This window comes from Delphinapterus leucas, unplaced genomic scaffold (genome assembly GCF_059928025.1).
Source record: "Delphinapterus leucas isolate spDelLeu-1000000601 "Yukka" unplaced genomic scaffold, BTC_Dleu_Yukka2 spDelLeu_asBTCV2_sq60, whole genome shotgun sequence".
Lineage (NCBI taxonomy): Eukaryota > Metazoa > Chordata > Mammalia > Artiodactyla > Monodontidae > Delphinapterus > Delphinapterus leucas.
The window spans coordinates 1,035,876-1,107,964 of record NW_028322269.1 but is presented as its reverse complement, the minus strand read 5'-3'; the positions used below and the strand labels follow the sequence as shown (position 1 = coordinate 1,107,964).

At 34.9% G+C, this 72,089-nt stretch overlaps 3 protein-coding genes across 3 annotated transcripts; all 3 read right to left on the bottom strand.

Moving 5' to 3' along the window:
• Window positions 1-2,450: 2,450 nt before the first annotated feature.
• Window positions 2,451-10,428, bottom strand: ODAM (odontogenic, ameloblast associated). Its single transcript, XM_089906051.1, is given in 10 exon segments — window positions 2,451-4,315; window positions 4,741-4,812; window positions 5,622-5,669; window positions 6,483-6,587; window positions 8,375-8,422; window positions 8,853-9,032; window positions 9,034-9,093; window positions 9,658-9,705; window positions 10,245-10,286; window positions 10,378-10,428. Coding segments are annotated over 10 exon segments (825 nt in total). The 3' UTR covers window positions 2,451-4,144.
• A 31,276-nt stretch (window positions 10,429-41,704) lies between these two features.
• PRR27 (proline rich 27) lies at window positions 41,705-42,829 on the bottom strand. Its single transcript, XM_089906076.1, has 2 exons — window positions 42,761-42,829; window positions 41,705-42,345 (listed from the first exon to the last, which is right to left on the bottom strand). The coding sequence occupies exons 1-2, from the start codon at window positions 42,827-42,829 to the stop codon at window positions 41,770-41,772; spliced, it is 645 nt and encodes a 214-aa protein (XP_089762202.1). The 3' UTR covers window positions 41,705-41,769.
• Window positions 42,830-53,864: 11,035 nt separating this feature from the next.
• On the bottom strand, window positions 53,865-66,445 carry LOC111168152 (alpha-S2-casein). The gene is made up of 6 exons (XM_089906075.1): window positions 65,388-66,445; window positions 63,920-63,946; window positions 61,034-61,057; window positions 60,892-60,936; window positions 59,157-59,303; window positions 53,865-54,943 (listed from the first exon to the last, which is right to left on the bottom strand). Exons 1-6 carry the CDS (start codon window positions 65,436-65,438, stop codon window positions 54,800-54,802), a joined length of 438 nt encoding a protein of 145 aa, XP_089762201.1. The 5' UTR covers window positions 65,439-66,445; the 3' UTR covers window positions 53,865-54,799.
• Window positions 66,446-72,089: the final 5,644 nt, after the last annotated feature.

Sequence of the window (72,089 nt, the reverse complement as noted above, 5' to 3'; positions counted from 1 at the left end):
ATGCACATGTGTATATGTAAATCGAACTCATCAAACTTAAACTATACATTTAAAAGTATGGCAAGACTATGATGATGGATTGGTTGTGTAAGCAGTATTGGAGGTGAGAACACACATGGGTTCTGTACATCAGTCTTGAACTAATGCTGTTATAATATATTTAGATAGGAAGCAGCCAGTGGAGTAGGTTGGTAGGGAAAGTTTTGAGACTAAAATGTGGATTATCAACTATAAGCAATGTTGATTCTAGAGAAATTATTCTACATAAAGTTTTTCTGGTTAGATCTGTTCAAAATTGAACTGTTTTTTCTGCTTTGCCTTTCTTACACTGGCCTGGGATGGAGAGATTTGGATGCCAGGGTTAAAACAAACAGACACATAAAACATAGTTCTTTGCATGTATCCTGGCGATATTTCCATTAACTGTACACTCTTGTCTTCCTAACCTTAGTAACAAAAATGATAGAGTTTAAAGCTCTTCTATAAAGTAGTCTGAAAATATAGAATATTTCACTGATAGTGATTATAGTATTCATGTTTTCAAACATAGTTGTTGCTCAAGAATACCTTACTAAGACTTCACATCTTCCTGAAACAGATTGGATACTGAACAGTCTGAGATTCAGAAAGTTTTTAAACTGAGTCACTAAATTGGATTTTTAAAAACCATCCAGAGTAATAAGGTCCTTTTAATATTGCAAAGAATAAAGAAATAAATTTGGCATGCTTAGCTTAATATTAATGTTTTTATCAAAATATTTATTCTTGAAGGAACTTCTCAATGTTTATCTTTGCATTATTTTATTTATGTAGAACTTATCTATTTTATGCTTTTATATGTTAATATTGTGTTTATAAAACTTGTGTAATTTTCAAAGCATTTTTTATTGTAACCCCTAATACTGCCAAGTTTTTGACGATTATAGCATGATGCTTTGAGCTTTGTGGTTTTCCCTGAGTTCTGTTTCTCTTCACTGTACCTTCAAATAGAAGAGCTATGTTGTGCTCATTTCTCTTCTTCAGTCTCTGACCATCCCCTTTCTCCTCCTCTTTAAAAAGAGAAGTGGAATACTTGCTATGTTCCAGAATGTTTTCTAAACATTCAGCATGAATTACCATGTTCCTAAGTGCCGGACGTGCGTTTTAACAGACATCTCGTTGTTTGACTCCCCATGTCATGTCCAACATTAAGAGGTCTGTCAATTACTCAGATTTACTTTCAACTCACCAATTTAGGGGAAAAAAGGACAATGTATAAGATGAAGGTAGAATAAGTGATTATTGGGTTACTATTCTATAGGGTAAGTAACATATTCCAGAGTCATAACATTACTAAATGCTGGAAAAAGATATGATTCTAGGAATTGTGATCAACTTTAAAGTAAAATATTAACCAAATTTGCTTGAAACCACCTAATACATGTTCATTCATTTATTTATTCACTCATTCATTCATTTTCCTTTTCATACAAATAGTTTCACACACAGTTTCACGCACATCAATACACATCTACATACAAATACGTGAAGTATATTGAATGTCAATTTTTTTTTCTCAGAATTTCAGCTGAAAGTTCAAAGCTGAGAAAATAACTAAGAAGTACTTCCATAATCACGAATAAAGGGAGAAAATTAACATTTTCTGAGTACAGTTGACTCTTGAACAAAGTGGGAGTTAGGAACACCGACCCACACACAGTCAAAAATCCATATATAGGGGCTTCCCTGGTGGCGCAGTGGTTGAGAGTCCGCCTGCTGATTCAGGGGACACGGGTTCGTACCCCGGTCCGGGAGGATCCCACATGCCGCGGAGCGGCTGGGCCCATGAGCCATGGCCGCTGAGCCTGCACGTCCGGAGCCTGTGCTCCGCAACGGGAGAGGCCACAACGGTGAGAGGCCCACGTATCAAAAAAATAAATAAATAAAAATTAAAAACCCATGTATAAATTTACAGCCGGCACTCCACATATGTGGTTCCTCATCCGAGGATTCAACCAACTGCAGATCGTATAGTATGGTTGGAGGTATTTATTGAAAAAAATCCACTTATAACTGTATCCTTGCAGTTCAAACCTGTGTTGCTCAAGGGACAGGCATACTTCATATGAGCCAGATATCTTACATGTGTTATTTCACGTAGTCCTTTTAGAAAGTTTGAAAAGGTAAATATTGTTATCTCTGTTTTACACCAGAAAACTGAGACTCAGGTTAGGTGACTTGCTGAAGGTTGAAAGCCATATTGAAAGCCACATCTGATGAAATCCAGAATCTATGCCCTATTTTGTACTAGATGTTGCTTCTCCAAACCAGTATACATCTTCTTGAGGAGCTATCCTTTTGGGTGATGACAGCCATCTCTCCGTGTATCTGTGTCATATTGGGAGTGTGTACTTAATGACATCTGTCACCAAATAATTTTGATTTTAATAGGGGGTGCATCAGAAGGAATCTAGCTGAAGGGACCTGGGAGGAATAATGAGATGATATGTCAAAGTTAAGTACATACTTTAGTTCATTAATGTCAGTCACCACACTCGTAAATCCAATGACAGGATGTGTTCATTCTCATTGATGCCACCATTTTCCAGAGCCTTCCTTTATTAATGCAATTATACAATTGATTCAGCAATTGATATTTGCTTTATTCTCATTGTTGTTACTTTCCAGATTATGCAATGATAGGATATTTGAAAAGAAATACAATTTTGTAAAGCTAAAGCTAAGGCTTATTAAGTGATTGCATTACTTTTCTGTGACATTTAAAGTGTATAATACTATTTATAAGTAAAATGTTCAGGAGAAGAGTCAAAATATTTTATATTTTTCAAAGACCTGATATTAACATTGAGGAAGTAAATAGCCTAAAATCATATCCAAGGCACTGCCACATCTTTTCTTTGAAAAATAAAATAAAAGAACATTTTAATACCATTAGACTGTCTTCTGTAAAATTTCCTAGATATTTTCTAAATTGCTTAAAAAGAAATAAAATACTTTTCTGGCATTGGTGCAGAAGGTCACACTCTACTGAAATCCCTTTAGTATTTCTGATTAAAAAGCTTGAAACTTGCACTGAATGAAATGTTACATTACAGAAGAGACTTCTAAAGAGCTGCTCACATTATTCACTTCTGGCTGTAATTTTATAGACTTTTTTTTTAAATCTGAAGAATGTTAAGTATTCATTTTCACAGAAGGAGAAATCAGAAGAGACTCATAGGCAGCAGGGAGGAGGTTTCAAAAATCTTTGCCTTTTACTTTTCCATTTCAGGCCAAATTGTTAGCTGCTTTTTTTTCTAATTTTTTTTTTGTTTGCTTTTTAGTGTGTATTTTTTACTTCTTGGAGTCATCCCAACCTGCCCTTCTATCAAACACCCACTACCTTCATAGCCAACCAAGCCCATTAGGACAGGTAATTAATTAAAGTTATATGTAAAATAAAAATCATGGAATTTTAAATTCCCATGTGATTGTACAAATGTTTTATCACTTTGATACTCTATTTCATTCCAAACTAATACAGATGTATTGGCATTATTACAACTTTTAGCTTGCAAAGTGAAGTGTTGATTTGGGAGAACTGACTTTGTACATAGTATCTGTTGAATGTCTTTTACATGGACCTAGTATATTTACTATTTGTGCTTTCAGAGTTTATGCCAAGTTTATGGCATAGGCAGACATGATCCTCAAAAATTTATTTTGATTTTTAAAAAATTGCTAAAGCCTCTTAATTATTATTAGCTTTGTATTTTTTTATTTTGTTGTACACCTTTTCATTAGTTCTCCTTACAATTTTTTTCTTTTAATTTACAACATGTCACGGTACTTAAGGCATGTCTCTTGGCAAATACCTACCCCAAACTCTGAATGATTAGGATAACATCTTATGGTTCCTTTAGGCTATTGGTCTTGGCCTAGTGAAAAAAGGATACGCATAAGAAGCTCTTATTAAATCAAAATTAAATTATATTCTGATTAATTGATTATCCGTAAGCAATTATTGGTCTTCCTATTCAAGGTTAAGACCATATATTCTACTATATCTTAACTGTCATTATTTCCAAGACCAAGTCCTATAAATTAAGCACTAACTTTATACTTTCAATTAGACATCAATTTCTTACATAAAATGAATCTTTGATTACTCTACCTTCTTTTCCATGAGTTCTGGGGTAATAGTTGGGTCAATAGCAGAAGTAAAAAAATTTGTTGTGCTGGGTTTTTGTGAAGTTGAAGGAATGAAAATTCCTGCATTGGCGTGCTTAAAATTTATCATTTTTTTTTGTAAATATGGTGACACTCCTCCTGCTGGCTATAAGGGTGACAAAAAAAAGTGGTTACAGGTTCAAAGACAAGGTCAAAATTGGGAAGAATATAAAGCAATAGGATTGAGATGCAAAGCAAGGATTTTATTTGAGAAGTAAATACCTTTATTAATTTTCTAGATTATAATCTATCCTTTAGAAAGACTATAAATATATGCCAGCAAACATGGAGGTGTCTTAATACCTGACTTTAAATGAGTGTACCCAAGGAGAGTATCTGGCATGTATTAACGCTCAATAAATATTTGATGAACTGAGTGAATTGAATCTTGCTTGGAAAACAATTACGGGGGAAGAAGTAATAATTGTGTGGAATAATAACATTTTCATTAAAATGAACAGTACTGCAGGGACCTGTAGGTTGTCAGTTGCTTATTTACAGTAGCTAGCAAAGTGTGGTAAGGAAACTTACCATCACAGCAATTTCAGGAGCTGTGCCTAGGAAGGGATCAAAGGCTGGTTGCTGCTGTCCTCTCGGCATAACCTGAAAAATTGCAAAGTTTAAAAAAGTCTAAATTATTAATCGATAAAATATGTTGTTTTGCACCCAAGGCAGTTAAACCCTTCCCAACTTCTTCAATTAGTTTCTTAAAAATGAACAAAATAATTTAGATTTGAGAAAGAGAAAAGCAGCTCCTGACACTGAGAAAATGGACTGACACAATAGCTCTGCTGCAGTGTTTTCAGGAGCTGTCCTGACATTCTATTCTGGATGTTCATGTTCTCCTATTGTACATTAACAATCCTACAGAACACCAACATCAGACAGGTCGCCTCTGAGCATGATGAAGTACAATCAAAACAACACCACTTTGTAATCTTGTCCAAAGCAAGGTCCCTGTGCAAGGCATGAAATACCAGGCATCCTTAGGTCCTGGCTAATCTGAATAATTCCTGTTTCTTTACCAGTCATAGCCTTTGCCTCTCTCTATTGCCTTCTAGGTAAGAATTGGAAAGTTACCCAATCACAGAACAACCCCACTACTTGAGAACACCCAAACCAAGGTGAACCATCACTCCTTTAACTCTTCCCCAAAACACCTGACACAAGGCCAGGCCCTGTAAGAAATCATTCCAACACCTTCCTGTTAAGACACCCCACAGTTCTCCATGGTGTGTGTTCTCCCCTGTTACAATGAGTGGATAAATACAATTTTGTCCAACTAGGGGTGTGGTCCTGGTGGTTTTTGACTAAAGGGCACTGATAGATTCAATAGTTTGTGAAGTAAGTAGTTCCAAAAGTTAGTTCCTTTTTTTTTTTTTTTTTTTAGTGAAAGGTATACATTTACTTACAGGTTCTGCTTGTTGTGGAATATATCCAAGTTCAGTATAGAATGACATCTGTCAGAATTTAGAAAAATGCATTAGGTTTGCTCTGATGATTTTTGTCATAATGTGGTGGTAAATGATTACTGAAATATATATATATATATATATATCTTATACTATAGTAAAGACTTTTTTGAAAGTTTGTATGTCCTAGGTGGTAAAAATTATTGTTAAATTACCAAGCATCCTTTTACCACCATATCATTTCTAGGTTAAAACTCTCCCTTTCTCTTTAAGTTAATATGACTTAATTGGAAGTACTACTACCAGCCATTTAAAGCATACTTTCCAGTTTTCTCTAACTGGTTAGGCAAGTTTTAAGTGATGATAAGTTTAAAAAAAACAAACTAATTAAAATCTAGTTATGTATGAGACACCTGAATTTATATTAGAAATCTACCAATTTATTGCAGGTCCACAAAACTCAAAATAATGTTACCTAATTTTACCTCAAGATCTGGTGATCATAAGTGCCTTTTATCATGGTAGCTATTTAAAAAAATAATAACCACATGTATATGAGAAAAGCGATGCTGGTAGATTTTTAAAAGTTAGAAAACTTCATTTTCCAATACGATTCAGATTTTGGCCTCTGATTCAGCTGAAGTCCATTCACTGACTTTGCTCTTTCAAAATTCAGCCTTGGAGTATATTTCCAAATTAGTGACATGTTAAAAGAAAGCACTATATCCTTTTATGACCACCAGTTCAAGCTGTTGAGTTTTTGCACTAAGTATAATCAGATATTCTCTTCTCTGAAAATTTACCTTATCTTCTTTATTCTCAGGTGGAACCAGTCAAACTAAAATCAAACACTTGTAGTACCTGCTCCTCAAACAGCAGCTGTCCGGTTTGCGGAGGTGACTGTGCGACTGTTTGTTGAGGCTGGTCCCAGGGTAGGAGCATGTAAACTGGGTAGTACAGAAGCATCTATTTGTAAACAGAAAAGTATAGAAGAGCTTCCTTTAGTGCAAGACTTAAAAAAAAATACCCTCTAATATCAATATTGTATTAAAGCTGATTTGTATTTAGCAATTTTATGAACAAAAGGACACATGAAGCAGTCCTTCCCAAACTTTAGAGTAAACTTGTATTGCAAGTGACACTGGACTTTGTTTCAATGTTGCTTGGTCAGACACATTAGGAAGTAGTGAATTCAACTAATAACAGGCTTTTTTAACAGGGCACCTTGGACTTTATATATAAATTACTTTGCAAATATCTAAGAAGACAGCCTGTGCAGCATTTTCCATTTATTTTTTTGAAACTATATATTCTGCAGAACATGGTATTAGAAATTCTACCATAATGAATGAATTCTCAGGAATGTATTTCCTTTAATAATTGCCATTTTATTAAAACAGTCCATAACTATTGTAGAATACTTCAAAAATCCAGAAATAGACAAGGAACAAATAAAATCACCTGCAATTTCACCACCCACATTATCATGTATTAGCTTGCACTTATGTCTGTATATGCATATGTGTTTATAGAAAATGAGGATCATTGTACATACATGGGGTTTTGTGTGCTATTTTCTTTCCTTGTATAATTAAATGAGACCTTATTGGATATAAGAACTAAAAAAATGATAACTGTGGTTTGAGAAGAGGTATATTTTGTACAGTTGTTCTTCACCCTGGCTAACGATCAAAAACACTAATTGAACATTTTAACAGATAATCAGTTTTGACCTACTCATGGGGTTTTTATTCATTAGGTGTGAAGCAGGGTCCAGGCATTTGTAATTTTCAAAATCATCACCAGAGATTCTAATGCAAAGCCAGGTTGGAGAGCCACTGGTTAGGTGGTTAAAGGAAGGGTGAAGAATTATATTCTAACTCAGCTATTTATTTTCATCAGGATTGGGAACTTAATCTCATAAAGACGTAGTTTCTTGATCCTTAAAATGAAGTAATTCCACTTGTCAGGTATCTAACTCTCTAAATGCCGTGGCATGGAATGAGATAATGTCTAGAGGTAACTTTTGTTTTATAATAGGGGTGGACAAAATTACATAATTATGATTACACTAAAGCCAAGTGATGTAATGTTTTACAAAATGGTCAATATTCTGCTGGTGAATAATATAATTTATCCATATCCCTATTTCTTTGAGCCCAGGATATTATAAAATTAACTACCCAAGCATTAAGAGGGTTTTCTATATCACTTTAACGATTCTACTAGTTTGCATTCATTTTTTTAAAGATTCTGTTATTTAATGGAAATCACCACCATTTGACTGTAATATTGGAGTTAAACTGAAAATATTTTGAGCATAACTCAGAAAAACATCTCTCTGTATCATATGGTATTTTATCAGATTAATGCATCTTTCTCTGAACCAAAATTTAGGGTTGGGCAAAGTCAGCCCATGGTATTTCTCCAGAGTTGTTACCAAATGCCAGCATTCTAGGTGCAGAGAGGACACAACCTAAGGCTTAGTGAGCTCTTTAATTCCCAACAAAGTAATGTCCTGGAAACTCAGGGGTCCTGAAGAGTCTCGGCTGGTCTTTCTTTTGGAGCTCTTAAGTGAGCCTAATATTAACAAACTGTTACCAGCCCAGCAGTGGTGGTATCTAGATCGTGATAGCGCTGTACGTGTTTGTAGCCCTGCTGTAGGAATAAGAGCTACAAATATAGAAGAAGCATTCAATGGAGAGAGTATACAGCCATCTCTGTATAGGAGTGATGGCATTCCTTTCAATTACCTGTGCTAGCTCACGAGGCATTTTGAAGGAGAACACAGAGGGCATAACCTGCCAAAAAAGGAATTATAAAAAAGTTATACTTGACTTTTTAATTTAAAATTCCAGAGCTGTTTTCTTTAGACCTAGCCATATAAATGTATAATTTGTATTAGCAGACTTCTATGACGACAAAAAGTCATCTATTGTGTGTACCATCATTAAGGCAAATTGCCCTTTTTTTAAGGATGATATTTCCCTAGTTATCCTTTCCAAGACATGTTTTAACACTTTTGATTTGTCCTAGACTGCTGACTTAAATAGCATTTTTTATGGCAGAAATCAGAAAGATAAGGAATTACTTCCAGTGATGGTAGAAATATATTATGAGAAAGAATTCTTGCTCAATAACTCCTGTCTTATTTCAAAGCTGGTTCATATTCTTTTTCACATTCCATGTGCATTATCTCTCTTCTGGGTAACAAGATGGAAGAGGTCCTACTTACATTTTATTAGGGCCCTGTTTGGTCTGCGGTGGTGTTTGAGGCTGTGAGGGGTTCAGCTGTCCTGCCTGGGTTTCTTGGGCAAAACTGACCTGTCCTGGGAAGGGTATCTGATTTGGGACCTGTCCAGCAAACCGGTCAAGAGTTGATAAAGGGAATCGGGAGAGTCCTGGAATTTGAGCCCTGCTGCTGCTGTTGTAGCATCCCAGGGAAAGGAGGAATCCATGAATTAAATGGATCCTGGGAAGACACAAAAGAAAGGAAGCATTTCTCTTTCATTTCAAAAAGAATTTAAAATCACTCCTGAGCAAGAAGGAGACAAAATGTAAACATTTTCTATATTTCCATTGCTCCATTAAAAAAAGGGCAGATCCTGGCACATTGTGAGCCATGCAAGCAGCAGGAACAATGCTAAATCCCCAGTGCTCATAATGTGACATATGGGACAGAATGAGGTGGATAAAGGCTACAGTTTTTGCAGTTGCCAGACTGGTTTCAAACCTTCTTCTTCTTTTTTTTTTTAACCACTTAGCTGAATATGACCTTGTGTAAAATGGTTAATTTAAATATCTCAGTTATGAGACTTTGTGCCTGGCATATAACAAGTTCTCAATAAATAAATGTTCACCTGATTATAGTTTTTACTTTAGTCTTCAAACAAATGGTAGTTAGAATATATAGGACAAATTCATAACTTTAAAAATTAAGATTTTAGAATCAGAAAACATTTTGTTCTCATACCAAGTACCACAAGAAATGAGTGGTAGAAATGTATTCTTGAAATAATTTTTGAGGTAGGGGTACCTGAAGCCGTAGTGGCTGAAGCTGAGCATTATTAAGGTTCAGAAGTAACTAGAGAAGGAAAGATAATATGAAAACAAGATTACTACACATGGTAAAACTATTAAGAACGTTTACTACAAATATATCACAAGTCAGAGCTAGCTGATCATAATTTCCTGTTAGAGGTGAGATGTTTTCTTACTAAGCTTATAATAAATGACAGTGATTAGAGGTTAGGATTTAACTACCTCTCCCCTGCTGTATATGAGATTGCACAACTTTAGCCCATTCCAGTGGTTTAGTTAGTCATTTTATGCTCTTAAACACCTATTTACACCATATCAGCTGTTATTAGAACAAAAAGGTATACCAGAATCTGTCTCTACTTTTAAAGAATTTGCAATCAAACAAGGGAGGCAAAGTAATATTCTAGAAACAACTTGGTATACAAAACAAACAAACATTGGAAATGCATTTGGATATAAAGAGCTAGTGGGTAGAATTGCAGGATAAATCAACAGAAAGCTTTTTAATCTCTTCCCCACTGGGTTTCTATAAAACAAAGAAATAAAAAAATGGGGGACATTGTTTTAAGTATTTAAACTAACCTCATTGCGGTTGCTTGCAGACATAAGGCACTGTGGAATAAGCTAAACAAAAAAAACAAAAAACAGAAATGGTAAAAGAAGACTTGTTATGGGTTTCACACAATGATTTCAATTGTACCATGACATCACTTACTGGGGCTGATATTGTGGCTCCCAGTATCCCAAGAAGAATTATAGTTTTCATTTTCAGATGAAATATCTAGAAAATATGTTGTGAAGCTTAGGTTTAAAAAAGATTTTCTATGTAAAAATCATGATAACAGTAAATTAGCTGGTATTGTTCAATCAGAAGGAGAGTTGGCTGAATTTTACAGTATTTACTTATATATTAGGATTTAAAATAAAAAAGGTACATTTATAAATATCTGTAACAGAACTCATTCTTTTTCTCAGAGCAGCTTTTTATAAAAACAAAAATTATTTGCTTTTCCTTTTAGCTTGCCTCAAATAACTTACTTGGTGGCATGTGATGTAGCTGAATGAATTTATGAACAAGATGGTCTCATTCCCTGTGCTGTTCTACATTGTAGGTAGTGGGTCCTTTGGACCATGGGAGGCCCATGACTGGGGTCAATGAACTAGGTCTTTATTACGCAAACAATTTTATTGTCTATTTAATGTAGTGGTAAGAATACAACGATAAAGTTCTGATAGCAGTTCAGTACCAGGTAGTGTCTATTTAAAAGTCTAATAACATTAAAATAGATTAAAACTAAGTGACAGAGTCAAAAGTTTTCTAATTCAAGGAAATAGTTTATAAAATTAAGCTGTAATACTGATTTATAGTCTATCCCGTGGAAATATATTATTTCTTGTCCTCCAGGTTTGAAAACTCCGCCCTAGTTCAAATCATTGACCTACACAAGCATTTAGGATGACTTTGGTAGTTTACCCTACAGAGTTGACTGATTTGTGTTCTTAAAATTATGAAAGCAAAGATTTGATATCTTACCTCACTCTTTTACCTATGAAGAGAAATCTAGACTCATTCAAGGTCGGTGTCCTTTTTATCTTTTGGCTCTGCTGCTTGGAGCTTCTCTTAAATTTTAAAACCCCATCTTTAGAAGAGGAGGACCAATCAGTTTTCAAAGGGACCAGTGATTCAGACAATGGCTTAGCTATTAACCCCTTTCCTAATCATCTAGGTGATATATGGATTCCCACAGTTTTAGTAATGTCATTAAATTATCCTCAGAAATGTTTCCCTGTGATCATTCCTGGCTTCTGCTTTGGTTATGACTAATTCTTCTAGAATAATAACTTTTCTCTGCTCCCTCTTTTACCCTCCTTAAAATGGATACCTTAATAGAGCAACTTTAAAAGACTTTATTCAAGGATTAATGGGTGATTATTTTTATTTTAAAAGTAAAATACAAAATTATTAAACATAAGGCGTGGGTCTAAAAGACAAAAATTCAAAACATCTTTAGGGGCAGTGAAGATTCTTTGTTTCTTCAGTGCTGGACTGAGTAAATATGAGCTAATTTCATTTCGGTTCAACCTTAAAAACACCAGTATATCTCCTTTTACCTAGGAATTAAATCCTTAAAATATTGCTAAATCTCTATGTGTCTATGACATATATTTCCAGGTGATCACGTTGCTTGGAATAAATAATTTAATAAATATGAAGCATGATGGCATACATTTTAAAAACAATGGAGAGTGAATACTTTGTGTTTTAAAAAATTCTCGGGCTTCCCTGGTGGTGCAGTAGTTGAGAGTCCACCTGCCGGTGCAGGGGACACAGGTTCGTGCCCCGGTCCGGGAGGATCTCACGTGCCGCGGAGCTGCTGGGCCCGTGAGCCATGGCCACTGAGCCTGAGCGTCCGGAGCCTGTGGTCCACAACAGGAGAGGCCACAGCAGTGAGAGGCCCGCGTACCGCAAAAAAAAAAAAATTCTATTTTGCTAAATATGATTTTAGCATTCAAAATACAACTTATGTATTACTATTTACCCATTATTGTTATTTAAATTTTCTTCATAAAGTGAGTTTTGCGTTTGTCTTGTTTCCCTTTATTGTTAATACTCACCCGACTCTGATAAATAGTCAAAGATCACAAATTTTGTGATAATGTATTAACAGTGAATTTCCATTGTGCAAGAGTTCTTTGGTTAATTTAATCTTGTACAACTAATGGTAGCCTTATCATGCAGGGAAACAAAGTTATAATAAATTTTTCTTTCTTAGTAGAATGAGACCCTTAGAACTTGAATAACTCATTAATACTAAAATGATGATACCATTTGCTATCTAGCCAAAAAAAAAAAACTACAGGGACAAAAAAATACTTAAGATAACAAGACCCTTTTCTTTACTAAAGCAGAGAAGCTACTACAAGGATTGAAGAAAGGAACCATCCCAAGATTTAGAACAGTTGTCTTTTTAGATTAGTTAAGTAGTTAGACCACCCCAGATATGAATGCAGATTTCACTATAACCAGGTTGTTGGTTAATCTAACCAATTGTTACCTGGAAAATCCAGTAGGTCTGTTGAATGGGTGATGGCTCTAAATTGCCTGATGATATGTTTTCAGTGATTGACCTTAGTTTATCCTGAATACTGTTAATCTAAATTTAGTAAACCATAAGCTCTCAATCTCCTGAGATTTGCTACTGCACTGTGCAGGGTCTTAGGCAGCTAACCCCACGACTGAGCCAGAAAGTTGTCAGGGCCAAGCACTGAAAAAGTTAGCACCTCTATCACACAGCCAAATTAGAGTCAATGTGAACATTATTACCCTGATGATGAACAGTTTCACCTAGCTGCATTCCTCAAATCTGAAGGTAGTTGGGAAGAGATTTCTGTCATTGTTTTCACTTTGTTTTTATTTTCCATTTTTTGAATATTCTAAAGAAAAGCAGTTGAAGCTCTCCAGTTATGCAACAAGTTGAAGTGGAAGAAAGGTAGGCTATGCTTTCCTATGTGATCACTTTCAATCTCCTAAGTCTCTGGAGGCAAAGTTTCCTTCCTCTGAGTAGGAAGGAAAATAGCAAGGGGCTCTAGTTTAATTCTTATCACATTGTAGTGTGAATAGTGTATGTGTCTGTTTCTCCCACTCAACTGTGTTGAACTTACTAATTTTTCTATCCCATGTCAGTCGCCAAGTAGGTATTCCATTGGCTTTTGTTAAATAAATGGGCTCTTTCATTCAGGGGAGAAAAAGGTAATCCAGGCCCAGAGGAATGTCAGTCTGTATGGATTAAGGGGCAGGGACATTAAGCAGAGGAACCTGAAGATAAGGAAATCCTGAACCAGGTATTGTCACTGTGACTTCATTATTTTGTTTTAGTTCAATTACCAGAACACCAGACATCTCTTTATTCAAATAAAAGTACAAAAACACATAACAATGCCAAGTATTGTACATCTGACTGTTGGATTATGTACCCTTGAAATTATCTGTATCTTTTCTCTGTTCCAATAACATAAATGATGAAGCAGAAACAACAATGGGTTATAAGTTAGTCCTTTCAAAATGTTATCTCTGCTTTTTATGTTGTTGTTCATCTAACATGAAAATCAATTAAAATGTTTACAAAGAACCATTGTGAAGTAGATTCTTTGGATTAAGAGATTTGAATTTTAGCACTGCTTATAATAAAAACAAATTTCTTGCTTATGAGTTATACTTTTCCAGGAACTCTAATTACGCACCAAGTTAGGCAAGACAGATATATCACTGCCAGCCACGTTTCAAAGAGAAATCTGAGGTATAGAAGGTTCAGTGACTTCCTCCTTTCATTTATTCATATGACAAATACTTATTGTGCAGCTTCTATAGTTCATGTCCTTTCTGGGCACTGAGAAATTAATGTTAATAAAACAGACATGGTTTCTGCCTTCATGGAAATTGCTGTTTCTTCCACTGTCAAAAAGGTACCACAAACGTGCCCAGTATGCAGGTCTTTTGATTCTTAATCAAGTAGCCTTTCTAAAGCACTAAGCTACCTAACCAGAGAGGAGAGATACATAGCACAATTCCAAAGATAATTAGAGAATAAGCAAGCTCTTAATCAAATCTCTTCTGTTACATAATGTTCACTTTTAATTTACTAAAGCGATCGCTCTGTTTAATAGTGTACATTACTGGATATTAATGATCACATGTCCACTATGGTGCTGACTTGATAATATGAGTCTAATTTTATTATATTTAAGGTTGGTAGTTATGTGCATGTAAATTATGACTATAAAGCATAATTTCTAGGAGTAGTTTGTTCAGGAATAGAGGTAGTAAGAAAAATAATCTACACCTCTTCCTTTCACAAAAAGACCCATGAGGGCAGAGTAACTGAGAAGCCAGCCCACAATGAATCTCGGGCTATAGGATGGCAACTCCCTGCGATGCCATGCATTGCAGCCTGTGGAGTGTGCAGTGGAAGCACACCCCTCCAATACAGCCTGGGAATAATCATCATCTGCCTTCTCAGAAAATCACTTCTTTTGTTCCCTGACCTGAACTGGTTTCTTTTTCTACTGGACCTCTAGATTATTTATTTGTGTCCCTTGCTCTTTATGAATACAGAACCCTGTATCAATTTCTTCTTTTTGGACCTGTCATCATAGTTTGACCCCAACCTCTTTTCTGTACTATAACCTCCCAGAAACAAATACATCCATTTTAATCAAAATCTTGTAGTTCTAGTAACTTGATTTAAGATTAGTGTTTTTGGCTGATTTCTTGCTTTCTCCTTTTCAGACATTGAGCCGAGCCCATGCTGTGGTCATTCACTCTCCTATGAACATCCTGTCAAGGGAGCCTAGTAGTCTAGGCCAGTATGCTTTAGTCTCCCTCAAAATTCTGTGGTTTGTCTTGTTTTTCATTTTGTTACATTAAAAGTTTACTGCAACAAGATTTTATGTCTTCTGACAGCAGCAATATTTTATTGCTCAAAATATTTGCTAACCTGTCTTCCTTTTTTCTTCTCTTTTCCCCTTGCCTTCTTCCATCTATTTACTCTTTTTCTTCTTTTATCTCCTACTCTATTTCTTTTTTCTTCTTCCACCTAACCTGGTTTATAAAGCCCTCAATTATCTGACCCTTGTTTTATTCTCTTACTTTTTTGCTTCTCACTTGGGTCCTTGTTCGCTAAGCTCCAACCATGCCAGCTTTCTTTCTGAATATTGAACACATTAAATTTATTCCTGCCTTGAGGACTTTGTATTTGTTCTTTAAGCCTGGGATGCCCTTTCTCTGACCACTGAGAGGCTGATGCCTTCTTGTCATTCAACTTAGGAATCACCCCACAAAAGGATGTTCCCAGACTTTTACCCAATCTAGAGAAGTTACCTCTGTCATATCACCCTACTTAAATTCCCTGCAAAGCATGTGCCAGTGTCTCATAACTGATATATTTATTTACTTATTTAATTATTCATTCTTTTTAGTGTCACTCATAAACATTTGTTTTTATTTTTTACCTTCCATCACTAGAGTATAACTTCATTAGAGCAGAATCTTTGTTTTGTTCACTTCTTTATCCTCAGTGCCTAGAATGGTGCTTGGCCCATATCAGATATTCAAATATTTGTTGAACAATTGCGTGATGATTGGTCTGAATAAATTCCAAAGACACACTTGAACATAAAGAGATTTATTGCTTCTTAGAGCACTAACAAATATTATAAGTCATTGAAAGAGGGAAGAGATATGGGGACATATGTATATGTATAACTGATTCACTTTGTTAAAAAGCAGAAACTAACACACTATTGTAAAACAATTATACTCCAATAAAGATGTTAAAAAAAAGTCATTGACATGTTTGGTGATAAGATATTGTATTGTTTATATAACAAACTTTCTAGAAACTCATTCTGTAGTATAAGAGTATTATGATACAACAAAGTTGTTAATGCAATGTCTTTTATAGTCCAAACAAAAAGTATACATCTGGCTTGGTTTAAATACTTCTGTACAATAGAATCTGTTACCTCATTTCTGGTGAACTTACATATATATATATGAAGAATTTAGTAGAAAGGAGTAGTCATTTGTAATTATGTGTTTCTCTATTTGTAATATCTTAATCCACACCTTAGTGATCTTAGAAATATCTATTTTTTTCTGCTTGCTATTTGAACAATGAAAGGGGAACTTATATTTGTTGCTTGGAAAATAAGGCTGACTGTCAAATCTGATTATGGAGTCAAAGCCAGAAATGGGAGCTAAATTAGCAGACAGAATGATCAGAAATAGGAAAAATAATCAGTATGAATTTATGAAAAATAATGCTGTGAATGGGAACTGTATTCTGGAGGTCACGCAATATTACAAGCTTAGATTATGGAGCCAAATATGAGTAAAAGTGCTACAGACTCTAGTTTGTCTCCTGCTTCACCTTGGGAATAACTGTGTCCAAATTACTAGTGTCGGTCATTTGGTCACCCATATTCACATTAGCCTGTCCTCTGGATTTAGTGATGGAAAAAAAGTCATCTTTAGTTTCAAACTCTTCTTTTTCAGAATTCTGTATTAGTCTCTGTTAGGGATGCTTCAATGCCCCAACCAGAGTCCCACTCAGGATGATAAGACATTATATTGTTTAATATAACAATTAAAATGAAGGACTTTTTATCTCAGCTGCTGGCTGTGCTGCCAGACAACAGTCTCTTCAGGGTTTGCCTCACCTCCCTCCCTCAAGGGTATTCTCCCTTCCCTGGCCAACAAACACCATCTAACTAACCCACTAGTGGCCAGACCTCTCGCCATCCTAGCTCCAGAATTCCTTATGGGATTGACTGAAGCCTTTGTTGACTGTACAGCAGCTTGACTTCTCCCTTTGCCTGTTCATCAAGTGTTATTTCTCATTAGTTAGCCAGCTCTGAATCACTACAGAGAATAGATTACTTCTGAGCAATAACCTCTAACACACTAGTCTCATTTATCGTGTGTTGAATTGTGAATGTTCTTCCTATGCCTTAGGCCATAGTCTAATACCCAGAACTAAACTTCTCATTAGACTTGCTACTATTATATATGTTAGCAATTAGATGTATACTGAATAAGAACCAATATTATCTGATATAATGGGTCATAAAATGACTAAACAAGAAAACACTAAGGCCCTACATATAGAGTCCATGCTGGAAAATTATTGCTGGTTATTCTTTTCATAGAATGGTTGATAAAACTTGCCGCCCACTACATCATTGCAATGCATTTCTGACCAAGTTTCAGAGAGAGAGAGAACAGAGATCTCACTAGGATAAAAAGCACCTGGCAGTTTTGCTGAGCATACACCAGAAAGGTTAGCATTGTGAAGTACCAGAATAATCCAGGGCTATAGAAACTTAATTTCCGAAATCCCTTACAAAACCTCCCAGTTTATTGCATTCATTTGTTACCAATTTTTAACTTGTCTCCATCTCAAAGAGGGGCTATATAAGGATTGAGATTAAGAACATGGACGCGAGTTATTTTGCCTGGCTCTAACTCTGTCAGCTACAAGCCTTTGAATTATGGTTGGTTTACCTTTCTGTAAAATGGGGATGACATCATAGGGTTGTTGAGATAATTAATGCTCTATTCATATAAAAAGCACCCAATGTTAGATTCTTCATTAGACAATAGGGACCTTGAATATCCCCAGGGCCTGGCACAAAATTGATACAGAATTTTTGTTGAATGAATGAAAGAATGAAGCATAATACACAGAAATATATTTTATTACAAACACCAGCTTGGTAAATTGAATGGAACTTGGTGCAGGAGAACAAAAGTGAACAGCAAATAGCCAGTGTGATGTTAGAAATAGAAGATCCACAGAGCACTTGGATAGAGGGAAGTCACTGAACCAAAACTAAGGATATATATTATTGATCAGTTAGTCTGTTAATTAAAAATATTTTTGAAAAATTTTTGAAATATTGATTTCAACATTTTATTAAGAAAAATTCACTTGGTTCTACCAATTCCTCTTTCTCTCAAGTTCTAACGTTTCTTTTAGACAGCGGTGTGCTAAAATTCAGTTAACCAAATCTCTGACAACAAAACAAAACAAAACCCGCATTTTTAGTATCTCCCAATTTCCACAGTGTAACACTCCCACCAGGCCCATTTCAAGTTACCAACTGTTTAACAGCTGGCTTTTAAAATACCTAAATATTAAAGATTGAATCTCAAGAGGCAGTAAGAGTCAGCTCCGGCAAAATAATGCCTTCACATAATGAATAGTGCTTGAATCGCCCAAATAATCTAGCTTCGTTGCCGTGGTAGTAGTATTTTACGTGATGTATCCCACATAACTGTCAATTTATGCTGAGGATACAGGTATTTAGAGATATGTGAAACTAACACTTGTTTGGTACCATGCATCAGGTTCTCAGCTGTGTTTTCTGAGTACATTTTTTCAACTGACCCTCATAAGAATCTACAAAGTATCATTATCATCATTATACTTACAAGGAAACTGAGACTCAGAGATATTAAGTAATTTGCTCAAGGTGGCATAGCTTGTTAGTGATAGAGTTAAATTTGAACCCAGGTCTCTTTCTAAAGTAAATACTTATTTCTAAACCATTCTTTATGTGTTTGCCCAGGATGAAGACATTGGATAGTTTTCTTCCCATGTATTTTTGAGATACATTCAATAAATATCACGGTTTTCTTGATTAAAATTTCCTTCTCATTATTTGTTGAAGATGCCCCAGATGTCTTGAATAATATAATCCCTGACATATATCCTGTTATAATTAATATGTCTTGATTTCTGAATTTTCAGAGGCTTGCCTTAGATCATTTGGGAGTTTTCTAAGAAAGAGATACTAAGTCAGACAACTTATTTCTGCTTCTTTAATAGTCTTAAGAGACTCATTCTGACATGAGGAAATATATCCAAGATTATTGTTCCAGTATACAGCTTAAGTGCTCTCAGCTGAGATTACAAACTGGGAAGGTCACCTAATAACATTGCTTATTGCTCTGGTCACATTTCAGTGAAGGAAGTTTGATTTTCCCTATTCTTTTTCCAAGAAGATTTTCCACCTGCAAAAACAATTATTTAAGGCAGCATAAGCCAAGAACTAATAAACCAGTGCCACAGACAACTTTCCTCATCAGGACGGCTTTCAGAAATATAGAAATTCTGTGGAAACACCAATATTGTGTTTTCATAAGGTATCTGCTTAACTGGATGTTTTAGTAATATTATTTACATAGAGTTCTACTTTCTTTCTGAAATTAAATTTATTACTATGTTGGATACCTCATCAAATTTCTGAACATATGTGCTATAACCTTCCAGAGCATATTCTTCCTTTTGTATTCTCTCTTTTGCCATATATAAATATGTATACCATACATGCAGACATTTACTTGCAAACTCCTGTAAAACATTGCATCCAGCCCCTATTGCTGAATGATGATGTTAATTAGAACAAAAATATTGCTTACTAACATATACATTGTGCAAGGTGTTATACTGTTTTATTTACATACATCAAAATTGTATTAATCATCCCACAATCTTTAGCTGTAGATATTGATACTCTCATTTAAAGTTGGATAAAATATTGATCACTGAGATTCTGAAATCTTCCCAAGGGTACATGACTGATGAGTTCCAGGGTCAAGATCTGAACTAAGACCTATGCAACTCCAAAATACTCTTGTTAACAACCATACTACACTAAGGCAGGAAATTTATTAAAGACTTATTCCATAACCTTAATGTTTACAGTTTCATATATGTACACATTTTAAAAAATCTCGTGAATTGAATAATGTTTTGTCATGGGTCTGATGATTATGAAGCTACATTTCCACAAATGTATTTGTCTTATTTTGTATCCGATTGTAACATCCATGCATACATAAGAGTTGAAGAAATTTAACCTTCATTGATAATTTATTATTAATATGTTATTTTCTGTTGTGGTGCCTATTTTACATTACTGTGGAAAGTATCATTTTCTTAGGCTGTCACTTACCAGGCAAAGGTTAAAAAATAACGTCTTTAAGACACGTAATTACAATAAAAATGCTGCAAAATAAGTTCTAACCCTGAAGGTATGAATGGATGAAAAAGTATTACCAAGAAACATTCATGCTGTCTAAGCCTGGGCTTTGAATAAGTGTTAGGTTGGGTTGAAATGACTCTCCTAAAAACCAATGTGAATGAAACGACTTGTGGGAAATAATTTTGAGGCGACGTGGTCTGTTGGTTGCAAAGACAGCAGGAATTGGACACTCCTTCTTCAGTAATTGCTCATTCAGTAATTGCTCATTCTGGTTTCTCGGTAAGGTAAAATTCACTGAGCAGTCATGTTAATTATTTGACCCAGTGAAGAAGACTTGTTGAAATAAGCAATTTGCATTTGCTCGGGACCTTCAAGCAAATTCCAAGGCTAGGAAATCACTGAAAGCTAGAATAAACAAGTGTAATCTCTAAGTAGAATTTTGAAAAAATTGTCTGTAAAGGAATATAGAATTTCTTTATGTTGGATGGTAGAAAAAAGTTCCTAGTTCTATATTTCATAGATTTAGATTTAGATTCAAAGGTTAGATGTGCCTTCAGATAGAAATTTTTTTGTTCACAGATGGATACAGTTCGAGTCCAAATGAATGAATAACTGTGGAAATCTGGCCTGGGGCTAATTGTGTGCATTTAGGAGAATGTGTTTTACAAACCTTGTCAGTCACATTGTGCTATTAGGAAATTCTTGATAGGAGAAGTTCTTGGAAAACAAATGCATTGCTTTTTTCCTTTAAATGTCAAAAGTATCAAAGATTTCAAGGGCATAATCTACCCAACGACATGTGACAGCTGGGGTAGGTAGGATGGTCATAAGATTTCTAGATGTGTAACCACCATGCAGCACCAGACCCAAAAGAGGCCCTAGAATTTGGCAAAAACCACAGCTGTTACAATTCCAGAAAAATTTGTAAGTTCCAAACTATCACCTATATAAGTGATAAAACCTGAAGTTTATACCTTATCAATGCTCTTTGGATAAAAACATTGTGAAAGGAAAACACTCTGATAAAACACAGCATAAGGTGATTTATTAGAACATCATAAATGCATGAGTATGATAAATTTATTTACTACATCTACTGCATTTATTATACAAATGGAATTATTAATAACATGGCTTCATCATCAAAAATTCTTGAGTTTGAACCCCATTTCAGCCATTTACCAGCCGTGTAATTTGGGCAAGTTAACTAACTTCTCTGAACCTGTTCCCTTTTCTGTAAAATGGGACAAATTATATACTTATCTCCAGCATATCTGCAGAAAATAAATGTTACTAGATGAGAAAATTCATTGCTCACCAAGGTAATAATTCTCAATAAATCATTTTAGGGGAAACTTGAAACATCTGATTTTCTAGGGAGAAGTCTCTAACAGATAACAATCATTTGAAAAAGCTTCACAAACTACTCATATATATGTGACATACCATTCCAGTATGAAATCACCAGGTTGCATTAAAAAAAATGGTTACTTAGAAAAAAATTGTTAGTTTTAGCAGTAAAGGATAAAAAGCTACTGCTGATATGCCTATCTCCTACCATCCTATATTTTTTTCAAACCTTCCCTGGTTTATTAATGACAGTTTAATACTTATGATATACTTTTTTTGCTAAATCTTGGTATCCCCTATTAAAATACAGATGACTTTATTCCTTCATCCAGACATTATTTATTGAGTACTAGCAATGATCCAGAGATATAGCACTCAGAACACTTACAGTCTAATAGATGAGAATAACATGTAAACAAATGAGTGTGATACTGTTTGATGAGGATAGAATAGAGGTACGGCCCTGGCACATGTGGGTCAGGGATGGAGTGTGCTGATAAACCTTCATAGCGCAGGAAAACCCTGAGCTGGGTCCTGAAAGAAGAGGAGAAATTCATCAGGCAGATACAAGTGGAATGAAAATCCCAAAGTGTACCTTATGTGCAAATGCATGGGGCATGACACAGCTTGATAGTTTGGAGGCATAATTACTGGTTTGAGATCACTGGAATATAGGATTCCTGTGGGAAATTGATGGGATGATGTATGGCAGATAATCAGAGGCCACATCATACTGGGTTTTCTAAGACAAATAAACATGCTTGGATTTCATCCTGTTGGCATCTGGCATCTATCCATTAAGCAAAGTGTACATGTGTTAGACATTAGTAGTGTCTACCAAATATTTCCATTTCTCCTCCTGGTCATATGTAAAGTTCTACTTTCCAGCCCTTAAATTTAGTGACTTGCTTTGGCCAATTAAATATGAGCAAGAAATAGCATGTGTCATTTCTGGCTGGAAGCTTTTAGATAATTCACCACTCTCTCTTTCTGCTGTGGCTACTGGCAATGTCATAGATGGTAACTTTTCCGTCAATATGTGTTTCTTCAACCTGACTCCCCCAGTGAGAACAATATGTAGCAGAACTTAAACTGATCCACAGTAAATATGTAGTGTAAGAGAGCAATAAATCTTAGAGTTTCAAGCCACCGAGTTTTGGGGGTTGTTTGTTACTGCAGCATAAGTTAGCTTGTCTTTATTATTTCATTGCCAGGTGAACTCCATTGTCCATAGACCATCCTAGCTCTGTGATATGTTACCTAAGTGACTTCAAGTGAACTATGTAATCTTTCCAGACCTTAGTTTTATGATCTGTAAAATAAGGCTAATAATATTTGCCTTGTGGAGCTATTGTGTTGGAGGAAGTCATCAAAAGGATGTGATGACTGACCAGCAAGCTGGGCCCAGACAATCAGAGGCTTCTCGTCCCCTCCCCTGTCCTTGGAATGTACCTTTTGCTCACTGTCCCCACAGCCAGAACTGTTTTCAAAGATGCAGCCTTGAGAGAGAAATATGTTGTCAAGACAATCTGAACAGTATACGTGACTGAACCCAATTAAAGACCTTTATATAGACTTTTAAGATTCTGGTGGGCAGGTGAAGAGATTACTGGTTTTGTGGCACCCAAGACAAGCCTTGTATGTAATTTCTCTCTCTTATTAAAACTGCCATCTACCAACCTGGAGTGTTCTGCATCTTTCATCGGTCCTCCTTGCCCTTCATCAACAGGAAGTACTTTATCATTGTCTGATACCCATGTAATGGTTACTCATTAAATAGATACTGTAACCACCATTATTAATGTTGCTAATATTTCCACTTCACTCATCTCAACCTCTCAACTCTTGGTGCTCAATTTCTGTAACAGACAGTCAATTTAGTGACCATTCACAGTCTCCCATTGAACTTTAAGTTCTATAATTCTGTTATTGATGTCTCAGCAATTTTTGAGTTCCACTGATCTAATGATGCTCTAAGTTCTCTAAGATTTCTAGTTACAACTTCACTCTTGAAATACTAACAGTTAGTTAAGTGTTCCCATTCACAAATGTATACTTTTATATTTTTTGTCAATAATTTTACTTTAGGATGTGAGTCCTCAGTATCTATGAACTATGCATAGAACTAGCAATGCTACAAATTGTATGACTCTATTTGTATATAGATGGGTGATGACAGGATAAAAATCATTAGATTGTCTTGTTAAGAATAAACTACAGTTATTAGGCTAAGAGATCCCTAAATGAAATGATGCTGAAACATGGTGTGTGTGTGTGCGTGTGTGTGTGTGTGTGTGTGTGTGTGTGTGTGATACAGAGAGAGAGAGAGGAGAGAGAAAATACATGATGGTGATGTGGTTTAGTTGCAGAATTAAGTTTTTCTTCCTATCTGTTTGTTTTTGGACATTCAAATCATTAACACAGAATTATTAAAATGTAAAGAAAATTACTGAATGAAATATAAAATCAGAAACCTGAACACATGAGTCTTACTAGTAAGTTCCTGGTGAATCTGATTACCTTTGGGTATTTTATCTAAATGATTCTGTGGCTAATTAAAGGAACAAAAATTATATCTTAAGTGCCAGTCACAACTGACTGCATATAGCTACTTAACAGGTTGTACTGAGATAGATTTTAAGGCTAACTCAACTAGTAATGGCTGCAGTGGGCACAGGATGGACCCATGACTTGATAAAGCTGTCAGCTATAAAGCAGGTTAGGTCTTTATAGGTTAGGTCTTAATGCCTGCAGTATCCACATATCACCACTTGAGGGCGCTCTCTTCATTAGCTATACACAACAGATTTTTTTTCCTTCAGTATAATTCGTTCTTTCTTAAGGGAAAATATAATTAATCATGCTACATCCTATATTTTTGAGTCATGCAAGATCCATACCATATAAAATGCATTCCAAATAACTATAGGTAACTCAAATTTAATTTTAGCCAGCCAGATATATTGATGAATATGAGGTTATGGAGGCTAAGGCTAAGGGCCAAATTTTGCTGGATGGATTTGTGGTTATGGAGCTCACTGGTAATCATAAATGTAGCTGTGTATTTGGTATTTTTCTGTATGTAAAGTATGGAGGTGTAAAAATCAGAAAAAAATTCAGACTGCTTCTGTCAGAAGAGCTCTGTATCTGTTGAAATCCAATACGTGATGGACAGGCGCCATTTGTTTGACTTTTACTGTTTATTAAGTCATGCCAATATATAGGACCATTCGAAAGATAAGGCAACCTAGTGGTATCCCTTGCAGTGAGAATCAGTTAAAATCTAGACATATATATATATATATATATATATATATATATATATTTTAAAGGGACAGGCTTTTAGAATGTTAAATGCTAGAGGAGATTCAATGCCAACTCAGAAGCTTACAAAATGATTCCTCAATGGCTGTGACAACATTAGGAGGTGTATCCAACTTCCGCAAGAATTCCACTAAGAAGGGCATAGACTAAGGTCATTTATGGCAACAAAGGACAAATTTACTCAAGGCATATACCAGGGACTAGTTTAGTACAAGGAAAATAAATGTGACCACAGAATCAATAACGACATTCACAAACAAGAAGAGAGACAGGTTGTTTGTCAACCAGTGAAAAGTCAAGGGAAACAAAGTCATGAGGAAAAGTCAGGAGAGCTGAATTCACCTCAGATAAACTCAGCGGCTTATTCAAAGTGTTCTGTGGACAGTGCTGATACTGATTTCACTAAAGCTTAAAAGGACAGACCAGAGGCCAGTCACCTGTGTACATACCCAAAGGCATAGTTGTCACTTGGGTTTTTGTCACTTGTTTATGTGGCTTGGCAATTTCAAGAGCCAGATTCTTTTTTTTCATCCATGAGCTTATCAGCTTCTCACTGATGCCAGAATTTTCTCCAAGAGTATGATTTCATTTTTATTAGAACTTTTGAACTCTTCAAATGCAGCCTTTTTATATCAAAGTTTTGAGCTCTTTTAAATGCTGCTTTTTGACAAAGAATGCTGAATCATTTACCTAAATGAGTACGTGCTAAGGACCTAGAATCTCAGAAGGTTAGAGATGGAAGTGCAGGTCGCCCCCAGAGAGAAGTGGTTGGAAAAGGTCACTCATATTTGTTAAGGTGTCTTTGAAAGACCAGGTTTAGAAGGCATAGAATAGTGCGAGTGTGAACATTTATTAGGGTAGAAGGGAATAGGTTTTTGAGCCTGGGGACACTAAAGACATTTGACTATTTTATAATTATTCCCAAAGATGACATCATTAAAAATTGTCCTTTGTGTATTGTAATTTTCTTGACCCTTAGGGTTGGTGGAGTTAAAGAACAACTATCCTGAAATAAGCATCATTTCATTCTAAATTAGGCAAATAAATGCCAACTATTTATATTACTGTGTCTAGATGTGTAATTTGAGGTGTTTGGAGATTTATAGGGCATCACGGAGGAACAATTGAAATAATTAATTGTCTGGGAAATTGATTTTTGCATATAGGGTAAAGCACTGAGATCTTTGGGTTCGTGTAAAATCGGACCACTGATTACCGTAAGTATTTGAAATTATATTGCACAAAGTTAAAGTGGTGGGTTGTACCTCTTCCGCATAACACCCTACTTAAAGTATGAAATTTGCTTTTGAGATTTTTCTAGAGCCACCATTGAGGCTTTGTTTTCTTTCTTCAGTAAGAATTTGTGATAGAAACAGAGCTTACAATGAGGTGGCAGGGGTTGAAATTAGACAATACAAAGAAGTACAGTTCATGTTTTTTTTTAATTACAAATTTTTTTAAACATCTTTATTGGAGTATAATTGCTTTACAATGGTGTGTTAGTTTCTGCTGTATAACAAAGTGAATCAGCTATACATATACATATATCCCCATATCCACTCCCTCTTGTGTCTCCCTCCCACCCTCCCTATCCCACCCCTCTAGGTGGTCACAAAGCACGGAGCTGATCTCCCTGTGCTATGAGGCTGCTTCCCACTAGCATTTCATATTTTTTAATGTGAAAATTCATTTGTACCTATGAACATTTAATAACATGATTGGAGGGAAATGAAAAGATTTGCAGACATCATAGTTAAATTCCCTTTTCATGTGCATTGTCCTGGTTTTCTATTGAATTTATTAGAGTGAATCTACTCCTTTCCATAATTATTTGATGATTTTAGCCACAATTACAACCAACTAAGCACAATTTCTCCTCCTTTACTATCAGGCATGACATTTACTTGCAGAAAGACTTTTACTTAATTTCACTGCAACTTTTTCCCCTAACTCTATTGAGGTAAGATTGACAAATAAAAATTACATATATTTAACGTGTATAATGTGATAATATTATATACATGTACATGGTGAAATGATTACCACAATGTAACTAACATTTCTATCCTCTCATTTATTTACCATTTGTGTGTATGTAGTGAGAAAACTTGATATGTGCTCTCTTAGCAACAAGATATGGTTCCTATTCTGAAAGAATTACTGTTGCAACTGTGTTGAGAATAGATTCTAAAAGGGTAGGAGAAGCAAGCAGTTCAGTTGGGGGCTACTGTGAAACTCAGGTGAGAAATAATAGTGATTGTAACCCAGGTACTTGCAGTGTAGATCATGACAAGTGACTGGATTCTGGGTATATTTTGAAGGTAGTGGTATTATGAGTTACTGATGATCTCATATATGGCATGTGACAAACAGAGGAGTAAAGGATGATTGGAATAATGTTTATCCTCTGTTTATTATTAAAAAATAGATTTTATATGAAAGCATCAAAGATAATGCCTGGAAACAGTGGGCAAGCCAATGTTTGTTTTTAAAGGCCTATTCTTCTGGAAGAGCAGAAGTAATTTGATGTTAAACTGTTTCTGAAAATGTTTTGTTTTATATTGTAGACAAGTCAGAGGGTTAAGCCACAAATGAATATTTTTCCATATGCAACTGTTTGATTTTATTTACACAGCAAAGACAATTTTTCAGGGAAAATCCTGTTGATTCGTAAAATGTCACATTAACAATTTAGTGGATACTTAATACTTTGCAGATATGCAACCTAATCTCACATGATACTTGCAACCCCATTAGGCAATAGTATTGCTACCGTACTAGTTGAGAAAATCATCATTAGAGAAATTAAATAATTTGCCTTGAGCTACATTGTTTTTAATTACTGAATCTGGGATTTGAACCTATTTTATCTGATTCCAGCATCCATATTATGTAACTGCCAAACCAATTTACTATGCTACCTATTACACACATTTAATCTGAGTGTATTAAAAACTTAAAAACAAAGAAATTTAGAGTTGATTTGTTACATTCAGGGGTAAATCATAAGTTACCTTGCATCTGTTAATAGTGTGCTCAAAACTGAGGTATACTGATACCAGGGAATCAGGGAGAGTCTGTTCTATGGTCAGGTGGTGAATATGATTATCATTTTGATCATGTCCATGATAATTTAAATGCTAAGGAAAAATAGAAATATAATGTTTATGCTAATGAATAGAATAATATTCTTCCATATGGTTTGCTGATTTTAATTCTGGGTCCTCAAATACATTCTGTCTTTGCTCACTCTGTAGTGTTGGTGTCAGTCCTGTCTGCTATGAAGGCTTAAGTTTACCTTTTAAACCTCTGCTTTAGGCTCAGAAACCTTTACACAATTGTCATGCATAACGGGCAGGCAGGATAAAACTCCCAGCTCAAACTTTCCTAGAAGTAGACTATTAATGAAGTTTGTGGGTGCAGAAGAAGTTTTTGACAGAGAGGAGAAGCTCCCTGGGAAATCTTCTGACACCCCAAACACATCTCCAGTAACTTTCAGGGTATTGGGTAAGTCACTTGATAGCACACTGGTATGTTTACAGGTGGGTCAGATAATATCAAACTGGTAATTTTCTTTTTGAGATGAAGACATTTATTAATCGTCCTTGAAAACAAAATGCAGAATTTCCAAGGATATGCTTTGAAAAGACGTCAGACTCTATTGCATCTCTTTTGTGTTATTAAATGACTCTATATTCTTATCTAAGCCTCTTATTTTAGACAAAATATTGATAATTATTTTTGGTGTGTGTGTAGAATTGTATTTCCTTGTCTGGGTTGGAAAGTGAAGAAGTTCAGCATGAAAACCTCACATATTTCCAAGCAGGATGGGCTATTGGGTGGTATTCTGCTGAAAACACTCTGATGTTTTCTGGTTGTAAGTCAAAGTACAAAAGTCCTTATCAATGTACAGGGCCTGCATACCTCTTTGGCGGGTCATCTTCTACTTCTCTTTCCCTTGTTCACCCACTCTAGCCACACTAGTGTTCTGACTTTTTCTCTGAGCTTGGCAGGTTCTGTCCTACTTCACAGCTTTTGCAATTTCAGCCACTCCTCAGGGAGTATTCTTCTCCTGGAGATTTGTATGCCTTACTCCTTCCCACCATTCAGCTCTCTGACCAACCTCACCTGCTCAAAGAAGACTTCTTTGACCCCCTAAATTATGTATCTTCTCTCCCTCTGTCATTCTGCCAGCTTAACTTACTTTGTGTTTTTTCTTTATAAGTTTCTTTAATATCTATATTTTACTGCATATTACTTGTTAACTGCCTGAGTGCACCTCTAAAATATATGTGCACGAGGAGAGGAACTTGGTCTTATTGTCATAGATGTTTATCCCCAGCACCTCTATTATATGCATGACTTGTAATGGATAATCAAAAATATTCATTGAATAAAAGGAATGAAGTGAAGGTAATTTCTTGGTCAATGGATAAAAATAATTGAGATTTACTGCATTTTGCATTCTGAATGACCCACATGGCTTTAATATTTTTTAAAAATATACATCATATATAAGAAAGAGAATCTGAAGAGGTATCCAATTAAAGCCTCCTCTCTGATTCATTGAGAAGAGTCAGAAAATGTGCTCCTACACTCAAGTATATTATTAGCAGTTGCTTAATTTTTGTGTCAAATTATTTAGAAATCCCTCAAAACTCTCTCACAGCACCATGTTTTATTTTTCTAGCACTTGTTTTACCCTAATTTCCTCAAATGAAATAAACTTTCATTTATTTATTTTCTGCCTAGCTTCACTGTAATGTAATTTCAATGAGAGTAGGTCTCTTGCTATTTTTATTTTTGTTCACACCTATGTTCCTAGTACCTAGAACAATTCCTGGCACAAAGGAGATTAAAAAGCTATTCTTTGAATGAATGTCTTTGGAGCAGAGTTCAGGGAATAGCAAGGTAAGTTCTTTTACTTTACCTATGTTACTTAGTCTATGATTTGCTGTTCTTGGGTCTTTCACAGAAAGAATTGGCTATGTTTAGATGAGTGGTAAAGGGTGTGATAACATATGTGATACTAGTAAAAACAGAGACATAAAAGTTAGGAAAAGCAAGCAAAAAAAATGGCCTTTACTGTCTCAGGAAATGAAATAAAATACAACAATAAATTATATGCCTGCAAAAGAGATTTAATAGGAAAAATAAAGAAATTCAAATTCCAAAGGTATTACTGTTGCTATACATTTTCTTTAGTGTACATGATATAATCCACAGATGCCATCATAGTAGAACCAAACACTTGAGTAACAGAACATGGAATAAAATTTTGATTCATTTGAAGACGTATACAAATCAATGTTCTAGGAGGAAGATGTTTCAGAGGTTCATATCGGAAGATATAAAATTTGAATCTAGTCACTCAAAATTTAAACCAAAAGTTGTATTAATTCCATTTGACTGTTCTCCAAGTTCTCTTTCTGCCCCCCAAACACACATACCAATGCTACTATATCACAGTTAGACATAGTGTTATGGTTCCTGAGAGAGTAAAGTCTCCATTCTCTCCTTTATGTGAAGGTAGGATGGAGCCACATGTCTAATTCTGACAAATGGACAGTGAGAAGTATCATGTGTGCCATTATCTGGTTATGGCAGTTAACCACAAGAAGTTTCATGTGTCCCCTTACTCTCTCTTATCTTGATGCTGGGACTTTGGATGCCTTGAGGTCCAGAGGTAGCACATGAAAGTCATATATCACACCTGTATCAGAATGTAATGCCATGTAAGAAATAGTCTTCTATTACATAAGACACTAATATTTGGGGGACTATTCGTTACCACAGCATGCTGAGCCTATTACAAGTAATACCGTGACTCTTGATTAATATGTAAATAATTGTACATTCAATACACACACACACAAGCACACACAAACACATACAATTATTAAAATATAACAAGAAGATTAATAATCATGGTATCTCTTTTTTTTTAAAACAGCTTTATTAGAGTAAAATTGCTTTACAATGGTGTGTTAGTTTCTGCTTTATAACAAAGTGAATCAGCAATATGTATACATATATCCCCAAATCTCCTCCCTCTTGTGTCTCCCTCCCACCATCCCTATCCCACCCCTCTAGGTGGTCACAAAGCACCGAGCTGATCTCCCTGTGCTATGCGGCTGCTTCCCACTAGCTATCTATTTTACATTTGGTAGTGTATATATGTCCATGCCACTCTCTCACTTCGGCCTAGCTTACACTTCCCCCTCCCCGTGTCCTCAAGTCCATTCTCTATGCCTGTATCTTTATTCCTGTCCTGCCCATGGGTTCTTCAGAACCATATATATATATATATATATATATATATATATATATATATATATATTTTTTTTTTTTTTTTTTTTTTTTTTTTTTTAGATTCCATATATATGTGTTAGCATGCGGTATTTGTTTTTCTCTTTCTGACTTACTTCACTCTGGATGACAGACTCTAGGCACATACACCTCGCTACAAATAACTCAATTTCATTTCTTTTTATGGCTGAGTAATATTCCATTGTATATATGTGCCACATCTTGTTTATCCATTCATCTGTCCGTGGACACTTAGGTTGCTTCCATGTCTTGGCTATTGTAAATAGTACTGCAATGAATATTTTGGTTCATGTTTATTTTTGAATTATGGTTTTCTCAGGGTATATGCCCAGTAGTGGGATTGCTGGATCATATGGTAGTTCTATTTTTAGTTTTTTAAGGAACTTCCATAGTGTTCTCCATAGTGGCTATATCAATTTACATTCCCACCAACAGTGCAAGAGGGTTCCCTTTCCTCCACACCCTCTCCAGCATTTGTGGTTTGTAGATTTTCTGATGATGCGCATTCTAACTGGTGTGAGGTGATACCTCGCTGTAGTTTTGGTTTGCATTTCTCTAATAATTAGTGATGTTGAGCAGATTTTCACGTGCTTCTTGGCCACCTGTATGTCCTCTTTGGAGAAATGTCTATTTAGGACTTCTGCCCATTTCTGGATTCTTTTTTTTTTTTTTTTGGTGTTGAGCTGCATGAGCTGCTTGTAAATTTTGGAGATTTGTCGGTTGCTTCATTTGCAAATACTTTCTCCCGTTCTGAGGGTTGTCTTTTAGTCTTGTTTCTGCTTTCCTCTCGTGTGCAAAAGGTTTTAAGTTTCATTAGGTCCCATTTGTTTATTTTTGTTTTTATTTCCATTTCTCTAGGAGGTGGATCAAAAAGGATCTTGCTGTGATTTATGTCATAAAGTGTTCTGTCTATTTTTTCCTCTAATGGTTTTATGGTGTCTGGCCTTACATTTAGGTCTTCAATCCATTTTGAGTTTATTTTCGTGTATGGTGTTAGAGAGTGTTCCAATTTCATTCTTTTACATGTAGCTGTTGAGTTTTCCCAGCACCACTTATTGAAGAGGTTATCTTTTCTCCATTGTATATTCTTGTCTCCTTTATCCAAAATAAGGTGACCATATGTGTGTGGGTTTATCTCTGAGCTTTCTATGCTGTTCCATCGATCTCTATTTCTATTTTTGTGCCAGTACCATACTGTCTTGATTACGGTAGCTTTGTATTATAGTCTGAAGTCAGGGAGCCTGATTCCTCCAGCTCTGTTTTCTTTCTCAGGATTGCTTCTGCTATTCGGGGTCTTTTGTGTTTCCATACAAATTGTGAAATTTTTTGTTCCAGTTCTGTGAAAAATGTCATTGGGAGTTTGATAGGGATTCCATTGAATCTGTAGATTGCTTTAAGTAGTATAGTCACATTCACAATGTTGATTCTTCCAATCCAAGAACATGGTATATCTCTCCATCTGTTTGTATCATCTTTAATTTCTTTCATCAGTGTGTTATAGTTTTCTGCATACAGGTTTTTTGTCTCCATAGGTAGGTTTATTCCTAGGTATCTTATTCTTTATTATTGCAGTGGTAAATGGGAGTGTTTCCCTAATTCCTCTTTCATATTTTACATCATTAGTGTATAAGGATACAAGAAATTTCTGTGCATTAATTTTGTATCCTACTACTATACCAAATTCATTGATTAGCTCTAGTAGTTTTCTGGTAGCATCTTTACGATTCTCTATGTGTAGTATCATGTCATCCACAAACAGTGACCGATTTACTTCTTTTCTGGTTTGGATTCCTTTTTTTCTCTGATTGCTGTGGCTAAAACTTCCAAAACTATGTTGAATAATAGTGGTGTGAGTGGACAAACTTGTCTTATTCCTGATCTTAGAGGAAATGGTTTCAGTTTTTCACCATTGAGAAGAGTTTGAGAAGGATAAGTGTTAGCTCTTCTCTAAATGTTTGATAGAATTCACCTATTTGTTTGTTGGAAGATTTTAAATCACAGTTTCACGTTCAGTGCTTGTGGTTGGTCTGTTTATATTTTCTATTTCTTTCCGGTTCAGTCTCAGAAGATGTGTTTTTCTAAGAATTTGTCCATTTCTTCCAGGTTGTCCATTTTATTGGCATACAGTTGCTTGTAGTAATTTCTCATGATCCTTTGTATTTCTGCAGTGTCATTTGGTACTTTTCCTTTTTCATTTCTAATTCTGCTGATTTTAATCTTCTCCCCTTTTTTCTTGATGAGTCTGGCTAATGGTTTATCAGTTGAGTTTATCTTCTCAAAGAACCAGCTTTTGGTTTTATTGATCTTTGCTATCATTTCATTCATTTATTTTTCATTTATTTCTGATCTGATTTTTATGACTTCTTTCCTTCTGCTAACTCTTGGTATTTTTGTTCTTCTTTCTCTACTTGCTTTAGGTGTAAGGTTAGGTTGTTTATTTGAGATGTTTCTTGTTTCTTGAGGTAGGATTGTGTTGCTATAAACGACCCTCTTAGAACTGCTTTTCCTGCATCCCATAGGTTTTGGGTCATTGTGTTTTCATTGTCATTTGTTTCTAGGTGTTTTTTGATTTCGTCTTTGATTTCTTCAGTGATCTCTTGGTTATTAAGTAGTGTGTTGTTTAGCTTCCATGTGTTTGTATTTCTTACTAATTTTTTCCTGTAATTGGTATCTAGTCTCATAGCATTGTGTTCGGAAAGGATACTTGATATAATTTCAATTTTCTTAAATTTACCAAGGCTTGATTTGTGACCCAAGATATGATCTATCCTGGAGAATGTTCCACGAGCACTTTACAAGAATGTGTATTCTGTTGTTTATGGATGGAATGTTCTATAAATATCAATTAAGTCCATCTTGTTTAATGTATCATTAAAGCTTGTGTTTCCTTATTTATTTTCATTTGGGATGATCTGTGCATTGGTGAAAGTGTGGTGTTAAAGTCCCCTACTATGATTGTGTTACTGTTGATTTCCCCTTTTATGGCTGTTAGTATTTGCCTTATGTATTGAGGTGCTGCTATGTTGGGTGCATGAATATTTACAATTGTTATATCTTCTTCTTGGATTGATCCCTTGATCATTATGTAGTGTCCTTCTTTGCCTCTTGTAATAGTATTTGTTTTAAAGTGTATTTTTTCTGATAAGAGAATTGCTACTCCAGCTTTCTATTGATTTTCATTTGCATGGAATATCTTTTTCCATCCCCTCACTTTCAGTCTGTATGTGTCCCTAGGTCTGAAGTGGGTCTCTTGTAGACAGCATATATACGGGTCTTGTTTTTGTATCCATTCAGCCAATCTGTGTCTTTTGGTTGGAGAATTTAATCCATTTACATTTAAGGTAATTATCGATATATATGTTCCTATTACCATTTTCTTAATTGTTTTGGGGCTATTATTGTAGGTCTTTTCCTTCTCTTGTGTTTCCTGCCTAGAGAAGTTCCTTTAGCATTTGTTGTAAAGCTGGTTTTGTGGTGCTGAATTCTCTTAGCTTTTGCTTGCATGTAAAGCTTTTAATCTCTCTGTCAAATCTGAATGAGATCCTTGCTGGGTAGAGTAATCTTGGTTGTAGGTTTTTCTCCTTCATCACTTTAAATATGTCCTGACACTCCCTTCTGGCTTGCAGAGTTTCTGCTGAAAAATCAGCTGTTAACCTTATGGGGATTCCCTTATGTGTTACTTGTTGTTTTTTCCTTGCTGCTTTTAATATTTGTTCTTTATATTTAAATTTTGATAGTTTGATTAATATATGTCTTGGTGTGTTTCTCCTTGAATCTATCCTGTATGGGACTCTCTCTGCTTCTTGGACTTGATTAACTATTTCCTTTCCCATATTAGGGAAGTTTTCAGCTATAATCTCTTCAAATATTTTCTCAGTCCCTTTCTTTTTCTCTTCTTCTTCTGGGACCCATATAATTCGAATGTTGGTGCATTGACTGTCATCCCAGAGGTCTCTGAGACTGTCCTCAAATTCTTCTCATTCTTTTTTCTTTATTCTGCTCTGCAGTAGTTATTTCCACTATTTTATCTTCCAGGTCACTTATCCGTTCTTCTGCCTCAGTTATTCTGCTATTGATCCCTTCTAGATAATTTTTAATTTCATTTATTGTTTTGTTCATCACTGTTTGCTCTTTAGTTCTTCTAGGTTCCTATTAAACTTTTCATGTATTTTCTCCATTCTATTTCCAAGATTTTGGATCATCTTTACTCTCATTATTCTGAAATCTCTTTCAGGTAGACTGCCTATTTCCTTTTTATTTTTTATGTCTGGTGGGTTTTTGCCTTGCTCCTTCATCTGCTGTGTGTTTCTGTTTCTCATTTTGCTTCACTTACTGTATTTGTGGTCTCCTTTTCGCAGGCTGCAGGTTCGTAGTTTCTGTTGTTTTTGGTGTCTGTCGCCAGTGGCTAAGGTTGGTTCAATGGGTTGTGTAGGCTTCCTGGTGGAGGGGACTAATGTTTGTGTTCTGGTGGATGAGGCTGGATCTTGTTTTTCTGTTGGGCAAGTGCACATCTGGTGGTATGTTTTGGGGTGTCTGTGGCCTTATTATGATTTTAGGCAGCCTCTGTGCTAATGGATGGTGTTGTGTTCCTGTCTTGCTAGTTGTTTTGCATAGGGTATCCAGTATTGTAGCTTGCTGGTCGTTGAATGGAGCAGGGTCTTGGCACTGAGATGGAGATCTCTGGGAGATTTTCGCCATTTGATATTACATGGAGCTGGGAGGTCTCTTGTGGACCAGTTTCCTGAACTTGGCTCTCCCACCTCAGTGGCACAGCCCTGATGCCTGGCTGGAGCACCAAGAGCCTGTCCTCCACACAGCTCAGAATAAAAGGGAGAAAAAGAAAGAAAGATAGAAAGAAAGAAAGAAAGAAAGAAGATAAAATAAAGTAAAACAAAATAAAATAAAGTTTTAAAATTAAAAATAATTATTAAGAAAACAATTTTTTAAAGTAATTAAAAAACAAACAAACAAACAAAAATGGACAGACAGAACCCTAGGACAAATGGTAAAAGCAAAGCTATACAGAGAAAATCACACACAGAAGCATATACATACACACTCACAAAAAGAGAAAAAGTGAAAAATATATATATATATCGTCATTCCCAAAGTCCACCTCCTCAGTTTGGGATGATTCGTTGTCTATTCAGGTATTCCACAGATGCAGGGTACATCAAGTTGATTGTGGAGATTTAATCTGTGGCTCCTGAGGCCGCTGGGCAAGATTTCCCTTTCTCTTCTTTGTTTGCACAGCTCCTGGGGTTCAGCTTTGGATTTGGACCCGCCTCTGTATGTAGGTCACCTGAGGGCGTCTGTTCTTCGCTCAGACAGGACGGGGTTAAAGGAGCAGCTGTTTCGGGGGCTCTGGCTCACTCTGGCCTGGGGGAGGGAGCGGTACGGATGCGGGGTGAGCCTGCGGCAGCAGAGGCTGGCGTGACGTTGCACCAGCCTGAGGCGCACCATGTGTTGTCCCGGGGAAGTTGTCCCTGGATCTCGGGACCCTGGCAGTGACGGGCTGCACAGGCTCCCGGGAGGGGAGGTGTGTACAGTGACCTAATGCTCGCACACAGGCTTCTTGGTGACTGTGGCAGCAGCTTTAGCGTCTCATGCCTGTCTCTGGGGTCTGCGCTGATAGCCGCAGCTCGCACCCTTCTCTGGAGCTCCTTTAAGCAGCGCCCTTAATCCCCTCTCCTCATGCACCAGGAAACAACAAGGCAAGAAAAAGTCTCTTGCCTCTTCGGCAGCTCCACACTTTTTCCCAGACTCCCTCCCGGCTAACCGTAGCACACTAGCCCCCTTCAGGCTGTGTTCACGCAGCCAGCCCCAGTCCTCTCCCTGGGATCTGACCTCTGAAGCCTGAGCCTCAGCTCCCAGCCCCCACCTGTCCCGGCGGGTGAGCAGACAAGCCTCTCGGGCTGGTGAGTGCTGGTCGGCACCGATCCTCTGTGCGGGAATCTCTCCGCTTTGCCCTCCGCACCCTTGTTGCTGTGCTCTCCTCTGTGGCTCCGAAGCTTTCTCCCTCCGCCACCCGCAGTCTCCGCCCGTGAAGGGGCTTCCTAGTGTGTGGAAACCTTTCCTCCTTCATGGCCCCCTCCCACTGGTGCAGGTCCTGTCCCTATTCTTTTGTCTCTGTTTTTTCTTTTGCCCTACCCAGGTACGTGGGGAGTTTCTTGCCTTTTGGGAGGTCTGAGGTCTTCTGCCAGCATTCAGTAGGTGTTCTGTAGGAGTTGTTCCACGTGTAAGTGTTTTTGTGGAGAGGAAGGTGATCTCCGTATCTAACTCTTCCGCCATCTTGAAGCTCTTCTGTGTTGTATTTTTTAGATGGGGTTTGTTCAAAAGAAAGGCGCATATTGCCATCACATGTTTAAATCTCTGACAATTATTATGTAGATATTTAGGAAGTAATCTTTTAAAATTGTGAATTGGAAAAATAATACACCGTAAACTTCATTTCTATATGAATTCAGTCCAATGAAAAAATATCACAAACCAACAAATATGGTCAGACTGATTTTTTAAAATTTTATTTTTTTATTGAAGTATATTTTTAATATAACAGAATGGTAGTCTTTGGAAAGGAAAATAAATTTTTCTAGCTTTCACTGATTTCTCCACCAGTTATTCCTGAAAAGGGAAAAAAAAACATATTAGTTTTGTGTAAAACGTACCAAATGACTTGTATTATAGAGAATTGCTTTTGCTGCTTTATGATTTTAATGTTAAGGGACTATATTGAATGGTCATGTACAAATTCATGCTACAATTCAACGGCACATTTAAGAGAATCAAGCTTGTTTTCCTCTATCTTCTTGTAGATATTATGCATTCTTGTAACAATTTAAAAGTGCAATGTTAATTCAATGCTATGATTTATTTGCACATATGTATATATTATACAGAACTTTTTTGTGCATGAGTGTTGGGTTCAGATCAACAGTCTCCTAATACTGAATGACTTGAAGTAGAATTCCTTCTCTGCCTTAAGAGACGTTTCCCAGAAAAGTAGTACTCTTTCCTTTATCTGTTGTGAATTAAGCAATTAATATAATAAGGAATGAAATGCAAATACTTATTGGAAATTGTTAAATTTACATAATATCTTGAACTAATTCCCTAATTAATATCCTTTTATCTTATATAAGAGTAAAACAAATAAAAAACCCAAAGAATATAGCAGTAGACAGGGTTTAACTCAACATTTAAGCCTTTTAATTTCCTTGGCAAAGCTGCTGTTAAGAGGCATCATCAACAATACTAAAGGCTATCAAGTTTGGTCTTCAATTCTACTTTAAGTACTGATGTCACCTCAGTAGAAATTCTGATTTGGCTGACAGTCAAATAAAGCCTTGCCATTTTCCTGTCCAGTGAATGTTTATAACAGTAAAATTGGAACAGCTTTACAAAGGGATAAAGGAATAAGAGCTTGGAATGAGTGTAACAAATGAGCTAGTTGACCAGTGCCTTTCTTCCCAGGACAGTGTGTAATGACAAGTGGGAGGCAAGGCTGGTGCAGGGGAGGAGGTGGGGACAGGAGATTTGAGATCTAAATTGTCTCTTCGTTTATTTGTTTTCTAAAGCAGTGGTTCTCAGTGTGGGGTAAGAATGGCAGTTGAATAAATAACATAGAAAATGATCTGTGAGAACTTTAACAATGGTTTCTTTCACCCATAACTCAACCCCCTTCCCCCATGGAAGTTTCTTCCCTATATTGACCTCTATTATTTTAGGATATTCAAGTCATAATCCATATGGATCAATGTCAGGAAGAACTGTCCAAAAGTTGCCTGAGTTTCTTACACAGGGTATGTGTTCCTAATTTCAGAGATCTTAGGCACAGACTGGCAGTACCTCTCCATACCCCACTTTCTGAATTTCATATAGTAAAAATATATTCAAAAGTGGGTTCAGAAGATGACATCTATATAATTCATGATTTTAAAGTCTCATGATCATGTATGACTTACAGAAACAAATGCATGGCACTCTCTTCTCTTGAAAATTTCATTTCTTTACCTAAAAAACAAAACAAAACAAACAACAAAATGATAAAATGTACTTCATTTCCTAGTATTAGACCTATCTTTTCTGGGTAATCTTTATTCCTTAAGAAGTTGTGCCCTGGTGATTTCTTCATAACTCATATTTAGAATACTCTAAGCCATCAGACTTAGCTTTTGGAAACAAAGAACTGGTCAAATTACCCAATGAAGGTCCTTTATAAATTCCTTTGGCTACAGGAAACAGTCTAAGGTATTTAGCAGTGTTTTCAAGGCCCTTTTTTATCAATTTCTTTTTATCCATACTTTCTTAAATTTCTCTCTACCTTCGTGTGAGTCATGAACTACAAGTATGTATATACTGGTAGAAGGAGAGTGCTTTGTGTCAAAGAAACCTACTGAAGAAACATGTTAATGTGTGGAGTATTGGAGAATAATGATGGCTCTTCAGACTTCTCTGGAGCAGTTCCAAGCAACCATTTAACTTGATTCTGATCCCTATCAGAACAAGGGAACAAGAAGAAAAGTTGGTACCCCCTTCTAGGAAACAACTACTAGGAGTATTCAATTAGTAACAATATACTTTAGAAATTATTCACTGTTGGGTTTAAGCTCTCATTTGTTTTCAGCCTGTGCCCAGGGTTCAGAGTATCTTTGAAGTACTTTAGAATCCCACTTTCCCTTTTATAAAATAGGCACATTTACTAAAACTTGGGGACAAAGTGTTTCTAAATATTTTTCAAAAAATCATTGTTTTAAAAAAGTTCAGAGAACTATTCTTTAGGTCAATATGAGTAAGATAAACTGCCTGAAACAAATTTTAAAAATAACAAAAATATGAGAAGCAACAGTTTCTCAAGATCTAAACATCAAGTTATGAAGAACACCAATCCCTAAGAGACAGGAAGCAAAGGAGATGAACCCTATGATTGTCCTATCTTACTGCCTGGATTGTTTCCAGGACTTAGTGAAGGGAGATGGACGTGGGTGCCCAGGAAGACCAAGATAGCTGAAATTCACAGGGCAGAGAATCTGAAGGAAAACGGGGGACAAAGACATAGATACAAAGATCTAAAAATGTTAGCCTATGTTCATAGCAACATTATTTACAATAGCCAAGGTATGAAAACAATGCATGTGTCCATCAATAGATGAATGGATAAAGATGTGATATATATACATATACACACACACAATTGAATATTACTCAGCCATAATCAAGAATGAAATTCTCCCATCTGCAACAACGTGAATGGATGTAGGAGTATTATGCTTAGTGAAATAAGTCAGACAGAGAAAGACAAATACTCTATGTTATCACTTATATATGGGATCTAAAAATTAAAACGAATGTATATAACAAAACAGAAAAAGACTTACAATTATAGAGAAGAAACTAGTGGTTATCAATGGGGAGAAGGAAGCTAGGAGGGGCAAGATAGGGGTATGGGATTAGGAGATATAAGCTCCTATGTATAAAATAGATAAGCAACAAAAATATATTGTACAGCACAGGGAAATAGAGCCACTGTTTTGTAATAACTCTTTTTTTTCTTTCAACTTTTTTTTCTTATTAGTTATCTATTTTATACATATTAGTGTATATGGAGTATAATCTATAAAAATATCAAATCACTATGATGTATACCTAAAACTAATATATCATAAATCAACTATAGTTTAATATAAATAAATAAAATAATAAATAAATAAATATGTTATCCTAAGGTTTTCAACCAAGTATATATTATTCATATGAAGATACTACCTCAGGTCAGGTAAAGAACCACCTGAAAGGACAAAATGGAACAATATCTAGCACTCGCACAGAGCAGGAAAAAGTTTTTGATCACACAAGCCAGAGTAAAAAAAGCTCAGATTTCACAGGGCACTCAGAATAGTTTGATCTCTGCAATGGGAAAAATTAGCTTTAGATCAAAATGTTTCTCTGTTCCTGTTTACTAAATGTGAAAATCACAGTAACCTAATGGTATCCTAAAATAAAACTTTCCCCTAATGTCAGAAACAAGGCAGGGCTGTCCATCTAATCCCTTTTATTGAATATTGCAATTTTAGCCAGTACAGTATTCAATGTATAATTGGATATAAATAAATGGCATCAAGTTTGGAAATTAAAATGTTCATCAGCAAATAAATGGGTAAAAATTTATGATACATCCATATAATCTAATACTACTTTCCAAAAAAATAAAAAGACTGAACTATTGATATGCATAACTACATGGATAAATCTCAAAATGATTGTGCTGAGTGAAAGAAACCACACACAAAAAAGTATATACAGTATGATTCTACCTATATAAAATTCTGGAAAATGCAAACCAATCTGTACTGACAGAAAATAGATCAAGGACAGGAAAAAAGGGGAGGGTGGGAATATTAAAAAAAAAACAGGAGGAACCTTCTGGCTGTGGTGGATATATTCATTATCCTGGTGATTTTTTTCATGGGTGTGTATAAATATGTCAAAACTTACCAAAGTATACACTTTCAGTATTGGTATGTCATTGTGTCTCAGTAAAGCTGTACAAAATATTTCAGCTGATACAGTATATATTTGCTTGTGGAGAGACTGTTTCTTTCCTGCTCCTACACCTCTCATGCATCACAGGAGTAAGACTGAGGCAACCCACCTGGTCAAGAGAAATAGAGGACTGAGGTCCTGGGGCAGCTGCTGCAATTTCTGCTTCATCAGGCTCTGTCACAGCAGGTGGCTCAGTCTCTGGGATAGAAGGTGGGTTTGTAGTAGGTGGGGCAAGAGACTTAGGTACATATGGATCGGCTGCAGTAGGTGCAGCTGTATCAGGTGGGAAATAAGGTCCCATAGGTCTTTTTGAGGGAGGAAGAAGGCGGAAAGCCCAAGGAGGGGGAGGATGATGGGACAACCAAGAAGGTATGGGAAAACTAGGAATGTGGTAGAGGGGGGCTCCAGGAGCAGTGAGAACCCAGGGATATGAGGGCACCCCGGCATCACGGTCAGGATTCCCAGGGTAATTGGGGAACTTATTCCTTGTAGGATAGACAGGAGGAGTGAAATCACTGTCTGGTATGGGATAAGGAATATTCAGAGTTGGGTTAACTGGGTAAGGACTGTCAGGATTGCCGCTGTAATCCTAAACAAGAGCAAAGAAGTCAGTTAAAGTTATTACCTCTATCTTATAGCTACATTACTTATGTTATGACTGTGATGATGTACAATGAGTAAAGGTTATTTTTTAAAGAATTCCAATTTAGTCTCATTCTCAAGGCTAATGTGCTTGCATCACTTACAAAATAAGAACTAATCATTTCTGAAGAAGATGGAATAAACTTCAATGTAAAAGGAAATATTTTGTGTGTCAGTGACTTGGAGTGTTATAAACTGCACAATATGCCAGCTAGGCCAGGACAACAATAGAAGAAAAGAAGATGCACAGTGTAGGATCAGTCCTTCCAAGCCTCTTTATCTGCACAGCATGCCTAGCTGGATGCCCTCAGGACCCACTGAGTCTCTAAAGTGCCCCCAAGGGTGCATTCACTTAGTTATACCTTTTTTAGCTGTCCTTCTGAATTCCTCCCACCCTTCCTCAAAGCTTCTACTCCTTCAAGGCTAGGCATCTTAAATTGTTATTAAGAAGGAAAGCAGACTGGATGTGGATGACTGCTGGCTTTTTTTTTTTTTTTTCCGATTGAGATATAATTGGCTATGGTTAACAATACCATATTGTGTGTTTAACAGTTGCTAAGAGTGCAGATCTTAAAAGTTTTCATCACGAGAAAAAAGTGTAACTATACGTGGTGATGGATGTTAACTAATTGTGATGATCATTTCACAATATATACTATGGGCTTTTCATATTTAATTTTCCCGATAGTGTTTGAAATGAGAAAATTCTAAATATTACTAATGCATTTACTATTACATTTCACATGATTATTTTTTGGTAGAAGGACCTCCTCATTTTCCTTTAATTTCTCTAGCTTTGTCTATTACATGTATGTAAAACTGTCAGGGAGCTCAAAGGTCACAACCTTATGTAAGAATTTATAGAAAATTAAGACATTTCTTAGTCTCACACACATGAAGTTTTATTTCCTATTATAACTTTGTCAGTTTTCTGAGCAAATTTGGTATGTATTTGTTTATATATTAAGACTCTAGATTCTTTGATTCATTGCATAGCCCAATTATAATCCAAGAAAGTAAAAATTTATATAACATAAATATCATTTAAAATATAATAAGCCATATTTAATATTTCTTATCATATGTTTATTTTAATGGTAACTGGTTGATGGAGCTATTTTCTTTTCATGTATTCCAAGTTAACCTGTCAGTAACATGCACTATTGATAAACATAGACCCAATTTTCATATTTGTTGGAAAATGCTGCCTTTTTTTAATCAGCAATACATTTCTATGATATAAAACTTTATTTATATAATTTTCATTTAAAAGTATTTACCTAATGAAGTGGCAGTGAAATTGGGCAGGATATCAATATGAATAAAAAATTACAATATGTGTAAATATAAATATGCTCATCCTTATAGATGCATTTTTAAATGCAACCATCACAGCAAGAAAAGATAACATGTTATGAAATTATTTAGCTTTTCAGGGAAAAATTTAATAATACTGAATTATTTAATGTTATTAGACAGAAAATGCTATTTTAAAATGAAAATTAATAATATAAAATATATTTCTTAAAATATATTTATATTTCTTAAAGTATAAACAAATATAGATATATTTTACCTCTCCACTGGATGAGACAAAATTCTAAAACAACAAAGAAAACAAAGTTGGTTTTAAGTTTCAGGCCCCTGAAAAAAATCTTTCTTTAGATCTCTACTGGCGTTCCGAGTGACTATAACTGCCAAAACTCTGTGAGTAACGTAGAATTTTCTTTCTTAAGCAATATAGTTGTTTGCCTTGCTTTCCTATGACTGTGTAGACCCAGTCCTGTTATTCTAAATACCTTATTACAAAGTAGATCAGCAATGACTGATTTTAATGTCCTACTGGTTCCAGTGTTTCTACACTCTCTTTAAATTTTCTTGTTCATAACTATTTACAAATACTTAGGTACAGGGAACCAAGTGTTTTGATTAATTCTTTGGCTAGTGACTTATTTACACCAGATATTTACATTAGATCATCATTTAGGTTTATCACAAAATCCCTAGGGACTAAACAAGGCTTTGCAATATAATTTCTCAATGAATGTAGATTTTTCCTCAGTAGCTTTGGGATATTTTGTTTTTCTTGATAGATTTTCAAGAATTAAAAAAAAAATAGAGTGCCTCCTCTGTGCTGTCCACATGCTAGATCTTAGGTATTGGAAAGAACAGAGAAGGTTTCTTTGCTTGTGTCTGGGTTACTGTTTCCCAGCTATCAAGCTTCTTCATTAAAATTTAATATTGTGTATCATATTCTCTCCAATTTTAGGTTGGTTTCCTGAATTACTGAGATAAAATATTTGCTCCTGGATCATGTTGTCACCTGAAGGTATGATGCATAATACACAAGTGATACATGTTCCAGAGTGTTCACAGAGACAAATGTCAATGATTCATAATGTGACCAGAGAGCCCTAGATTCTTATGATTAAAATCTTAACTCTTATAAGAAATTCAAAGTATTATCTCATTGTTTTCATTTAAAAAATTATTTTCAAAACCTTTCTACTACTTCTCCATATATCTAATGGTATTTGGTTCAAACTGCACACATCCAGATCATATCTCTTGGCCTTTCCTTGCTAGATTGTCATGTTTATCTACTGCATGCTTGTGGATAGATACCAGTATCATTTTCTTAGCATGCTCCTGTCATCAGAATTGAGGCAAAAATGACAAAGAACTAAAAAAAAAATTCTAATATAGGTCAAGTGATGAATGTTTTAGTGTCCTGCGTCGTGATAATTTATGAGTATTTGCTGCACAGAAGTCATTTAACATTTTGGGACATACTCCTCCTGCTGGTAATTCCTAGGTCATGCTTTCTTCTGCTCTAATCTTTCATACAGGCAAAGCCTTCCCAGATTAATCTCTTAGTTTGCTGAAGTAAACTTAGTACAGTATTGTCATAAAATTTCATAGAGGCATGAGGAGGAAACCTGGGTATAGCAAAAATTTTATCACACTCTAAAGGGAGTACACTTACTTAATGCTTCTGCTCATTTAAAAGAAATAAAGACCTTACAGTAAATATGTTTAACACAAATATATTTATACTCCACAAATATTTTTCTATCAAATAAGAAGAGATTAATAGCATTAATATTTTAACAGCAATAGTTGTCACAAAATTGCCTTGTAAAAAATCAGAGAGTTTTAAAATGTAAAATATACTTTAAGGTAAAAACAAATACATTTATACACAGATGAAAAAAAAGTTTTACCTCATCAATGAAGTAGAAACCCTTCTAAAAGAAAAGGAAAAATATTAATTGACTATGGTTATTCATTTGAAAACATCTGTACCCAGATTTTATTACTGAAGAATTTGTACAACTGTATTATTAATATAGTTAATTTCTTCTTGAAATATAAATCGCTAGTATAAATTAGTTGTTTATTATTGTTATCATCATTATATTTTTTAACATAGACCATTGTCTCAGGAAATTTTAAATTGGCTGATAGATTTCGGTTTGTAATTTTCTACATGTACATAAATCTTACCATCTGAAAAATCATTCAGTCTTTTTCATATATCTTGTTTTGCTGTTCTCTTTCACCTTTCAGGTTTTGTTTGCATTTGTGTGTGTGTTTGTCTGTATGTATGTGGTTTGTAGCCACCTCTTAACAGTTGCAGAAGGAACATATGTCCAGTTGTTTTCCAGTTAAGCTTCAATATCTTTTATGAATTTCTCACAGATTATACAACATAGTATGAGATAAGAATGACAAGATAGTGTAGGAAACTCATCATTTACTATTTTAACAATTAGAGTTTAATTCAGGTGATTTTAGGAGATTGGAAAATATCTTGAAATTTTCACAGGGTGATAATTAGTAGTATCAGTCAATAATCTGATAATAATAGTTAATATCAAGTAGCATTTGAGCTCCTACTATATCATAGGTGCTCTGTTAAGTACTTTATATAATTATCATATTTAATCTTCAAAGCCATCCTATGGAGTAGATGTCATAATTTTCTCTTTTTCCAAAAGAGGATATTTAGCTCACTTGTTGGCTAGGATTAAGAATTTTCCATCAGCTATTTCTTACATTAGAGGCTCATCTATTTATAATACACTGGTAGTCATTAAGTCCATTTACTTTAACTCCATCAAGTATTCCTTGTGACTCTACATAAATACTTCCAGCAGTGGGACTTCACTGCCAGAGGAAGCCTAATCCAGTTTTCTATAATTTGAAGACATAACCAGTGAAGATCATCTTCATGGAATTCTGGTTCCCTTTAATTTTATCTTTCTCCAGCCCACTGCATCTCTGAATTCACTTCTTGCCTTGCTGTTTATTCATTTTCAGATTACACAACTTTTTAAATTCAGATTTTTAAAAATTTCTTTTGAAAAGTTTGGCACAGCAAACCACATGTCCATTAACATATCTCTCTGCTGCATCATTATCAACACTATAATAATTTATACCATTAACACGAATCCCTGTCTATAATTACTTGATGGGTATATTATTGCTGTAATTTAAAAAGTCCATTTGCTTACCCTTGCAGAAGCGACACACACAATGCAGGCCCAAAATAAAAGCTTCATTTTGATTGACCCTATGAACATTAATATTATAAATTGGTTGTTTCAGAAAATATAAAATGTATTTTGTACTTCTCTTCTAGAGAGTGACAAAAGAATGTATGGCTTTATTAGTCTGACTAGGAAGACCCTTCACATAAAATCTGGTTCCGCTATTTAACTACTGTCAGCATTACCTAACATAAATGACATCAAAGCCCAAACTATGTTTTTCGGCAGATGTCTTTCAACAACTAATTGGCTTCTGGCTAAACTTCCTTAAGTGGAAGTCACCTCATTTACTTACCTAGGGATACACTTTGCAATTAATTTTTCTTGGAGGGCTTACCAGGAAATAAAATTGCTTAAAAGTAGCCATTCTATGGGTGCTTTATTGAGATTTTCTTTTTATAGATTCACTGGGAGATTGGTATCACCTACTGGGAAACATTTCAGGTCCTAAAGGTGTTTTCACCATGTGCTATGGCATAAAAATTTAGGAGCTATGATAAATGCTATGCTCCAGTTTAGTCTACTGTAATAAAATATTAGGTCTGAAATATATGGAATTCATCTAAATACCAGATAATGTTTTAACACTGGGGACTCAAGTGAAGCTCTGCTTACACGTTACCTCTAATATTACTTACATTTTAATTTGGGAAGCTAACCATATAGAGAGAGTTTCAGAAGTCAATTGAGTATGTCTGTCTAATATTGGGGGACAGAAATTTAGAGCTGAAGTTATCTAGATAATTAGGAGTTGATTTTATCAGCTGATTGTTATGTGGCAATTAAAATGTTTAAAGTGGATAACACATTTTGGAAAAAATATATTGAATTTGAAAAGAAGTGGCTGAGGTCAGAGCCCTAGAGAACATCAATGTTTGTGCAGGAGAAAGAAAAGATGTCCTGCAAAATACCTATAAAAAGTAGCTAGATAAAGACTGTTATAAGAATTACCAGGGGGCTTGCCTAGTGGCGCAGTGGTTGAGAGTCTGCCTGCCGATGCAGAGAACGCGGGTTCGTGCCCCGGTCTGGGAAGATCCCACATGCCGCAGAGCGGCTGGGCCCATGAGCCATGACCGCTGAGCCTGCACGTCCAGAGCCTGTGCTCCACAATGGAAAAATTACCCGGAAGTAAATATCAACAGGTCCAAATAGAATGATGCCCCTAGGGACAACTTATTCTTTTTCTACTAAAATTTCCTCATCTGCAAGTTATAATATTAATAGCTCTTAGAAATATAAGAGGACCAGTACCATACTGTCTTCATTACTGTAGGTTTGTAGTATAGTCTGAAGTCAGGATAGAAAGCCCAGAGATAAACCCACGCACATGGTTCCCTAACACCATACACAAAAATAAACTCAAAATGGATTAAAGACCTAAATGTAAGGCCAGAAACTATCAAACTCTTAGAGGAAAACATAGGCAGAACACTCTATGACATAAATCACAGCAAGATCCTTTTTGACCCACATCCTAGAGAAATGGAAATAAAAACAAAACTAAACAAATGGGACCTAATGAAACTTAAAGGCTTTTGCACAGCAAAGGAAACCATAAACAAGACCAAAAGACAACCCTCAGAATGGGAGAAAATATTTGCAAATGAAGCAACTGACAAAGGATTAATTTCCAAAATTTACAAGCAGCTCATGCAGCTCAATAACAAAAAAACAAACAACCCAATCCAAAAATGGGCAGAAGACCTAAATAGACATTTCTCCAAAGAAGATATACAGACTGCCAACAAATACATGAAAGAATGCTCAACATCATTAATCATTAGAGAAATGCAAATCAAAACTACAATGAGATATCATCTCACACCAGTCAGAATGGCCATTATCAAAAAATCTAGAAACAATAAATGCTGGAAAGGGTGTGGAGAAGAGGGAACACTCTTGCACTGCTGGTGGGAGAACAGTATGGAGGTTCCTTAAAAAACTACAAATAGAACTACCATATAACCCAGCAATCTCACTACTGGGCATATACCCTGAGAAAACCATAATTCAAAAAGAGTCATATACCAAAATGTTCATTGCAGCTCTATTTACAATAGCCCGGAGATGGAAACAACCTAAGTGTCCATCATCGGATGAATGGATAAAGAAGAAGTGGCACATATATACAATGGAATATTACTCAGCCATAAAAAGAAATGAAATTGAGCTATTTGTAATGAGGTGGATAGACCTAGAGTCTGTCATACAGAGTGAAGTAAGTCAGAAAGAGAAAGACAAATACCGTATGCTAACACATATATATGGAATTTAAGAAAAAAAATGTCATGAAGAACCTAGGGGTAAGAGAGGAATAAAGACACAGACCTACTAGAGAACGGACTTGAGTATATGGGGAGGGGGAAGGGTGAGCTGTGACAAAGCGAGAGAGAGGCATGGACATATACACACTACCAAAGGTAAGGTAGATAGCTAGTGGCAAGCAGCCGCATAGCACAGGGAGATCAGCTCAGTGCTTTGTGACAGCCTGGAGGAGTGGGATAGGGAGGGTGGGAGGGAGGGAGATGCAAAAGGGAAGAGATATGGGAACATATGTACATGTATAACTGATTCACTTTGTTATAAAGCAGAAACTAACACACCATTGTAAAGCAATTATACCCCAATAAAGATGTTAAAAAAATATATATATATATTTAAATGTACTAAGCACAATAATTTTAATGACCCTTATATGTACACTAAAGGCTGCACATAACACATAAAAAACCTTTACTGGATCATAAATGTGGCCTATATTAAATTAATATGGCAGATGTAATAAACATTAATCTATTCTAAAAAAAAGAAATGTGAGTAATATTAATAATTGTAAGGATAATTGAGACAAATATATAAATTACCCTGCACATAGCTGTTCAAATGGTTTTAGATATGATAATCATCATTATTACTTTGCCCCACTGAACATCATTGAAAAGGATAGATTACAGAGGAAATTTTTTTTTTTTTTTTTTATAGTACGCGGGCCTCTCGCTGTTGTGGTCTCTCCCATTCCGGAGCACAGGCTCTGGACGCGCAGGCTCTAGACGCACAGGCTCACCAGCCATGGCTCACGGGCCCAGCCGCTCCGTGGCATGTGGAATCCTCCAGGACCGGGGCACGATCCTGTGTCCCCTGCATCGGCAGGCGGACTCTCAACCACTGCGCCACCAGGAAAGCCCACAGAGTAAATTTTAAAAAGCACCAAAAAGCTGTTAGCTTTGAACTAGAGGAAGATCACCACATCCCTTGAGACTTGAAGGAGACAGTTAAAGTTACGTTCAGAGTTAGATCAAGTTATTGAAGTGTCATACTAGGGAGGTGGATAGTGTCTAGGCTTGATGGACAAAATATTTGTCAATAAAGTAGAAAGGCAAATATTTTTCCAGTGAGATTTTTTCCAGGGAGTGTTGAAGAAGGCTGCTAACTCTAATGCCAACAAGACAAAGTTTGATAAGTAGTCTTTGGTGACCAACAATGTTAAAAAACAAACTTACTTTAGTGCTCAGCTCCTTGCATGGAGTGGCAATAGAAATTTAGTTCCTGGTTGGATGTTTTCCCATAGGATTAAGTACAGAGGTGCAAAGAGTTACATGAGTTATCAAGATGATATTTTTAAAAATCAAGGGAGAATTCTGAGCTGTGCAAGAAAGGAAGTGAAGCGAATAAGAAATAGAGAAAATGGAATGTAATAAGAGTGTTAAGGGATGGAGTGTTCTACGAAGACAAAGAAAAAAGGGATGGAGTGTTCTACGAAGGCAAAGAAAAATTATCTTAGCTTCTACCTCTTACCCTTTCAAAATATATGGCATATGTTACCTCCTTCTGAAAAACACTTCAGTGTTCAGCTTGAATAAGAAGCGAGCCTAAGAGGGCTTGGACAGAATGGAATACAATGAGAGGGTTAAAGGATTGGAGTATTCTACTGTGTCTAAGAAAAAGTCTCCAATTTTCAAATCTTTTCACCAAAGGTACATATCATGTAATGTCACTCCCCTGTGAAAACTCCTCCAATATCTTCCCATCATAAGCAGATGCTTAACACAAATTTCTAAGCTCAAATAATTTTCATCTTTATCCCTTCCTCCTAAATCAACTTTCCTTTATCTTTCCCTATCCCTTTGTCTTCTGGGACATGTCACCCCCTTAGAGTTTTCCCTTACATTCCACGCATGAATCCACTTATTTGCTTTTCCTGTTTCTCCATTTGTTGATACCATTAATGGGGGGCCTTGGAAGGTTTATGTTCTCAATGCCTGACTCCCTACTTTAGTGTGACAATGTGACCCGGGAGAGGAGGATTGAGGGATCAGGTGAAGATTTGGGATTAATGCTGTGACAGATTATGAGCACAAATAAATCAGAAATTGGTAAAACAATGGCTGAATAGTACTGTAAACCTAGCTGTGTTTGGAGAATATAATTTGTAGTGTTCAAGGTTATCCATTATGAGAAGTAAAATTGCATTACCCAGAAAATGTACAGTTATTTTGGTGGTAATCAAGCTGGTTTAAACTGATTGTTAAAGGACTGTTTATATTATCATCCATAGCCTAGTGGACCAGTATGGACAATGGAAATGATGATTACACACCAAAGAATGCACTTGAAATTTTATTTTCAGAGGAAAAGAAATGTAGTTCTGCAACTCAGAAAGAGTAGGGAAAGGATTTTAAATAATCATCAACTAAGTTTTATGAAACCACCGTACAAGCCCAGTATATTCAACATGAACTAACAGGGAGAATATAAATAATTCAGGAAATATTCTGCACAGTCTTCCTTTCCCTCAACATTTCTGTCTTATTAGTGGGCCTCTCCAAACATGTTGGTAGTATGAAGTAAAGTGGTAGATAAGAAAATGTAGAAGATAGATTTTCCAGTCAAGCCTAAAAAGAAAAAGATAATACTATATAATCTATTAGATTTATATTCAAGAAACAATGTATGCTTGTATACAGAACACACACCCATCCATCCTATTCTAGCAGAATGTTGTTATTTATAATGATTATTAGTTAATATATTTTAGTGTCCAACATGATACCTAGCACATAGTAGGTGTTTGTTTGTTTGTTTTTGCGGTACGCGGGCCTCTCACTGTTGTGGCCTCTCCCGTTGCGGAGCACAGGCTCCGGACGCCCAGGCTCAGTGGCCATGGATCATGGGCCCAGCCGCTCCGCGACATGTGGGCTCTTCCCGGACCAGAGCATGAACCCATGTCCCCTGCATCGGCAGGTGGACTGTCAACCACTGAGCCACCAGGGAAGCCCCATAGTAAGGTTTTAATAACTATTTGTGGAGCAATTTAATGAATGAGTGAAAATTGATTGCAAGGTTCTTCAATCCTGCATATAAAAGTAATATTTATATTTATTCAATAAGTGGTAAATATTTACATTTTTAGCCAATTTTGAAGGAAAATTTATTCTTATTTTCTAAATAGTTTATTAGACATAAAATGCTTTCTACATTTAAACCCCTTTTATCTAATTGAAATCTAGGTTTTAGGGAAAAAAATCATTATGCAAAATGACCTTGGGTTGATACTTTAAGAAATTGCTTAAAATTATTAAAATCTTTAAAATCTATTGTGCATTTTTTTGTTTCTCTATTTCTTTTGTACTTTTTCTGCCAATTCAATACCTTTTGACTTCGTTTTTTCTCTGCCATTGCTTTGCTTAGTCTAGTTCTAATTATCTGAAAGACTTAGTTTATGACTTAAGTCTGATGCATCACGAACTTTTTGTACAACCAGCTACTTCTCATGCCTCTAATTTAGCATCTGGCACCTCGTATTGCCATTCCTGTATCTTTGTCTAGAATAGAGCTTAATGAGGATAAGTTTGGTACCTTATTTCTGTCTCCCTCATGTCTCTCACAGTATAGAATACGTGATCAGCTTTTTAAAAGTGTAAAACAAATGTATAAATAACTATAACAATGGAAATATTGTTATTTATAAAATACAGCTGTGATTTCAGCTCTTATTCACAATAGTTATTATTCTTCTCACATAAAATCATTTTTTGAAGTTGTCTGATCCGTTTTCATCATTTGGAGAGCCAAAATGACATGACAAAGCAAATCATGTTTGTGACAATGTACTTAAAGCCAAAAAATCCCCTAGGTGGACTTTAGGTGTAGTTTGGCATCAGTAGTGGTGTGTTGGAGTCCTAGAGCTGGAAATCTGTGTTAGAGTCTTGGCTCTTCCACTTTTGCAGGGTGATTATGAACAAGTTTTTTTAACTTCCATGGGCCTCAGTTTCCTTATCTCAAATTGGCTGATAATATTAACCACCTCCTTGGTTTTTGTGAATATGAAATTTTTTAATATATGCAAAGGGCTTAGAATTGTGACTAGCATTGTAAGGCCTCAATAAATTACTACCACTGTTATTACTCATTTCTCTGAAACCTACTTTGTCTCATTGCAGGACATATAAAAGGAACAAGAAGATAACTTGAGTGAGACAGAATTCCAAGATTGGAGATGACCTATATACTGCAAGGACAACGTAAGAAAAAGAAAAGGTGACTGCACAAAAAAGCAACACTGATGTTTATTCGTTTCCTTGGCCCTTCATCATGGCTTTAAAGCAATGGTTAAAATGTCAAAGAGAGACACTAAGAAAAGTAGATTTTGTGTATTTAAAACAGTGGTGATTTTTCCAGAGAAAATAATGGAGAGAATTTGTTTTAAACTAGCTTGTGTAGGAAAACTCTCTTCCACCAAACTGAAATTCTGAGTCTGAACTCAAAGGTGATAAGTTAACATCCCTGTGACCATTAAGCTTGTGACAATTTCCACCCAGAGCTGTTGCTTCTGGCTGAATGTGTTATCAGCTATAGAGAAACTTTCCTATAATTTATTTTCAAAATATTTATAAAATGCATGCACATACACAGATCACTTACATTTGTGAATCAAAAAGGTGTAAGCAAAATTTAAAATATTTCATAAACCAAGTATGACTTAATTAAAGTTGAAACTCTATTAACATTACGCATTCTTCATACAAAAATCCTATTTATTGTTTAAATTATAAGCCTAAAGATACTTACCATAATCAAGTAGAAGCAGTTAATTCAAGAATCTTAAAGGTATCTCTTTAAAAGAGAAAGGAATAATATATTTTAGCTATGTGCTTATAATAAAAAACAAAAAGAATATTTACCACCCCATGGAAATATTTAGAGCATCATTTTGGCATCTCATATTCAAACTACAGATGCCAAATTCTTATTTTCTCTAATTATGGGACAGATATCTTTAAATGCTACATGTATATCTAATAAATTAAATCATAATTTAAAAATCCTGAAAAAATGAAGTGACTTGACCAAAGTCAAAAGCTTATTTATGTCAGGGCTTCTGATTCCAGTCCTATATTTTTATGTTAAACTGTCAGTTCTCTGGGTGCAATTTCCTGCTCTCCCCCTTATTCCTAATGTTTAAAAAGTTTCCTAAGTCACATTTTTTAAAAAATGAAATAAAGGAGAAATGTTAATTAGAGCTGTGTCAGGCTACTTTTTGGAATTTCAGATACTTTTGTGAAATGGAAGTCATATTCTCTATGCTGACCCACCTTGAAAAATTGCTGTAGGAATAAACTGAAATATTATAAGCAAACGCTTAAGAAATTTAAATCCAATGTAAACAAAATTTATCATTATAATTATTTCTGCTTATTGTAACTATATTTGTACTATACGATTAATTTAATTTAATTTCCAGCCTAGAATTTTTACTTAATTTTGTTTCAGCTTCTACTTGAGAGCTTGCTGGAATTTAATTTCCCTATCTTATTTTTACTATAAAAGATAACTCCGTTTTTAAAATTAAAAATAAAAGGGAGAACTCACGAGATAGGGGATAACATTTGTCTTAACGTGATTCCATGGCTTCATAGTTTTCTGATACTGAGAAATAGTCTTGAGATACTGGGGCCAGGTTAATTTCTGATAATATTGGTTGATTTTGTCCTAGAAAAAAATATAATTTTTCCATTATCCAATGCGTCAGAGCACTCTTGGACATAACCAAATAAACTAAAGCTTTATTTATTTGGATAAATTCTAAATGATACCAAACAGACTTAAGCAAAGGAGAGGTTATTCATATAAAATTAACTCTATGTTTACATTCATAAAATAAACTGTAGGATTAAGAATATTCTTTGGTTATTTCAGACCCCAATGCCAAAATATTTAAGCAGAAAAAAAAAGAAAAGAAAAAAAGGTGTGTGTAAGAAGGCAAGGGGATAATTTCTTAATTTACTAAATAAGTGTCTCAGATTGTGGCTTCTTTTCCATGTCTGGTGGAAACACCCTTGTCCTGAGAGTCATATAGAATGTGTGATTTATCTTAGAAGAATCTGTGACACTGAGTCAGTTGTTAATCTCTGAGTGTCACTTACCTTGTAGAAGTAAATGAATTAATATAGAGAGAGCACTTGGTATAGTGCCTGTCACCTATTAATAAATATCCCTCTCCTCTGTGTTGTATTTTGAACCATCTATATGGGTCCAACTATAGATTATTATAGAGATTAAAATTGGAATTAAACACAGTGACATCTGCCTTCAGGATAATTTCCTGTTTTTGCAAAATGAAAAATCAATGGGTTTTTAGAATAACTGGGGAATAATGGTTGGGTGGATACATGGCAATGGTCCAATTAGTACAATGGGAGAATGTTTTTGTAATAGTTTTGACAAAGTATAGGGAAGACTTTTATAGAAATTAGACTGTATTAAAAATAGCATTTTTTTGTTTTTATTTTTTGAGAGGATCGCAGTTCAGTGTCCAAGCTGAGACTGGTTGTGCTACAAAGGCTTGCAAGGAAAATTTACCAGAAATTTTAGGCGATTCTTTCCTTCTTCAGTCAATGTAGTTTTCTATTAATAATAAAAATAAACTGTGATAAATACAAAAGAAAATATGGGATAATATGTAATTAGTTTTGTTTGAACGGAAATTACTTACCTTAGTGAGTACTTCGGTTGATTCCTTAGGGAAAGAAAATGAGGATCAGCTTTACTTAGATAGCTCACGAGTAATTTTGTCTATATCATTATAGTAGAGAACTAGAGCTAATTATTTTAATAATTCAAGGCAAAACCACTGTTACCAAAAAACAAAGTACTACTTTATAGGAATGTATTATGGATTTAATGAGTTTAAATATTCATTATCAGAGCATTCTCTGTGTCCATATGATATTTGACTGAAAATATGTTTTGAATTTTCCATTTACCTATATTGTTCATATAATGTCAAATTCTCATGGAGTATATGCAGATGCAAAGGTGGGGAGAGAGAGAGAGAGAGAAAGGAGAAAAACTAAAACTAATCAGGCTGTTGAGGTATGTGGCAGAGCCTGCATGCCCTTTCTGGGAAGATCATTGTTTTCTTTCTTTTAGTGCCTGGGTACCCCCAATTTGAGAGAAAGGGTAAAGAATGCTTCCTCCTTCAGTAAAGATGAAGATGTTAGGCTGTGCCTCAGGTCACAAGACTGTGGGCCACAATCCATGCTCTCCAAAACTTCCTCTCCCAGGAAGTTTTCCCATTGTGCTTACACATTTGGCTCATTGTAACACAGCAAGTGTTCTTGAACCTGTGATTTACACAACTCATAACCCAATCCAGTATTCAACACTTTAAACAGCGAGAGAGACTCAGGGTAGAACTATGGTGAAGGCAATTGACAGGATGTTGATTTGGCTTTGGCTTATTTTAAAAATTACTATTACCAATGAACCAGAGTCCAGTTGAACATTATCAAAAGCATGGGGTAAAACAGCTACTCTTGGCTATGTATCTACTTCATTTCAGACCTCTAAAATGACTCTGTGTATATTTCTTACACATGTTTTTCTTTATGTCTACTGGCTATTTTGACGTGGCTCTGTTAAAAAATTATCAATACCTAATTTACTTAAAATAATTAACAGAAAATACAGTATTTCTTAATAAACTAATTGTTTTATATTAAAAGTACCATTCTCCTCACTATATGAGCTACTAGAAGATTCCTTGAGAAATAAAAAAAGTAATCAAAATCTGGGGACCAGGATGATTGAATCCTTAGCAGTATATTTTTGATATTTGTGGAATTAAAGATATTTCTCATGTTACAAAAAGGATATTAGTATGAAAGGTAAAAAAGAAAAAGTAAAATTTCCAGTTCAAAAAATAGTAAAGTTTGATTAAAAAAAAGAAAGAGGCAGTGGAACCATATAAAACTTATGTGGAAAGTCTGGCTTACATGGAAGGATTAATTGAAAGAATTCAGGGCAATTGAGAGAAACACATTAAAAGGTGGAGAGAAATTATATTTTTAAGTAACTTACAAATATAACTCTATTTTATTAAAAGCAGAACATTTCAGATAGACCTAACTATTCATATTAGTTTTTGAAAATATGAATTAAATAGAGCTTCATATAGAAATAATACCTTACCATATCAACAGTCTTCTTTGAATTTTCCTTAAAAAAATTTAAAAAAGAATTAGACATTTTATTCTCACTGTATTGGTTATACATAATTTCATCTTGAATATATGCAGAAAACCCCTCTTTTATAAAGAAGAATAATTAATTTTATTTTTATTGTGTTTTCAATCGCTGTTGTATCCCAAAGATCTAAGATCATGTAAGGACATAATACTTGCTAAATACATATTTCTTAAGTGAGTGATGAATGACATATCTCATCAATGAACCAATAAATATATAAATACATTTTATCTGACTGGATGCATAGCCACATTGTTTCCCGCTTATATTTATGCAAAATAAGTAATATTTACTTTATAACCATAACAAACTAAAAAGTAATTTCTTAACTATATTTAATATAAGTGGTTTTGACTTACTTCCTGAGAGGAGCTGACAGATTCCTTAAAAAAATTTGAAATGATGCATTTAATCTTACTCGTAAAATTATTTCTCTTTTCTGAACTTTTTCATTCATTATTAAGTAGGAATAAAACTAGGCAATTTCTTGGGCTTCCCTGGAGGCGCAGTGGTTGAGAGTCCGCCTGCCGATGCAGGGGACACGGGTTCGTGCCCCGGTCCGGGAAGATCCCACATGCCGCGGAGCAGCTGGGCCCGTGAGCCATGGCCGCTGAGCCTGCGTGTCCGGGGCCTGTGCTCCGCAACGGGAGAGGCCACAACAGTGAGAGGCCCGTGTACCACAAAAAAAAAAAAAGAAAAAAAAAAAAACTAGGCAATTTCTTGTGTAACGTGAAAATATATTTAATCATGTGTGATATGCTGGAAGACGTTTGGATAACAGCACTTTGTATGGATCTGGATGAATTAGAGTTCTTATTTCAGAATGATACATTGGATTCCTCCCACTCTGTTTATAAAATGTAATATCTACACCATGTCTTCTGGTGTGATAGCAATATTAATGGTGACCTTTAAAAAAGAAGTAGTGTTAACATTTTTGGCAAGGTCTACTAGCACAGATCTAATCTTTGTATCCTTGGATGTGTACATTTTTGTTCTGACTTCCCCAGATTTTTCTTTGAGACCTGAAGATCCGATTTTCCTATATTATATAAATCTAGATTTATTGCTTAAAAACTACATCAAAGACTGTCTAGTACAGTGTATAATAAGTGTATAATATCTTGCTAGGTACCAAGGTATTGACTTTGTAGGAAAATGCCTTACCTCACTGGTAGAGAGCTGCTGTCTGCTTTGTAACCAAAAATAGGGTCAGGAAAACTTTTGTTATTTATTCCTCATATGAGAAAAAGTTCCTTAAGACAGACTGTTTTATGAAACAAAATGGTAGAGAGTACTTGGAACTTGGGCAAGTTACTTCAGTTTCTCGTATTTTCTTAACAAAACAATATTTTTGTTACATGAAATTAATGATTACTATCCCCTCATATATTAGAGACTTGTTTGAGGAGCCAAGCAAAATGATGTAGGAACATACACTTAGAACAATTCAAATTAAATTTCTTATTTGTCACTATGGTTACTATTGTTATTTGTTACTACATTTGGGCTATTTTTTGTTTGCTATTTAATTTCTGGACTACAAGATTTTATTTGCATTTGTTCTGCTTTCTCAGTTACAACTCGTTGGGACATTTTGTCTCTAGCTATTTTACATATATTTATCCTGAACTCATCCCTCACCAAAAAGAAAAAGAAAAACAAACAAGCAAACAACAAATAAAAAAGCAGCACTCACCACAGTGGGAATAAAGGGCTCAGCACTTCTCTTAACTTGAACCCATGGGTACATAAGAGTTGGACCTTGATATAGAGCCTGGGTATACTGGGGGAACTTCTGATAAAACTGACTTATTTTGCTCTAGAGAGAAAGAAAATTATCAATATTTACTCTAATGCTGAATTTCCTCCTTGTGTCAAAAGCAGATTTTGGAAGAACCAAGTTACTTAGAACTTTATTGAATTAGATAATTTATAAATGGTGGCAAATTTACCTAACAAGAATAGTTTAGTAACATAACATTTATTGTAACTGTTCCTACATTTATAACAAATTGCAAAATTAAAGAAATTGTCTGATTATTAAGGCCTCCAGAACAATATCTATGTGGAAAAACCAAAGGTATGTATAAGAAAGGAAAGGAACATTTCTTGAATTAGAAGGTAAGTGTCTGTCATTTTCTTTTCCATGTATGTAAGAAGTCTGGTCTTTGGAGTCAGATAGAACTGAACTTTAATTCCCTTAATCCTGGGTATTGGAATCCATGACCCTGTTCATATTGCTTAATTTATCTGAGCATTATTTACCATGTAGGATTATATTTGTTAAAATATATAACAGTTTTCATAGTGCCTGCTATGTCTAACTTTCTATCTATCTATCTTCTATCTATCTATCTATCAGGCTCAATAAATATTCTAGTAAATTCCAGAGCCTTTGATCTGACTCTGATGATTTTTTTAGAGACTAAATATAAAGCCACAGTGGCATCTTCACTCAGGAGAATTTTAATTTCATAGAGATTTGAAAATAAATGGGCATGTAGAATGTCAACTGGTCTTTAGAATTGCCTGGGAATAATTATTGGATGAATTCAGAATTACCTTAAAAGAGTGGTACAAAAGGAAAATGCTACTAGGAGCATTTTGACAAAGTTAAGAATGGCCTTTCTGGCAGGCAGAATTTCCTAAAAAGAGAGGTCTTATCTGGGGAGTCCCAATTTTTAAGTATTCAATGAAAGACTGCTTCTGTTCTAAAGGTTTTAGCAGGTATGTCTGCTCTGTGTAGGGATATGATAATAATAATTGTTACCTTCTTTTTAGATGCACCTAACTACTGTGCTCCAAGCAATTTTTTGCATAATTGAAATACATATCATCTAATGTAATTCCTCAGGGTCAATATAACTATCTTCATTTTTAGTTGAGGAAACTGTAGCTTGGAGAGGTTAAGTAATGATTTGTGAAGTTGTGGTTGGAATACAAGTTGCTAACTCCAAAGCAGGTGCTCTTTCCTTGTACACACAGCAAGCTTCTCTAATCCGCAGAGGATGGGTTACATGACCTCCTATATATGGCTTGGAAACCTTTACACTTGCGATATCTTTCTATGACACTGTTGTTAAAGAGAAGTTGAGTGGACAAAAATGTGACACCTCAACTACACTGGTATCTCACTCACACCATTTAAACTTGAAATACATTTTCTAAAGTTCGTAATTCCTTCAAAATCAGTTGGATAATTGCTCAACACTCATTTTTATTAAACTATAAATCCACAAGTTTGATAAGATAATAGCTGGAAATTAAAGTAACAAAAAATATATTACTTACTATAAATTGGGGGTAAATAACTCATTGGGATGGAATGAGTTGTGTGAACATTTGGGAGAAGAAACAGCAATACTATCATGGTTTACTTGAAATTATAATTTGTACAAGAAATTTACCAGTTGTTTCAGGTATTGCTTATCTTCCACAGTAACCTTAACTTTCTGTTAAGAAAACAAAAGCACTTGCTATAAAAATACACAAAAAGAAAACAGGGCTGGGTGATATGAATTCCATTTTATTTGAATGAAAATTACTTACCTCCCTGGGAACTTCAGCAGGTTCCTTAGGGGAAGAAAAGAAGAATTAACTTAACCTGCACGATTTAGCCTTAAAGTTGTACTAGAGTAGAAGGGACAGTTAATTAAATATATTTATGGCCCAAGCTACTATTACTGAGAAATTATGTTATTTATTACAGATTAAATAAATTACTGAGAGCCCACACTCTATGTAAAATTAATAACATGTGACTGAAAATATGTTTCATTTTAAAGCTTTCATCAATTCTATGTTATTCATACAATATCAGATGCCTAGGGAGTGTAGACAGGTGACAAAAATATTACAAAGTAGGACTAGTGAGGTGTGTGACAAACTAAATCCTGCAAACCCTTTCTACAGGACACAATTGTTATTTATGAGAGGCTGCCATTGGCTCTCCGTTTGAGACAGACCTGAAGCTTAGAGAAACCGTAAAGCAGACTTCCTAGACACTAAGTAGGAAGTCTTCAGGCTATGCCTCAGGACACAAGGCTCCGGGCCATGGCTATGCTTCTTCCTTTCCAGACACTTTTTCCCACTGTGCTCATTGCTTGGATATTTCTACCACAGCATGCCTTTATTATACTAGTGACCATTCCCTCTTTCACCCCCGCTTAAACAAGAGGTTCTCAAATTTTAAAGTGCATAAGCATGCCCAGGTGATGCTGATGCTGCTACTTGAAAGGTACCGCTTTGAGAAACACTGCCCTAAGCAATATTGAGAGGTTTTTCAGGCTAAAACTACACTGAAGGTGAATGGTAGGTTCTTGATTTGACACTGGCTTGATTTAAAATGTACTTTCCTCTGGAGTCAGATACCAGATATGTCTGTCAAAGAGCACCAATGTACATTGTAAGAGTTTTGTATGAATTATAGTAGAATTTTCTATTTGGTGATAAACATACAACCAGTGGTATTTATCATTGTTTATTGCATTTATTGTTGTATCTCCAGAGATTATCATATTTATTATTGTACTCCTAGAGGCTAAGGTAGTGTTGGGGACATAGTTCTTGTTGAATAAGTGCTTTGTCAAGGGAGTGAATGGATGCACAAGATAATTTTAGGCAAGTCATGGATAAGCTTTTCTTTCTCATTGTAATAGTCCTTACTTATTTTATTATGTATTAGGAAAAATAAATCATTAACCCAACTAACATGCCTTTGGAAGTAAATATATATTGTTTCTGTGATAAACAAATTGATTGTCAATTTTAAGAAAATATTGCAATAGAAAAATAATTTTAAAAAGAAGAAAATAAGTTTGAGACTTCAAGAATGAAAACCATTAAAAGACAAGTTCTTCATTCCTCATAGAATCTGGGAATGAAATGTATTAGTTGATTCATGGGAAGATATATTTTCTTCATTTGAATTAGTCATAGAATTAAGAGAAGATGGTATACTTTTGGTCTCATTCTTTAAAGATAATCTTGGTTTTCAAATTTGATTGACTTGAAATATATTTTCCAAATCCAGGTTAATTTCAATGTGGTTCTAATATTATATTTTACTTCACATTGTACTACTGATGTGAAATCAATATATACCTCACAGGATGTGGAACAAATGTTCTCCTAAAAGAAAACAAAACCAAAAAGATATAGCAGTTACTGAAATCCAGGGTAATATTCTTGAGCATAAAGTGATAGCAAAGAAAATATAATTTTTTTTACAAAAGGGTACAGAATTAAGGAAGAAAAGTAAAGGTGATGAACTTTTAACAAGAAATTCTTTCTAAGATATTCTGCTTTAAAATTGTGGCTCAAAAATGGCTCACAAGTCTTTTCCTGGAATTCTTTTCATGTTAGTCCATAGCATTTTGGCGAAACAATGAAAACATCACCATTTTCACAATCATAATTAAAAATAATAATCTTTTTGGCTGAATGAGAAAGTGACCCATGTTTGATAGGAAAAGCAGTCTCATCAATCGAAGATTAACAAACTAAAGTAATCAGGATGTACCTTGCTGGGATGAAGGACTACATTCTTTCCCTGCTTATATTTCTACGAACTAAATAAATTTATTTTATAACTTTGATTAAAAAAAGAAAGTTAAAATATATTTAATTTAAGAATTTAGGACTTACTTCCTGGGACATGTTGATAGATTCCTTAGAAAGAGAAAGACAATATTACTTATTTACCTAAATTAAATTCATTCTAGCTTAATACAATATCAATCTACAACCATTATCCATTGGGTAGATAACATATTAGTTTTTACCTGAATTACACAAAAAAGTTAGCCAAAGTTTCACTTCCTCTACATAATTATTATATTTCAGATAACTAACTAATTTCACATTGTGCTTTGGTTTATGAATAACTGAATCAAAAGCTCTCCCAAATATCATCCACAGAGAAGAAAGAAAATACTTCCTCTGTACAATTTCCAATGTTCTTTTTTTTATTGTTATCATGTTTTGTCTTTTTAAAAAAGATTAAATACATCACAAGAAAACAAGAAAATGCTTAGGTGACCTTGAAGTTGTCTGTGGGCATCTGTTATGGCCAGGAAGTCATTTGGAAAGTAGCATTTAACATAGTTCCAGAAAAGCTTGAGTCCTCATTGCAGAAACATAGAATGGATTCCTGTCATTGTACTCACAAAATGTTCATCACGACTTGTGAACAAACATCATTAATATTGAGAGGTCTTCAGAAAAAATGCACAAATCTAATCTTGGTGATTTGAATGTGTAGATTTCTTGGTCTTTACTCCTCCATATCTACTTTTTTTTTATGGCTTCACTTCTAATTGTCTCTGACTGTAGTTCTAGACTCACTGGTGAAAAACTATTTTAAGGACAAGAGTTTAAGGCATATTATGTTTTTACTAAGTGAAAGGATTTTATGTTGACACCAAAGTGTCTTACCTCACTGGAGGAGACATGTTCCATCTCCTATAAAAGAAACAAAAACAAATACAAGTTTCAGTTTTATGGTAGATTTTAAATGCCAACCTATCTCACTATTTTTGTTTTGTTTTGTTTTTATTGTTCTTGTTTTGATGGCAAGAGACTTTTAGAAATTTGTTTCTGGAAATGTGTAGTGTTTAGTTGATTTTTTTCATGATTATTGTAATATTATATGCTCTAATATTAATAAGCAAATCATTCTGTACTTCAAATGAATCCTTTTTATAGCTTAATGTATTTATTGCTTTTAGGAAGTGTTGGGTTCTTAGCTTTTCAGTATTTGATATTAATCCTGTCACAGTTTAAAATATAATATGATGTATGTGCAGATGTGCTACAGAATCTTAAAATATTATAATACCATCACATTTTGTTTTATTTCATTTATGTTAATTGCTAGATTTAATTAATCTTAAGGGAAATACTGACAATTACTGATTTAGAGAGAAAGGGAGAAGAGTAGTTAAGACTAGGAGATTATAAACAGAAGAAAGAAACAATGAATCTTGGTGTAAGATTGATCACTGAAGCATTATTACTATATTTTTCTGTTTGCCTAACTAGAATTCTTACTCTGGCTATGCTCTTGGATTGGCTCTAAACTTAATAACAAAAACTTTTCAAGATTGATATGTGAGATATGGAAATGCAAAGGAGGCAAAGAACTCTGGTTACCCTGATGATATAGTGCATTTGTAGGGAGTGAGACACTGGGTATGGGAGAGGGATTGGCAACACAGGCTGCAGGGTAAGGGAAAAACTGAGTTACTCCTGAGGAAGTTAATAGATTGTGTGCCTGTGTCTTCGAAGCACTTCACATGAAGAATCTAGTCCTTCTTTATCATCGTGTGATATGAATATTATTATTACATTCTTACTAGAAGAATACAATGCTTTGAGAAGTTAAGGGATGACTTTGCGTTAGGTTATTTGGCAAGTAATTTTCAAAGTTAGCACTCTTCAACACATGCTTGTTTCCTGTCTAAGCATCATATCTGCTGAGGTACTATAGTCAAGAATGACGGAATTCTGACATGTGCTTGAGAGATGGTTTGGGAATCTACATTTTACCTGTCACTCTCCTGAACTTTGAATGATGTCCGTGTTATGGTTTAATATGTTTCTAACTTTTAGGAAGTGGTTCTTGGAGTGAAAATAGTTCCCCAGTAAATTCAAACAGATATGGAAGAAAGTGTGTGCCTTTTAACCTAAGACTAAAATCTTTCCAACCCTACAAGGAGAACACTTTATAAAAAGTATTTTTGTCCACCTTGATATCTTGTGTAAGGTGAGGCCAACGTCATCTTTGATTATAGGTTTTAAAGGTCACACTTCCTTGCTGCCTACCCCTGCCATTGTCTGCATAAAAGATTCACTATCCTTATATTCAGGTAATAGATACTCATAAATATCTTATTATACTTACATGCTTTGCAAGAGCAACAGCCAAAAGGCAGGTAAAAAGGAAGAACTTCATGTTTACTTGGTCCTGTGAAATAGATAGGGAGCTAATCAATAATAGTTTTACTCTCCTTAAAATCACATATTTCCTTGTTAATTATGTGTTATTTATCTTTGTACCAGTTAATTAGGAAAGGGAAATGAAGACTGATAAAAGCAGATTCACCGAAAAACACATGGATATGAATATGATGAGTTTTTTATAAGGAAAAATTAACACAACATAATGAAAAATCTTAGTTTCTAAATTGTGGAAGTTCTTTTGGGGCTTAGCAAGTTAGTAGAATAATTGACCCTATGTATAAATGGTTAATTTATTTATTAATTTATTCAATGAATACTTGCTACCCTGTTTCAGATACCATTCTAGACATGAAGATACAGTGGTGAAAATAATAAGTTATGCTTATACTAATAAGGCCATATTATTTACAATTCTTCTTTAATATTGTAGAGAATCACTATCAGAAATGCAAAATCATTTTGAAATCAGATTTCAGGTGAGGCAAAAAGAGCCTGGCTCCCTCATAAGGGGAAGAATTAGCAGGTAGAAATAACACTGTGATGGGTACAAGGAGGCCTGCTGATCCCAGATCAGCCTGGGACAGGCTGCTGAACCTTGAGCAAGTCACTGAACATCGCTGAACCTCACTTTGAATATCTAGCCAAAGAGAGGTTTAACTAAAAATATTTGATTAATAAGACCCCCTCCAGCTCCATCTCTAATACTGTGACTACATATAAGTCCCCCAGGTTTGCTGACCACATATCAGTTCAACTTTTCCAGTGGATAAACAGAGAACTGAAAAGTGAAGTAAAGTTATTCTAATGCTTTTTGACATATAACAGTGTTTTACTCTGTAGATCTATAAATATGAAATTAATTATTCTTAAGGGCAAGATTTTATTTGACTCAAACTGTTAAATTTACTGGTGATCTCTACCTATGCACATCTAGAGAATGTGTATGCACAGGAATTATTCTCTATCTTAAGATTTGCATTGCCTGATTTTGTTATTAATTTCTCATTCCTACTAAAGAATCTCAGATATGTTTGTTTACTCTTACAGGGTGAGGCATATGACACTCACTTTAGAAGCATTTCATAATGAGTACATTTTAAAATAAGATTAGATATATATTAAATTTTATAATTTAAAATTTTGAAATAAATTTATTATATATAGCCATTTACCTCAATTTTACTTAAGATTTTATTTTCCATGGATGAAAGAAATTGGAACATGGGCAAACGTTAACTAAAAGTTAAAGAAATGCTTTTAGCATGTTGATAAATGAGAACCATAGAAATAGTTGTAGTTACTAAGCAACTGCTATTGACAGACATTGTGTTAGGTATGTTGTAAATTCTTTCTCTAGTCTCTGGAACAATTTTGTTAGGTACATGAGTCTTATTAACAGATGAAGAAAATGATTCAGGAGGTCATACATCAAATACACAGTACCCTGGATTTCCAAAAACCTCATTATGATGAGCTCATCCTTAAAATAAGATTGTGGCATTTCATCATAAGATAGAGCACTATAATAGTTTCCAGTGTCTATATGTTGATTATATTCAGAAGCACTGAAAAGGAGATAAATCAGTAGCTATGTTAGTTACCAATTTCTCAAAGAATCTTAAGGTACACTGACATTGGTTTCTTTAAAAATACTTTTTAGAACAATGTTATTAGGTTTTACAATATTACAAGTTATATAGAATAATAAAAAGATAAATGAAAATATTACCTTGTTTCCTAAAAGGAAGACAAGTAGTCCAGAGAGTGGGAGATCTATGATGGGTTATCACAGTGCTATTTAAACCTTGTTCCTCCATAACATGGTAATTCTGTGGTTTGAAATTCCTAAACAGAATTCAAATTCTAAGAAGTCATGAAGATTAGAATTGTTTTTCCATCCAATTTTTGTACCATATAGTCCAAGGAGTGCTTCCGCTCAGGTTGATTTAGAACATGATAACAGGTAAGGAGGAGTTTATAATGTATAGTGATTATCTATATTTCATGTTTGTGTAGCTCACCTCTTCCATGTACTAGTTGGGTCATTCAGGATAAACTTTTTGTTTGTTTGCTTTTCTAGAAGTACCTCAGTGCCTCTTCTAATCTAAAACATTTTAAATAAATGTCTCAAATGACATTTTGGATATTTCAACTAAAATTTCATTAATATGTGAAAAAATACATTTTTCATATTCGTTGCTTATCATTTGCCAACACTAAAAATATGGTTAGCCATATGCAAGTCTATGTGATATACTGAAAAACTCAGCTCTCCAACTAGTTAGCAGTAACTTTCATAAGAATTTACTTTCTTAACTTTTCTCAGTATTTTCTGAATGTTTAAAATAATAATATTCATATTGAATCCAATTTATAAAATTGTAATGATTAGAAATAATTTATGTAAAGTGAATTGGTATCTACATGGCACCTACTTTTTCAGAAATCACAGAATGAAATGGCTATAATAACCAGGCAGGTAACGTAATTGCCTGAAGTAGGCCTAGGTTTAAGAAAAAGAATGCATCACAGGGACTGTAATGTGGTCTTCCTGAAAGTGCAAGCCTGGAAATACTCAGCTCCAGTCAATTTTGACATGTAATATATATGCTCCATTGTTGCCAAATCTTCCACTTTTTAGGCTAGTCTAAGTGTCTTATTTATTCAGAACATTTTTGTATATTGATTGTCAATACGTTAAAACTATTTTAAAATATTGTGTCTGAAGACAGAACCCATGCACAGTTAGATTTTGCTCAAGTGCTGCCAATTTGAGATCTTTGGAGAGAATGTTAGTTTCTAGATGCATGTAATTATTGAAAAATGAATCATTTTGGAAAACCACATATTCTGGTTAACCAAAGCATTAATGTTTAGGCATCAAGTTATTAAAATTCCTAAGTTTCCATAGAAATCTTTGTGAAATTTACTACAGTGTGACGGCATTCTTAAAACTAAAGAAAACCAATTACACATGGTATTTAAGAGCTTAAAGCTGTTTCCCCCATAGGATTATGTTTCATGAAACTGCCCTTTTTAAATCTGTTTCTGATTTCTATGTCTCCTTTGCTTCTGCTTAGCAATCATCTTGTTTTTATGGAATTATTTAAATCACTTTGTCCTCTGGAGCAGAAGAAATCTGGCTTTTCATCTTTACATATTTGCTGTTTAAGTTGGCCTGACACTTGGTGGATACTTAGTAAACACTTTAATTTCCCTTTACAATCAGGACTACTTGCCTTTGGAAGCCACATTTTTCCATTGCTTTTAACTTTTGAGAGTGTGAAAATCAGACAACCATGCTTGTTCATTTCTGTGGCTCTCCAGTAACTGTTTTATGAGTAGCTTCTCTATGAGATGTGGGTCCACCTGCTCCTCTCTCATCCTCTAAGCACTTACCTATATGTTTATCCCTTTTTCCTCTTACAGTTTTATTTGCTTCATTTGTACTTGCTCCTTTGCTTAGCTTACAATATCCTGAATTCGCCTTCATTCTACAGATACTATTTCATCATTCTGTCACTAACTGGACACCGCACCCATTTTTTTCCTTTCACTCACCACCAAACTTTTTGGAAGTCTTCATACTTGTGACTTATTCCTCCTAACCTCTTCAATCTATTGTTTCTGTGCCAATTTATCTTCCACTGTTTAGATAACTACAGTTTCTAATAGATCTTGTAACCTCTCATCAGTTATCTCCAAAATGGATTTTCCATAAATTCCACAAATATTTTCTTTCTATAATCAATGTAACAAGTAATTTTACTGAATCAAAACATTTCTATGTTTTTTTTATACTGTCGAGGGTAATGTTCAAGATATTTAACATAGAATTCAAGGTCATTCAAAATCTTCCCAGGAGATTTTTCTGGCCTCATTTCTTGACATGTTGTATTCCTCATTCACAATCTTTCCAGGGCACCATGAAATGTCCCATGATTCTTCTGACTGGGAATGTGCTTCTATCACATTACCTGCCTTGCAAATGCCCAAGTGTTCCTGAAGATACAGTTGAAATTTGAGCCATCTGTGAAAAGATTTCCCAAATCTTCGATGTACTTGAACTTGTTAATATATGCTATGAATGAAATATTTGGACAGTTGTTGAAGTTGGAAATGTAGTTAAGATATAATCAGTGAATAATTCTTGAGTATGTGCCAGGAATTATTCTAAGCATCTAGGAGAAAGCCATAAACAAAAGAGAAATCTCTGCTTTCATGGGGCTTATACTTCAACTGGCTGAAAGAGATAGACCCATGATAAGTAAGACATTCTTGGTTTGATTATGATGCATGCTAAGGAGAAATCTGGAGAAAGAGGATAGGAAGTATTAGCAGGGATGGGGTGGTCACTGTTAGATAGTGTGGCCAGGAAATGTCTCCATGAGCAAAAGAGTAAAAACTTAAAGGAAATAAACCTTGTACTGTAGATAGTTCGGGAAGAACTCATCTGCAAAGGCCCTGATTTATGAGTATTCCTGGCAAGTTTGAAAATTTTTGGATAAACCAGCATGGTTGAAAAATAGTGAATTTGGTGGAAACAAAGTCAAAGGGGCAAATGGGACCAATAAGGCAAGGTTCTTAGGTATTGAAAAGACTTTAGGAAACAGTTGCACTGACTGGAAAGTGATGTCAAGTAGAAGATAACTTGGGATTACCTACTAAAATGTAGACTGAAAGGGTCAAAAGAAGAAATATGATCAAATTGGAGGCCATTGTAATAATCTAGGTGTGTTTATGCCAGCAGAGGGGATGGTGAGAAATTGTAATATTCTAGATATACTTTGAAACTTAGAGAAGATAGAATTTAATAGATTAAAGGTGAGGTGTGAGAGAAAGGAAAAGGTCAACAATTACTCCAGGTTTTTGTTCTGATCACCTGGAATAATGTAGTAACTACCTACTGATATCACAAATATTGAAAGAGGAGCTAGTTTAGGGGAAAACTATTAATAGCTTAGATATTTTTCCCCCCTTATTTATGTATTTAATTTTAAATTTTTAAATATTTATTTTACATGGGACTTACAATGTTGTGTTATTTCAGGTGTACAGCAAAGTGATTCAGTTATATATACACATATATCTATTCTTTTAGGAGCTTAGTTTTATAAAAGTTAAATTTGAAGTTCCAGTTAGAAATTTAGGTTGGAATACAGAGTAAACAGTGTACAACAATACTTAACTACCTAACGGGACTGATGAAAATTATTAAAGAACAGACTACAGGCAAAGCCCTTATCAGTGTTACCAACCATCATGATTTCAGCCTTTTCTGATGCTATTTATGTACAACTAATATAAGAACATAAAGAAAAGGAAAATCTTACCACAAGTTAGAAATAAAAGGCCTGGAGTAGATAAGTTCTGTAGGATATAAGTAAATAAAGAAAGAAAGGAAATCCTAAAATATCGGAAGTCCCATATTATTTCAATGGGTATATATCTCTTGTCATATGTTTAATACATTACAATGACTATATCGATAGTTCATCAAGACACTTACTTATATACAGAGCTGTCCGTAAGTATAAGAATCAGGTAGTCCAGAAAGAAAATAATGAATGGAGGGAGTTTGTGCAAAGTTAAGGGAATTGAGAGTTAGGTCATAAGCAAACAAAAAACCCAACAAACCTCTGAGGATGGAAATGAAACTTGAACACAGGTTCATAAGAGCTAGAAATAATTCAATAAATGTTAATTATCATTAAAAAATGTTACTACTTGATTAGTGAATATTGGCTCATTGAAAACGTGGAAACTTTTATTAGTTTCTAAGTCTAAAATGAAGTGATCTCTGGCAGAAAAATACATTAGCTATGTAAGCTGTGAAGAATGACTTATGAGAAATGTATCTAACCATTTTTTCTAAAAAGAAGTTTAATTCAATATATTTTATACTCTTTGAGAAATCCATGAATGCAGTCTTATGAAAACTTAAAACATACACAGTTCTTTCTTTTTTTCTTCTTTTTGCATTACGCGGGCCTCTCACTGTTGTGGCCTCTCCTTTTGCGGAACACAGGCTCCAGACGCGCAGCTTCAGTGGCCATGACTCACGGGCCTAGCTGCTCCGCGGCATGTGGGATCTTCCCGGACCGGGGCACGAACCCGTGTCCCCTGCATCAGCAGGCGGACTCTCAACCACTGCGCCACCAGGGAAGCCCAGTTATTTCTATTTTTAATGTCAAAATGTTACTTTATTACACAGAAAATAACCCTTTTAAACGAAATGTCTGCTATCTATTGGAAGAGCTATATGCATGTGTAGTACAGGCATAATATAATGCCTGGGAAGCATACATACTAATTTCAAAATCCTGATTACCTCTGAGGAGCTAGGGATGGGAATGGAATTGAGTGGGGACAATGAAGCTTCAGTTGTAGTGACAAAATTTATTTTCTTTTCATTAACTAAAGTCTTTTAATAAAGTATTATTTATGAGTGATGAAATGCACATATTTTAAGTGTATAGGTGGATCAGTTACTATGGTCGAAGTATGTTACTTTCCTATTACCCCATGAAGTTTCCTCCTACCCTTTCCCACTTGATCACCCCTCTCAGAAACCATCACTCATCTGAATTGATCAATAATTCATTTTTTCTGTTTTAGAGCATCTTTTGTATGTAATCATAGA

What these genes read in the sequence shown, in the direction of transcription:
- PRR27 (XM_089906076.1), bottom strand. Translation starts at nt 42,829, where the DNA reads ATGCCTAGCCTTGAAGGAGTAGAAGCTTTGAGGAAGGGTGGGAGGAAT. An exon ending in CAGAAGGACAGCTAAAAAAG is followed by an intron (nt 42,346 to 42,760) that starts GTATAACTAAGT and finishes GCTCTTGTTTAG; the next exon opens with GATTACAGCGGCAATCCTGA.
- LOC111168152 (XM_089906075.1), bottom strand. Translation starts at nt 65,438, where the DNA reads ATGAAGTTCTTCCTTTTTACCTGCCTTTTGGCTGTTGCTCTTGCAAAG. An exon ending in AACATGTCTCCTCCAGTGAG is followed by an intron (nt 61,058 to 63,919) that starts GTAAGACACTTT and finishes TCTTCCCCTAAG; the next exon opens with GAACCTGCTGAAGTTCCCAG. An exon ending in GTGCTGCTTTTTTATTTGTT is followed by an intron (nt 54,944 to 59,156) that starts GTTTGCTTGTTT and finishes ATTTTTTTCTAG; the next exon opens with GACAAAATCAACCAATATTA.